At 41.2% G+C, this 69547-nt stretch overlaps 6 protein-coding genes across 25 annotated transcripts in view; 4 read left to right on the forward strand and 2 right to left on the reverse strand.

Moving 5' to 3' along the window:
* The first annotated feature begins 1034 nt into the window (after positions 1-1034).
* Positions 1035-9585, forward strand: LOC119020208 (contactin-5). Of its 2 annotated transcripts, none has more exons than XM_037099442.1 (16): positions 1035-1159; positions 1651-1843; positions 2061-2155; positions 2565-2751; positions 2939-3036; positions 3509-3662; positions 3781-3899; positions 4190-4357; positions 4501-4614; positions 5043-5095; positions 5375-5489; positions 6109-7345; positions 7432-7586; positions 7853-7946; positions 8049-8250; positions 8401-9585. In XM_037099442.1, exons 1-16 carry the CDS (start codon positions 1084-1086, stop codon positions 8890-8892), a joined length of 3552 nt encoding a protein of 1183 aa, XP_036955337.1. In that variant the 5' UTR covers positions 1035-1083; the 3' UTR covers positions 8893-9585. The 2 variants fall into 2 exon arrangements, with proteins under 2 accessions (XP_036955337.1, XP_036955338.1); XM_037099443.1 differs by having other exon boundaries at positions 8367-8496.
* A 1556-nt stretch (positions 9586-11141) lies between these two features.
* On the reverse strand, positions 11142-18958 carry ptgs1 (prostaglandin-endoperoxide synthase 1). Of its 4 annotated transcripts, none has more exons than XM_037099447.1 (11): positions 18836-18958; positions 18662-18757; positions 16956-17072; positions 15636-15776; positions 14821-14964; positions 14567-14748; positions 14335-14418; positions 13468-13714; positions 13078-13271; positions 12159-12306; positions 11142-12007 (listed from the first exon to the last, which is right to left on the reverse strand). In XM_037099447.1, exons 1-11 carry the CDS (start codon positions 18840-18842, stop codon positions 11658-11660), a joined length of 1710 nt encoding a protein of 569 aa, XP_036955342.1. In that variant the 5' UTR covers positions 18843-18958; the 3' UTR covers positions 11142-11657. The 4 variants fall into 4 exon arrangements, with proteins under 4 accessions (XP_036955342.1, XP_036955340.1, XP_036955341.1 ...); XM_037099445.1 differs by having other exon boundaries at positions 13078-13364; XM_037099446.1 differs by having other exon boundaries at positions 13078-13364; positions 18662-18742; positions 18836-18953.
* A 14107-nt stretch (positions 18959-33065) lies between these two features.
* On the forward strand, positions 33066-43199 carry si:ch211-236k19.2 (LIM/homeobox protein Lhx6). 4 transcript variants are annotated; one of them, XM_037097026.1, is made up of 9 exons: positions 33066-33353; positions 34055-34185; positions 34845-34976; positions 35401-35522; positions 37660-37877; positions 39074-39174; positions 39346-39441; positions 41021-41192; positions 42454-43199. In XM_037097026.1, exons 2-9 carry the CDS (start codon positions 34183-34185, stop codon positions 42534-42536), a joined length of 927 nt encoding a protein of 308 aa, XP_036952921.1. In that variant the 5' UTR covers positions 33066-33353; positions 34055-34182; the 3' UTR covers positions 42537-43199. The 4 variants fall into 4 exon arrangements, with proteins under 4 accessions (XP_036952921.1, XP_036952917.1, XP_036952920.1 ...); XM_037097022.1 differs by having other exon boundaries at positions 33068-33353; positions 37657-37877; XM_037097025.1 differs by lacking the exon at positions 33066-33353 and adding an exon at positions 33604-33979 and having other exon boundaries at positions 37657-37877.
* Positions 43200-45827: 2628 nt separating this feature from the next.
* On the forward strand, positions 45828-62236 carry krt1-c5 (keratin, type 1, gene c5). Of its 4 annotated transcripts, XM_037097446.1 has the most exons (12): positions 45878-45938; positions 50331-50398; positions 51159-51259; positions 51828-52027; positions 52472-52854; positions 53276-53358; positions 54918-55074; positions 56524-56688; positions 56788-56913; positions 58290-58507; positions 59203-59231; positions 60000-62236. In XM_037097446.1, the coding sequence occupies exons 5-12, from the start codon at positions 52477-52479 to the stop codon at positions 60113-60115; spliced, it is 1272 nt and encodes a 423-aa protein (XP_036953341.1). In that variant the 5' UTR covers positions 45878-45938; positions 50331-50398; positions 51159-51259; positions 51828-52027; positions 52472-52476; the 3' UTR covers positions 60116-62236. The 4 variants fall into 4 exon arrangements, with proteins under 4 accessions (XP_036953342.1, XP_036953338.1, XP_036953341.1 ...); XM_037097443.1 differs by lacking the exon at positions 50331-50398 and having other exon boundaries at positions 45877-45938; positions 60000-60115; XM_037097444.1 differs by lacking the exons at positions 45878-45938; positions 50331-50398 and adding an exon at positions 50422-50926 and having other exon boundaries at positions 60000-60115.
* Positions 58385-67265, reverse strand: LOC119019137 (paramyosin-like). Of its 3 annotated transcripts, XR_005074946.1 has the most exons (7): positions 67017-67265; positions 66711-66884; positions 66345-66518; positions 63062-66153; positions 62488-62685; positions 59570-59660; positions 58385-58490 (listed from the first exon to the last, which is right to left on the reverse strand). XR_005074946.1 is itself a non-coding variant. In XM_037097442.1 (4 exons), the coding sequence occupies exons 1-4, from the start codon at positions 67110-67112 to the stop codon at positions 63613-63615; spliced, it is 2985 nt and encodes a 994-aa protein (XP_036953337.1). In that variant the 5' UTR covers positions 67113-67265; the 3' UTR covers positions 62948-63612. The 3 variants fall into 3 exon arrangements, 1 of the variants encoding a protein (XP_036953337.1); XR_005074945.1 differs by lacking the exons at positions 58385-58490; positions 59570-59660; positions 62488-62685 and having other exon boundaries at positions 62948-63187; positions 63337-66153; XM_037097442.1 differs by lacking the exons at positions 58385-58490; positions 59570-59660; positions 62488-62685 and having other exon boundaries at positions 62948-66153.
* A 210-nt stretch (positions 67266-67475) lies between these two features.
* LOC119019136 (protein shortage in chiasmata 1 ortholog) overlaps positions 67476-69547 on the forward strand; it is a 15901-nt gene continuing 13829 nt past the window's right edge. For 6 of the 8 annotated variants that reach the window (XM_037097433.1, XM_037097439.1, XM_037097434.1 and 3 more), the window contains exons 1-3: positions 67476-67768; positions 68808-68883; positions 68984-69113. In XM_037097433.1, the coding sequence (XP_036953328.1) occupies positions 67767-67768; positions 68808-68883; positions 68984-69113 (208 nt within the window). In that variant the 5' untranslated portion in view covers positions 67476-67766. Of the gene's footprint in view, positions 67769-68807; positions 68884-68983; positions 69114-69547 lie in introns of those variants that run through there. The other 2 variants (XM_037097440.1, XM_037097441.1) reach the window with 2 other exon arrangements.

Raw genomic sequence — 69547 nt, forward strand, 5'->3', positions numbered from 1 at the left:
AGGGTGTTAAGAGCAGGAGAGGGAGAGAGAGAGGTTAAATTCATCTGCTGAATACATCTGCTAGAAACTGATCAAAAGTGAATCTATGCAAACGGCAGGTTCTGTGCTGTTTGTTGTGTTGAAATGATGATGTTTTAGTCACAGAGGGATATCTCTGAAACACTTTCACGTTCTTCCCATCATCCTGCACACTGCTATCACTTAAAATATCCAAAACTCCCAACTAGAGACACCAGAGAATAGGATTTTTCCTCTTTTCCCATATGTTCAAATTTCCATGTCATTATTTGTTTTATCGTTGCTAAAATGAGTATTCTTTGCAGATTTGGATGTCATATGGACATTCTTGTGTTACATTTCAAACTCGTTTTTACATTTTTTTTTTTCATCTGTGCACGCTTTCCCAGCTGACACCATGGATGAAGCTGCGTGGTGGTTTCCTCATTCATCCCAGGGAGCTCTGCAATAGGATGCACATCTTTGTCTCCACCTGGATGCTCCCACTGATGACGTCCCACCTCTGCATACTCATCCTGTCCAGCTTGGCAGTCTCATCCCAACTGGGTGAGTCCATTTATTTAACTTAATCATATGTTTTGTTTTGAAATATAGTGACTGTTTCTAACGTGCATTTCTTATTTACACTGTGTGTTGCAGGTTTGGAGGATGTTTTCTTCAGTCCCCATGACCAGACAGTCAGAGAAGGGGAGGGAGTTTTCTTCCAGTGTGTGTCAGGGGAAAGTTCGCCTCCTGCCAGCATCACCTGGCTCAAAGATGGGACACTGGTCAAAAGAGGTCGACCTATTCAGGTGAGCTTGAGAGTGAACCATGTGACAGCCTATTGGACGGGCTTCAAACAACACCTCCTTGTAGGAAATAAAATTAAGAACAGAGTAATAAGGGAGATGTTGTGGAGGACACACTAAAATGGGCAAACTCAGTGCTCCTCATTCGACCTTTTTTCTTTTTTTTTTTGCAATTTTCGAACTGTGTTTTCATGTTCAGGGCGAGTATGGAGGTGGTAACCAGAAGAAGACCTCAGGCACTCTGCATCTTTTCAACGTAACATTAGAGGATGATGGAATGTACATATGTGTCACACACAATGCTTTACTGAACATCAGCAAGAGGAGCAAGCCAGCTAAACTAACTGTGCAGGGTGAGTTTGGGTTTTGATTCTTCAATTCATACTAGCAAATTGTTTATATCCTATAGCATGTAGTATGGTATGTAGTCTATTGATAACATAAACGTACCAACATCATAAAAATGAAGATCTGAATTGCTTTTGTTGCACATAAGAAGAATTTGCTGTGGTCTGTAGATGCAAAGCAACAAACAATACTAAAAATACTTAAGATATAATAATAATAATATAAATATATAAAATATAATATAAAAATAATAATATAAAGAAGATCTAATAAAAACTTAAAATATACAAAGCGTGGATATATAAATATAAATAGAATGTGACCGATTTTAAAGTAGGTGAAGACTGTCCAAATTTATCCAGTAGTGCATAAAGTTTGACCTAGATTGTGCCCGCTCAGATACTGATATTGTAATGTGCAACATTAAATGACTTATTCACATAAATTCTTTTTACTGGTGGGCAATATCTTGTAGTGTTGGCACTTTACCTTGCAGGGGTCCCGAGGAGGCTGCAGATCATCCAGGGCCCTGACAACATCACTGCTGCCATGGGAACAGAGGTCTCCATGCACTGCGATGTCGGTGGGTTCCCTGTTCCCATGGTGCACTGGTTCAAAGACGGCTGCCTCCTGGTGAACTGCTCGGCCTCGTTCAGCCTCCACAACAATGGACAGCTGCTCACATTCAGGTCCAACAACTGAAATATTAATTCCTATTGTTCTTTTTATTTCTGCCGAATTGTAAAGCACTATGCACTGTAAAAAAGAAAATCCTGCTGATTTTGCTTTCATGTTATATCTTTGTATATACTTTTATCAGGTGGCGATCCACAAAGTCTTAAGTTTTGATGCTTTTAAAGTGGATTTATACTGGATTTAAAGTTTTATTTCTGGCTGTGTTTTCAGGAATGTGACCAAGGAGGATGAGGGCTCATATCACTGTGAAGCATCTAACCAGAAGGAGTCAATCAAGTCTCAGTCAGCCTTCCTTCTTCCAGCTGGTTCGTATGCCAACATGTTCAAACTTAACTGTTAATATCAAAAGATAAGTTCACACTAAAATAAGAACTCAGTTATTATTTTCTGACCCCCTTGCCGATGGAAAGTCAGGTGTCTCGTAGTCTGCAAAACATTTCATTTCACAGCAAAACACCATTGTAGCCTTCTTCTAAGCAACTGAGGTAAACTGGGACTTCATACAGCATGAACAGCTTCATTCTCAGGCTCACAGTCCTGCATAATGATATGGAAACACTTAAACTAAATCCTAGACAGTAGTTTAAATGCATGAAAAAGATCTGGAGACCTTTACTGTCAAAATAGCTCAGGACTTTTAGTTCAGCAGAGAAACTTAAAAGCACATACACAGGAGCGCCACATGTACATTTAAGTGATGTGGCGTGTCTCCAGAGATGGACTGGCGCTTCATCCAGCAGCCCACCAACCTGACGGTGAGGAGAGGAGAAAATGCGACAGTCACCTGCAGGCCTCCTTACAGCAAACCAGCCGCCCAGGTGTCCTGGTTCAAAAACAACCACCTGCTCACTCCCACAGCCCACTCAACTGTGCTGCCCAGTGGAGACCTCCTCTTCACCAGGTGTGTGTGTTGTGTTTAAAAAGTTCATTTACACTGTGGTTTCTTCGGGATATGGACGTTGGTACATTATGTCTGTCTTTAGTGTAACAATTGGGGCTAACCACCTACAAAAACTTACCAAATAATTCTGTATATAACCTCATCAAGGTGTCTGCAATCTTGTATGCCCTGACATTATTCTCTGCAGTGTCCAGGAGTTTGACAGTGGGAGCTACTTCTGCAGGGCCTCCAACATCCACCTTCAAAGATTTCTCACTTCTCGAAGAGCAGCCCTAACTGTGCAAGGTACAACATTACATTAGATATGACAAACTGTGCCACTCTTGCTTCATCTGTTCAAGCTACAATACGATACGATAGGCTACGATATGTTGCCCACGATAACGATAGTAGTCGCTGTTGTGAGCAGCAGTGTGGTTTAATCAATGCCCCAGTTCAGTCAAAAAAAGAAATCTTTTTGTCATTGTTCCTAGCTGCAGTTTTTAGGTGACCATGCATGCTTTGATCACTAGTAAATGCTTCAGACACTTGAGGACACTCACACACTCACAAAGCATCAAAGGGGCGCTGAGAGACAGCAGTGTGGCCAAGATCAATTTATGAGCTTTTTAACTGCAGTAACTTTAGCAAAAAAAATATTGAGATTTGGCCTCAGTGATTTGATAATCATTTCCCAAGATGAAGGTGATACAGTGTTTGCCATATCAATATTTTTTCCCACCCCTTGCATTTGTTAATTCTTTCCTTTTCCTGGCAGCCCCTCCATCAGTGAAACTGTGGCCTCAAGTGTTGACGGTGCCCGTGGGTGCTCGGGTGGTGCTGGAGTGTCAAGTGTCCGGTCACCCTCTACCCTCCATCAGCTGGGTGAAGAGAGGCCACTCCAAGCAGACAGGGGGCAAAATTGCTTTAGGGTAGGTTAAAGTGTTGTGGTTTAATTGAAAAGGACTGACAATTTTAGTCCTGTAAATAAAATTGAGAACAGTGACAAATGTCTCATAGTACATGACCACTTGCATCTTTCTCACTCAGACTGAGAAACGCCACGCTCTACATCCAGTCAGCCAGGAGCTATGATGAGGGAGTGTATGTGTGCGAGGCATCTAACACACTGGGCCGCAGCCACAACACAGCAATGCTGAGAGTTGCTGGTAATTTTTTTAACACGTAACTTCATTACTTAATTGCTTTATCTTCATCATGTGATGTCTTGAACTAATCCTTCTCAAATCTTCAGCTGAGTCCACCTGAAGAAAATGTCATTTTTGTGGAATAAAGTTTATAAAATGTCACTTGAGGGAAGATTCAACTTGTTGAGAAAAAGTCCAATACACCACATTTCTCCACTTTAAACAACCACAAAAGGATATTTAATTGTTAAAATTTCAGAATCATAATGCGTACAAATACAAGGAACAACTTTCCTCTTTCCTCATCTCAGTGAGTCCCATCATAGTGACCTCAGTGGTTCAGGTGAGCTGCAGGATCGGGGCTTCAGCGATTTTCCCTTGCAAAGCTGTAGGGATTCTGCCCATTACTTACAACTGGACCAAAGGCAGAGCAGAGACAGAGTCTCCCATCAGCTTCAATGAAGGCAAACACATTGATGGTGAGTCCAAAGTGAGACTGGGGCGGTTTTTGCATTTTGCTTTTCATCAGGTTTTTCACCAAGTTCTCATTGGAAGTTGGACCAGGCATGAATGCGTTTTAGCCCTCTTGGATTTATAACTTGTTATCTTGTGGCCTGTGTAGAAGATGGAGCTCTGCATATCTCCAGCGTGCAGTATTATGATGCAGGAGAATATTACTGTACTGCTGAGAACCGAGCAGGACGACATCAGAGACGCACCATCCTCACTGTCACAGGTACGTCACCATCACCTCATCTAGTAATATTTCCTCTTTTCGATGGTAGTGTGACAAATACAATGCAAATGCTCAGGTATATCTTCTTATTATTATAACGTATTCAGATTGTGTTTTTGTGTGTGTGTATGTGCTGCCATTATATATTAATTTAACATATAATTTGACTTTTAAGATTTACAAATAGCATTCTCGTGCATGTGCTGTCATTATTGATCCACAGTGAACTACAGTCACTCACACACACACACGCACACACACACACACGCACGCACGCACACACACACACACACACACACACACACACACACACACACACACACACACACACACAGTAAATACCTTGTAAGACAAGATGCTTCCTTTACCCAAAAATGCACAAGTTTCTTTTCCTGCTGACTGTTTCTCATGCTGTCCTCTGTCCTAAGCTGAACATCATCCAGCTGATAAAGGCAGGCAGACAAGACTGGTTTTGTCTGCTGTGAGTAACAACGCTGTGAAAATCTCTGCTGTGGCTTGTTTGGCAGCACTGTTTTGCTTTCCAATCAGTGTAGACTCTCTATATTTTTGTTATGTAGTGATTTCTGTCCAGAGGCTGTGAATAACCCTTGATTGTGCGTGCTCTTTGCAACTTAATATGCAGTGACTTTCCATCGCTGCTCTCGTATTACCTGCTTTGTACTTGTTTTGTGGCTTCTGGTTGTGTCAAGTGGACTGCCTGTCCTGAAACTAAGAGTCTTTCTTTTCATGCATTTTCCAGAGCAACAACACTAGCAAAAGAATACCAGCTTACCAAACCGATGAGTCTGTGGTTGAGCAACATCCGAAGACAACACATCAGCCACGTGCCAAGACACAGCGCGATGAGGCCACATGTGTGTACTTTCTACAGCCTACAGCCATTATGTTTTGTTGTAAATAATAAAGGTATAACTGGGCAACAACATCATGAAGTCATACAATGAAAATTTTCTTTGAGGAGAAAACAAAGGCTAACTATTAAATTGTTTCGATAAGCCGCTAAGACCTGCAAAGCAGAGACAGCCAAAGGCATCCGTGGGTTAGCCATACAACTATTGTCTGCCTCTGTCTGTCTAGTTAATATGTTATCTGTTAGATTTGATTTGAAAAAAAAAATGTTACAATGGAAAGATTTATGGCCTAATGTATTATTGATTTTTTTAAATGGCCTACAGTTGTGCTGTGCTTTTCTTGTGTGATTACCCTCTGCTCAGGCCCCATCAGGGTTTTCCTTTGCAATGAAGGTCTATCAGCAACGTGTCAACTGCAGTCACTTGAAAGCAAATCTTGCTAACCTGGCTAACACTGTCGCTTGTTTACAATCTATCAACTATCCACTAACGAATTTCTTGTTGCCCCATTGGCTGTATTTTAGCAGTGTTACTGTGTTCCCAGATTGAACCATTCATTTGGTGACATTGTATCTGTTATATGAAAGAACACAAGGCATTAACTTTCTGTCACTATTTCCAGGCTCCTTATCACACTGTGACACTACAACAAGCAGCGCTACCACATCTTCTACAGTTCCAAGGGGAGCAGTAGCTGAGCTGAAAATGCCACGAGGGTCACATGGCCGTCTTCTACAGCATCACCTGAGTCAGCCAACAACCAAGCCAACCCAGCCGTTAGTCACTCAGATGCAGCCTCCGATGTTACCGCCTCCTCCACATCCGAACTTCCAGTCAGTTCATTTCCACGCTCACAGCCAGACTTTGGCTGTCACTAGCAAAGCATTGGATACAACTGTACCGGTACTCACTGAGCATCTGTCCCATTTGACATTAACATCATCACGCACACAATTTGAGCGTCAAGGAAGTGACGTATTGTTGATGAAGCCTGATTCGAAGGGTTCTAAGATTCATGCTGTGACTCTAGCCAGTCAAATCACAGAGTTTGTCACTGAGACGTCCGTGCCTCAACCAACAAACCCTCCAGTGGGTATGTCCTTTAGCTCTCTCATGTTGGATTCGTATTTGCCGACTACAAATCAAAGTCCTGAGACTAACAACTCTGGCTCATCCACTGTGCCTTCTGCTTCACAAGAAGACCCAACTCAACTTCATCAGCTAGTGACAGAAAATGAGTTTCACCAATCCTACCATCAGCCAACTTTAACCCAGATTTCTCAAACCAAACTGGAGGACCTCGGTCGACCTCTACAACAGAGAACACATTCACCAACCCTCTCACAGATACCTCCACCTGTTGATCAACAGTCGTTTACTCAAAAGCTTTTCCCAAAGTTCCATCTTGAGCTGCCGACAACACAGCATTATCTGGCTTCCACACAACCTTCACCCACTTCAGCCACAAAGCCTCAACAATTCAACAGCCAACCTTTGCCCGCACTGTCTCAACCAACTTCAACCATATCCACGCTCCCTCAAAACCGACCTCGACCGTCTCCAACACAACATCCACTGGTCCACGCACAATCTCCTCCACCACAGACAGAAGCTTTTCCAGTCCAACGCAGAGAGCCTTCAATCCCAACTCTCCATCCTCCCGATCAGACTTCCCATCCTTCAACATCGGCTCCAGAGATTCACTTTGTCCACCTGGTCAACACGTCTGATCAGGTTCAACTAAATAACAGCCAGCAAGGGGATACAGTTCAGTCAGTTAAAACCCCCAATGACACAGAGCTCACAGAGTGGCTGAAGCGGAATACATCCCAGTCACCTATGACCAGCAATGATCCAAGGTAGGTAGGACAAAAAGATTGTGGAGTGATGGATACTGTGCTTCAAAGCAGTGAGAACTCACTTGAGTTTGTCCTTTACGCTCCAGAGTAACGCAGCAGTCTCCATCATGGCTGCCCGTGCTGGAGAAACATGACATCCCCATTGTGGTGGGAGTGGGTGTATCTCTGGCCTTTATCTTCATCACTGTTACCTTCTATTCAGTGGTCCAGAAGAATGAACCTGCACCAACAAGCCGAGCAGGTCAGAGATCCTCAGACGCATCAGATGTTACAGTCACCCATGTCAAATTCTGAATATTAAGTGGTTAGGATCACAAATTATAACTGTTTGTGTAATGCTCATTTCCAAACTTCCCCCTTGTTTTTTTAGGCTGTGTGCTAAGTTATGCTAACCAGCTGCTCAGGCTAGCTTCATATTTAATAGAAAGTTATGAGAGTGGTGTCAATCTTGTCTTCACCAGAAGGCAACTAAAGCATGTTTACTAAAATGTCAAACTATTCCTTTAGAGCCAATTTACATGTCCTTAACAGCTCAGAGGAATCTAGGGGTCCCCTTACGACACGCTGAACGCCGAGCTGCGGGACGAACATACGAAAACAGGTAAATACACTAGTATACATATTAAAACAATAAGTTAGACAAGGCCTTGCAATGGTCTGTGTAGAAGACACATGAAACCGGAGCGTTGTGTTTCTTGCACAGAGCTTTTGAAGACGACGACTGTGTGGCTGTGATTGAGCAGAGCCCCAACACATCAGAAACCCGAGCCCGACCTCCGGGGCCGAGCCTGGTCACGGTGCAGATGGAGCCCACGTTTGAGGATCTTCAAGATGACACACAACCTGCCCTGGACAACCACTCAGTCACTGTCGAGACCTATCCTGAGCCAATTCTTGACACAAAGGTTTGACAGCACATAAACACTTGAATATGACATGGTGAAAATGTATCTGGAGAACTTATATAACTTATTAGGCTTGTTATCTTTTACCTCATCAAATCAGTTAAATTGTCTCTTAGCTCTCTTCAAGGAGTACATCCTTCACTCTTTCAGATTGATCCCTGCCTGGAGGAGGAGAAGGGCCGCAGTTTGTCCCAGCCCAGCATTCAGCTACAGTGTACTGAGGACTGGACCAGTAACAGAGGAGACAACCGCAGTCCATGCCAGGACGCTTTGCCTCCTCCATCATCCTTACCCTCCCGCTCTCCTTCCCCCTCTCCACCATCCAGACCTGGTGAGGGCCTGCGCTCCTCATTAACCCTGCAGAGTGCCGAGGCATGTGCAGCACCCATCCACCACAGCCTCAGCATCTCACACGGGAACCCTCCCCTCCTCCTCTCCCACCACGTTTCCTTGGGCCTCACTACAGTTGCAGTGGACGTCCATTTTTACCCTGCAGCCACTGCTTCGATGGCGGTCTGCACCAGCACACACATCAACTCTGTCGCTAATTCCACTTCAGCAGCTACTCCTCTGTTCACTCCTCCGTTAGTTAACTGTCAGGATAATGACCAATCAGCTGCCAGATATCCTCAGAGTAAGTAGCTTCAGATTAAGGCATCAAGTCTTAATTACTGAGCTGCGGCGGTGGACAGAACCAGGCTTGCTCGTTCCACCTGCTTTCAGTCTTCATGCTAAGCTAGGCTAACTCTCTGCTGGTATGAGCTCCATACTGAACACACACACAAGAGTACTGATCATTTCATCTAACTCTAAGGCGAATAGTCACAAAAAACTATTCCTCTTATGATTCAGGTCAAACTATGAGGCTAACATTCTCTGTTTTAACATCTACTGGCCATGTTTTTGTAAATGTATATTTTATAGCTTTAGCACAGCACTTTGTTTTACTCCCTGTGTTTACATTTATTACATGTTACAGGTCGACTGTAGATTAGGATATTTCTTTGTACAAGTCTTGATTTCTACTATATTTACTTTTTGCATTTAAATTGCGAGAGAGAATATTTTCACGTGTTGTTTTATTTTGTTATTACTTTTTTAGGGTTAGGGTTCAGTCTGATTCATGTTGTGTTTAAGTGCAGTTTGACTCAAATGTCTTGTACAGCATTGACCTCTTTAGTAAAACAGCCAAGAATACTTTACTTTGTCACAAAATACAGTGTGTTTTTTTTTTGTGACTGTACACACTGTATTGCAGTGACCTGATAATTCTGATTTCAAGCTACTTGACTGTTAACACCTTTTTTGAAAACCAAAGGAAAGTTAGAGGGGCTGTATCAATAAACATTTAGACATTAAAACCAAAGTCCTTTGTGGTATTTTTGTTTAAGCATCTCAGACTTGCTTGTGAACTTTATAAATGTCAAAAATGTTACTGAACTTTATTAAAAGTATCCGTTCACATGGTACTCACAGGCTGCTGTTTCTCATGGACTACTTATTTAAAACTTTCTCATTATTTTGTTTGGGAACATCTCTGTTGATCATCTGTTGGATTCAACATCCTATTTGAAAGTCAAGGTGCTAAACAATTTGAGTGCCACTGGTGGAAGAAGTATTCAGATGCTTCAGCAGAAAAGTAAAGAAGCTTAATTAGCAGAATGTGCACAGAGTTGTGAATGAATGCAGGAATGAAGTATGTATGTTATTTCTGCCACTAGAGGTCCCTCAATCAAAACAAAATACATAAGTAGCATTGGAGTTGAAAATCCTCCTGACTTCCTCCTGGAAGCTATAGACAAAGGTGACCAAATGAAACGCAGCATTACCTAGACTGAACTTGTGGATATCTCTGGGTTTGGGCATTTGGGATGATGTACGTGCATAAATCAAAAAATATCAATTGTCTAGTCGCCTCCCCTGGGAAAAAATGATGGATGGCAGGAAAAACACGAGTTACATGGAGGCTGAAGACGTCTTGCCATCTCCATGTTGTTTTGAACATGAAATTCGCCAGCCTTGTTCTGTGACAATGGAGGATGATGACAATTTTGTCTCATTTCTCCTAGCCTGTCCAGTTTAAAAGGCAATTACTGCATCGTTTGAACACTGATTCAATATAGAGTGTATGTAGAGTCAATAGTTTCTCTTTTGGTATGTTTGATTTTCACAGCAGACATTCTGACTTGTCATATTGGGTGGGGGGAAATGGTGTTACTGATAACATTAATGATAGCTTTGTTCCATTCAAGTTCCCTGCTAAGGCACGGGACCCTTAAGTGAAGCAGATAAAGTGAGTGAAATGAATCCAGGCCAGTTTAAGGTTGAGGTAACTTCACAAAAATTTGAAAATTAATGAGATGTCTAAAGTTATTTTTTGACTGACTTGCTTAAGCACCAGAGTAATGTGAATGGTTTTATCTGAAGCGAATGCGCCCCCTTGACACAGTAGTTTTGGTGTCATGCTCTACACCCATGTGTGTGATACAGACAAATCTAAAACTGCAACAGCTATCTTCACACTTGGAAGACAGAAGTAACACAGTCTGTCTCAGAATAACTTGGGACATCAGCACGGAAACCACAAGGGTGTGAAAACTTTTCTCACACTCACAGAAGAGCACACCCCCCTCTGCACTGCATCCCGCCAGCAAGTCAGAGCGAGAGAATGACACACCACAGCTGTAGCAGCTTAAAACCACTTTGGTTGTAGGTTTTTCCCCCCACTTCAAACAATAAACCAACTCAGCTTAATATAACAACACAATATAAGATCTGCATATGATGATAATAAAAGTTTAACATGATGTAACAACTGCACACAACGTAATAAGTCTCAGGGTCTGCAGTCGTGTTTGGTGGTTCTGCGAGGCTGTACTAAGGCACAAAACTTTGTATAAGCAATATATTTTATTTTCATCAATTAATGATTCAGTAACTTCATTTTTATTCTGCAAACAGGTCATTTATTCAGCAGGTGAATGCTGGGTATTTAAAAAAATGATTCTCAGGAAGATGTAGCCTGATGTGATAATTCCACTCTAAAAATAAAAGAAGAGGATAACCACACCGAGAAAATGTAGAACAAAATATTCAAAGTATTGAGCTGTACCATTAGCAAATTAAAGTGTATCTGTCCGTGGTTCAGAAGAACTTTCTTTCCAAATGGTAATGATACATTGGTTTCGCGAGTGATTTGTCAGCTGTATTTGAGGAGGTAGACCTGTTTAAAAAAAACAGTGAGTTAGCAATCAAAATTTTCTTTTCTTTATGAGAGCAATACATCAGAACAGGGTGATGACAACAACATGTAGCACTTTGACAACCACAGTATGTCACACTCACAGGCAGCATAGTCACAATTTGACTGTGAGTAAAACAATCATGGGTCATTAGGTGAACACGTGTCACAGTTCAGTGGATGGTTTCTTTGGTTCTGCCGCCTCCTCATTTCGCGGAACGTGGAAGTCGACGTATGGACACCACTTAGTGTTGAGGCACACCAGTTTCTTCAAAGTGGATGTTTTGATGATATCAAAACCAGTCTCTCCCCCGAAGGTGCTTGGCTTCCAGTACTCAGGGGAGCAGATTGGGTTTCCCAGCAGGCCTTTCAGAGAGAAGGGAGCACCCATCTCCACCATACTCTCACCAAATATAGCGTTGGCACGTGTTTTCTCCAACAGGACGCCGGGGTAAAACTCCAGAGCATCTATGTCTCCATAGAGCTCCTCTAAACCTCTGGCCATTTCCATGTCATCTGTTAGGACAAGAGAAAACAGCATTTACTTTCTTAAAAGGCAATTCACCATCCCATTAGTGTCACATGGTTTTTTCCTTTGGCTACTTGCAAAACATAGCAATAAAGTTTCAGATACAAGTTATAGTTGCAATATTTTTTCGCAGCTTACCAGTAAATTCATAAAAAGAGGTGTATGGCTTCAGGTTGAACCTCTTCCTGTATTCATTAAAGGGCCTCACACGTGTTGCTCGAGACTCTCTGATGACCATTTCTGCCACTTTGACCACTATTTCAGGTGAGTTTCGACCTCCACCTATCTGAAACCCAGACGATACAGTTACGTCACTGCCACTTTGCTGAACTGTTCAGTAACACCAACAATCAAATGATAAACTTTGAGACCAATCCTCCATGACAAACCATGTGGTTGGAAGGAGATTTAGAAAATACGTGCCTTATCATGTGTTTCACCATCACTGTGGTCGGCATGAGAGATCCTCCCTCAGTCTCATTATATAGCATGCGTCAAATAAATGAAATGATAAGGACCAAGCTAAACTTACTTTGCAGCATTTCCTGTCATATATCTATGTCTTTAAGCAGATAAATGTCAGCCTGACGATTCATCTGCCAGCAAATATTCATTTTGCAGATTCACATCAAGTCACTATCAACTTTCACTGGTGAAAAAAGCACTAAGTAAGATCCTTTACTTGAGTGCCATGTCTAAATACCCTACTTAAAGTAAAAGTATTATATTCCAAAATCATATGAAAGAACAAAATTATCATGAGCAAATTGAACTAAAAGTGTCAAAGCTAATGGTCTAATGGTTTTTTAAAAAAAGCAAAGATATAAAACGTGTGTAAAATGTAAAATACTTGCCTCTGAAAGTGAAGTCACAGTGTATAGTTACATGAAATACTAGTAAAACATAGTACAAGTACCTCAAAATTGTACTTAGGTAAAGTTCTTAAGCAAAAATACTTAGTTACTTTCAGCCACTGTTAACTTCACATCTAAGAACTAACCTGACTTAAACCCCTAAAACTACATTCCTGTACAGTCAGTAGCAGGTTTTTATCTACCTGTCCTGCAGGTTGACGGGAGAAGGCATCCACCAGCTTCTCCACCCCAAAGTTCATGAGGAGGGACGTGTTGTAAATGAACTGGGAGTACAGGATTTCATGTCCATCGATGAGAAAGCTGTCAGGCATCAATGGGTGCCAGTGGTAGAGGTGGCCGAACTCCAGAGCGATGCGGTTGCTGTACTGGAAACGCTCTTTGAAGAGCAGAGAGGGATCAAACTTCAGCTTCAGCAGATAACCGCTCAAATGCTGCACATACTCTTCGATTATGATGTTGATTATCTCCCCTGCAGGACAAAGAAATGTCATCCACTGACGTCACACATGGAAGTAAACTGGGCAACACAGAGAAAGAGGATTTTTCCATTATGACACAAACTCGTAGCTCACCAATGATGATGAGTCTGGTGGTCTGGAAAAGCTGCTCATCATCCCAGGTGGGATGCTCTGCCTTCAGGATGTCACAGACTCTGTTATGCTCTCTCAGCCATATGGTGGCATACATGGTAAGACCCGGCAGGATGCCAAATATCTCCTGACCAATGACCAGACGTTTTTCTGGAGGGATACCTTCAGGATACACCATGTGCACAGGGACCTCAGATACTGTAGGAGGGTACATCTCGCCATTTACTAACTGGGAACAAAGAGAAACAGTAAACAAAAAGTGAGATAAGTCTTTTGAAAGTTTGGAGTTAACTTCTTTTTCTTGCCACTGTCTGCTTGATGGTGTGCATGGCTTATTTATCAAACCACCCCCTCAAGCAAAGCGGCTTTTAGATAAAGATGGTTTGAGGAAGTTCCCTTTCTAACCCTGATTAGAAGCATGTCAAAGGCAAGATAACACAGCTGCCAGTGATAAATGAAGTGAGAGTGGATTGTCTCTCTTTATCACAATCGCTGCTCTCTGGAACTGTTTGATTCTCAGAAGTAGCATGACACAGGAAGGCAAGGTTATTAAAGGTCTTTAGATGAACAAAAATCAACTCTGGCATCAATACTTGAGTTATTAGATTTTCTTTCAAAAACAATATTGATTATTATTTACGATCAAAAGAAAATAGGTATTAAAATATAGGTATATTGAAATATAGGTATTTCAACAATTAATGGAGCAACTTGCTAGTTATCTAGTTATCTGGCTACTGGCTCTTGCAAGTATGAGTGATATCAATCTTTTCATCTAACTCAGAAAATCTATGTGTATAATACATATACTTATAATCCATCAAAATGTTGAGCTTTCTTCTTTATAACCTGATATTTCAGCTTTCCATCTTTATGAAGTCGGAGCTGAAGCTGTCGCATGAGGTTGTCTCCGTAGATGTTGCTCGCATCGACCTGCACAAGTATGAGAAAAATGCCGAAATGTGGTGAATAATTCTAAAGAAACCAATACATTATTTAAAAAGACTCATGCTTGATGTTTGATTCTTTAACAGCAATGAAGTTAAGTTGCACGTGACTGTTGTTGCTGTATGTGTCTCACCCCGTGTCCTAAAGCCTTGGTGAAGCCCCCCTGAGCATCGTTGTTTGTCTTGAAAAACTGGTGGGTGAAGTGTTGGGCCATGAAGGCAAACATCAGATTGGTCCCCTGAGGATCTGGCCTGAATTTATTTCTCCTGAAAAACCTCTCAGCCATCACTTTTGGATCAGGAAGAACAGATTTACCTGCAGAGAAAATAAACATGTTAAGATTGCCTCAGGAGCACAGTTGTATGCGTGTTGCTGTGAGGGTCTCACCTTTAGTTCCCATGGGCAGAGGACAGTCTTCAGGTACAGGAGGGAGGAGACGGGTGTAGTAGGAGATGTTGTAGTAGGATTCCCAGGCGAGGTATCCATATTTGGTGTTGTAGGTCGGAGGGCTTGGAATGAGGTCGCTTCTGACTTTGGCAGACAGTGACAAAATGTTGTTGGTTGGTGATGTACAAATGCCATGAAAAGACAAAAACCAACAATACAGTGACTGTCTGTGTAGCTAAAACCTGATTGCTTACTCTTATTCTGTTCCTTAATGGTCCCTAGTTGGACAAAATTGGCTAGGTGCAAGCCAGCAAGCCACACTAGCTCATTCAGTGACGTGTTCCTTTTATTAAAATGAACCTGGACGCTGTAGGTTATTTTCACTCAGCCCACATTCACACCTATGCAGCTGTAAATGCGCCCGAGCATGAGCAACACCAAGTGCGCATTAGTCTACAGCTGAAAGTTGTCACAGCAAAGCGAGAGCATGAAACTTTCAAATATTTATCAAAGGAAATCTTACTACTTATTTAAGTCCAACATCCCAGTTCCTTTCTTGGGGCTTGAACACAAAACTCCCATTGCAGCAATACATTTATCAAAATGTGTCTCCACCTCTAAATACATCAAGGTTGACAAAACTAAAACTCGATTCAGAAAGCCGATCAAAGTGTGACCAAAAATACCAGAGGGGAAACAAAATAAATGGTGGAAAAGTATTAGCTTGCAAGCAAGTGATGTTGATTTGTGGTCTGCGATTCTGCAGTGACTTGTTTGAGGGTCTCAGTTTTGTTGCCTCTTATCTTCTCACCTACCTGTCAGCACTAATCTCATGAATGTGTCTTGCAGGAAAGAGTTGTTGACGAGGTCCCAGAACCACTGGAAGTGGGTGAGGATGAAGTGGACCGTCGAAGGTTTGGGCTTCAGCATGAGACGAATTCTGGTCCAGAACTCCGCTACAAACAAAGATCAGTAATAAGTTGTGACTGATGCAGATAAATCATTTAATAATGTTTTAAAAAACACTTACAATTTGCTAACAATAATCTATTTGCCAGGTTGCAAAAAACATCCCACTGGTTGCTGTCTATCATCCCATCCGGCAGGATGAAGTGTAGGCAGATATATTCACATTTATAGGCGTCATTAGCTTCGTACCATATTGACATTACTGCGAATTGCGCTGAATCATGTTCACATTACAAGGGCATGACTGTCATGTGGTGAGCTGGAGTGGATGGTGGTGGATAAGGCTGGCAAGATGGCAAACGCAGTTTAAGACTGTGAGTGTGACCACTAGAGATTTTTTTGAGGAGTTGTGTTTGTGTCCACCAAAACGGATCTTTCAATTTAAAACATGATCTCTTCCTGAGCAGGTGAACAGACAGTAAGCACAGCGTTGTTATAAGATAAAGCTGAAAAATGAAGCTAAAGAGAGCTGTAACATAAGGGAATGTTAAGTTTCTACATATGTTGTGGAAATGTACATTGCCAACATTTTATATCCACATCCAAAATCACCCGTCCTTTATGTCATTCACTCTTTAGCTGGAAGGTGGAAGAGGGTCTAATAAACTGCTTGCTGTTCAAGAGCTGCAGGGCATCTGGAGCTCAGTGTATTTACTAAACTGATAAATACTTCATTTGAATTTGTAGATCATATGGATGATTGTAAAAAAAACCCTTATCCTTTGTTAACCATTTATAAATGCAGACTCATTATCTTTTGCTATTGGCTGATTAGAGAGTGGTAAACCTGTAACCCTTTATTTATAGCTCATATATTAAGCTTTATTAATTACTTACCAAAGATTCAAGGAGCTAATTTACTTACATAGCCAAAACTTCTGGTTTAGCGTCTAACCAGAATTACAAAAAGCAGTCGTGCAGTTATGTGCATACAGAGGAAGCAAGATATATGCAGTATTAAATGTGTAATGGGAATATACTGATATATATATATATATATAATGACGCCATTAGTGAAGGGAACTTAAGGGTTAATTTGCCTAAAAGTCACATTAAAGTGGCACAGGCTCACCAGATGTCCACTTGGAGGAACCTTGAGCTGCATCTTTAATTCACCCATTGACCTACACATGAATGTCGGTAATTCACGTCTTTTTTATGCTTACGAACTGTGCAGTTGTCTCCGTAGAAGCCGGTGCGAGTGCAGTCGCATTGGTAGCCGTCTGTGCCAAATCTCACACACACCCCTGAGTTCTGACAGGGGTAGTAGCAACAGGGATTCACTGCAAACAAATAAGGAGATCTTGGACATCTTGCTTTCTATGAATGAATAATCAGTAAAAAAAAAAAAAAAAGAAAGAAAGAAAGAAAAGAAACCGAGAGTGTCATGACACGATACTTTAACAGGCCCGGAAACAAAGACAAACACAGACAACATGAAAGTCAATCAATCTACTAAAGTCCCTAAACTTATATTGACTCATATCACCACCATTCAAAGTTTATCTCCAGCTGCGGCCTAAAGGTGTGTGTCTGTGTCTAGCATATTGGTTGTTAACACATGATACGGACTGTCTTGCTTCTGAGAAACAGTAGTTTACTGTTGAATACCACCGCCTCATATCTTTAACACTCTTGGTCGTTGTAAAATGACTTCCTGTCCCTCCTTATAGCTTACAGAAGTTCATTGAGATAGTGAGACGCTGCAGCTTTCTTCTTCCTCATTAGCTGTGAATGAGGGGACGGATAAGCATGTCCACACCAACAGCAAATAGATTTAAGTGACTAGAAGGAGAAAGTGTATGATGCGTGGGTGCTGTTTCAAATAGTACTGATGTGATGATGTTAGGCGGGTCTTGCTCTTCCAGGAAAGCCCAGGAAGTAGATGAATGTAGGCAAAGTGGGTTCCTATGAAAGTAAAATTAGACTTAATAAATGCATTATCAGCCTACTCCTGCCAGAATTGTATTATTGTGTTGGCATATGCAAGGCATACCAATCTACCAATCTTTAAACAGCACTCCATTAAAGTCAACTCAGTGATGTCTTAGATTTGAATATAAGTCCATTTATCTGTACATCTGTTCAGAAAAAGAGCCTATCCCAGCATGCACTGGGTAAGAGGGGAAAGAGGAAACACCCTGGAAATGTCACATGGCAAAACATGAAATAAAATTTCTCACAGAAATTAAATTAAGTGGCCTGAATTTATTCTGAAAGCTTTACATCATACCATCACAGATCATCAGTTAGAGTTGATTCGATCATTTAAGATGGCCTGCAGGGGCGATTCTTCTGTAATCCAGTCGAGCATTGGGATTATTGCTTATCGCTGTTAATACTTAGGACTTTTCATTTGATTGACAAAAGCTCTAAGATGATTTCAGAGGATGAAGATGCAGACAGCATGACAGTGTGACAACTTAAATATTGGACTTGACTGAGCATGCACCGTCAGGCTGAACTGTCATCTGTGTGATTATATTTTCTTCTCAGCTCAAGGGCTGCTGTGTTACAAAAAGACTGAATGATAACAATGAAGGTCAACAAAAGCTATCAGAAACTGTGACCCCGCTGTGCCTGGACATTTCATCAAAACAAACAAACAACAAAACTGAAAAATATCAACAGTAACAGTAATAACCACACACTTAAACTAAACACAATTCATGCAACAGTGCAGCCTGCAGTGACAGAATATGGAGTAACAAGTGCACATTTACACAGTACCTCTGTTTTGTACTAAAAGTTTTATGAAAAGGAAAGAAACAAACACAGAACTCATAACTTATCTAATATTATCAATCTAAAGTTTAGACAGTAAAGAAATACAATTAATTCATGTTGTGATGTAAAGAGAGAAACTACTTACCAACACTGGAGTCACCAGCACATGGTGCGCTCTTCAGCAGCAGTAGGTTGATGAACACCCAGATGGAGACGAGGCCGAACTCTGCGCAAAGGAACACTATTTGAATATTATCCTACAGCAAAAGCATTAAAATACATTCAGAAGTTGTTTTGATAGATAATTTTAGGGTCTCACGTTTCATGATTCCCTCAGGTGGATTGTCTGTGCGGGCTCAAAGTTAAATCAATTTTGATTCAGTGTTTGTAGAAAGTAGTTTCTGAGACGGGCGGCTCTCTTCATAACAACACTCAGGCCTGCTGCTGTGGTCCCACTGGCTTTATAAGAACAGCTATAGATAATGGGCGGTAACACAGTTTCCTCTACTTCCTCCATTTAATCTTCAATACATTTAAAAAAAAAAAAAAGTGCACTTGTAATAATTTTGACTTGATCATTTTTTAGCCAGAACACATGGGTAAATTATGATACCATGATAATGTTTAAATCGGTAGTGTGAAAGGTTCTGTCCTAAAAAACTGTTTTAATTTTATTTATTTTTTCATGTGTCATTCAAAACATTACAGCCTCAGGAAACATAAACAGGGTGACGCTTGAGGAAAGTGTTAAAGAACTCTATCTCCACCTGCTGGCAAGTTAATGGACATCGGGGCCTTTCTGGTTAGAATATTTATAAATCAAAAACGTAACTATGACTACAGAGTTTCACAAAATTGACACTCAGTCAGCATGCCCGACATAAAAGCATACATTCGGTATTTTTCCCCAGCTCCTATGAAGGAAAGAAAACACCCTGCTTTGGCCAGCAGGCCATCACAGGAACAACACAGATACACTGACGGGAAATAAGAGTTGCAAGTGTATATGATATGTGTTTTGGGGACTAAAAAAAGACAAAGATAAATCAAATAACCAAAAAAGCTGTCTTCTCTTAAAAGTGGACAAACGCCGCATTTATAGAGCTGCCAGGTTCTGATCTTTGATACCTTCCCACAGAGAAACCTTCCGAGCCAAACCTAAGTGAGATGTCTGAGTGTTGATGTAACTCCTCTGCTTATAATTTCCTGCATACTGTAGCAATTTTGGGACTAGCTCGTCTGCAGCGTCCACATGGAGGTGGATCTTGAGAAAAACATTGTTCAGCTTATTCGTATATAAAAGTTGCAGGCCTCGGCTCTCTCTGAATGTGAAGTCAATGTGGCTTCATTTTTGTATTTCTATTTATTTTTTTTACCAAACTGAGTGCAATCCAGGCGACAGTATCTAACTCTAATTAAAAAAGCCTTTTGTCTTCAACTTTTTCATTTCCAGCTGAACGTCAGTTGCTGACCTGTCTTGCCAAACCTCGTCAGCAGAGTGTTAATGTTTATTTCATATTTATTTTCCACATCCTGTCATGGAGGAAACTTGAGGACTCACACCACAACTACCCAAAACCGTTGGTGCTCAGTGTGTTGTCATTTGTAGACCATACTGTATCGTCTGCCTGTGTTACAGTGGTTTGTTTGTCTGCAACCCTGATTGTACAACTGTACAGTACTTCGCAAGTTACTTTCCACCATGTGTTAAGGTGAAGAGATGATGGTTGAGAGGATACAGATGCCTTTGAGGACGGTGGGAATTTTCAACATTATATATTACGTCCATATGAGCATATTGGGCAAAGAACAGTCCATTTATTTCTCAGTGTTACCTGTGGCTGACATGTTTTTATGTGTCTTCTGTAATGTCATCTAATGTAAAAACCGCTGGTGCTGATTGTTTGCTCATTTGATTTGTTGCTTTCATTTCCTACTGGGTGTCTGGCTTGTCATACTCCTTTCAGCTTTCAACCTCATGTTCAGATTTTACATTTTTTTAGCTGTTTCATTTTTGTTTTCAATGGCCAAGGAAAAACAGATCGTCGTTCTGGACATTTTGGCTGATACTAGCACATGACATGTTCATCAGTGTCCCTGCAGAAACAAATAAACTAAAAGATGTCATGTGTTTGATACTAAACTATAATATTTCTGTGATGAGAAGTGGAGTCTCTTAATCTGGGCGCTTCATATGATGGACTACAGGTGAATGCAGTGAGGGGGGTCGCAGTGATTTTGAGCTGAATTAAAGCTGACAACAGCAGAAAGCAGAAAAGCTTTAAATTTAATTAGTTGATTTTATTGAAAGAGTCAACGCCCATAGTCAGCTGATTAAGCAGAGAGAGAGAAAAAGTGTGCTTTAAGCTGCTGATGAAATGTTCTCTAGATTTCTGAGGACAGTGTTTAAAGTGCAAAGACAGCTCACTTCCCTAACGCATCCTTTTTAGAAAAACTGCATCAGTCGCAGTCCATAATTGTGATATTTTCTCTCAGCGACGTGCTCGTAACAATCAGTTCGTGGTGATTTTCTCCTCAGAGTTTTCTGTTTTTGCTGGTGTTTGATCATGAGGTTTGTTTGGACTGTCCATGCGTTTGCAGCCTACATCAGTCTTCAGTGGACGTTTAGTTTACCGACTGACCGACTTCCACAGCTTCAAACAGCAAACTGTATTTGAATTGCAATCTGTTTCCTAGACATGATTGATATAAAAAAGATTTAGAGGCATCAGGAACTAATTATCAAATCATCATTTCCCATCTTACAAGTGCCTGAAAAGGACTTGTATCTGCGCAGGGCACGTGGACATGCTGCTGGTTGCAGTGGTGCTGTTGGCGCAGGCTGCAGACCGAGGCTCGCTGCTTCCTATAGCATTCCTGGTAATTGAGATCAGATGCTCCTCTGAGTGCAACCTGGACTGGGAGTAACCTGGAAGCATTTATTTTATGGAGAAGATGTTTAGTTAAGCCGTGCTCCCGCTCTAAATGAGCCTCGCTCTGGCTCTGGTGATGAATACGACTGGTGAAAGCACCGAAGGCTGGTTCCTGACTTCTTCCTTCCCCTGGATCGGGTTGCAGATTAGCACACTTCCTGTCCAGTTGTGGAACGAGCCAATCCAGCTGACGGAGCAGCGATAGGCGCACAGGCGAGGGGCATCATGGGTTATCTCGGATGGGGTTTCTGACAGAGCCCCACAGTGGAGGGTCCTCAAACAGCCCACCAGGTATAATTTGTTTAGCCTCCCTGGAGTCAGCTGGTGTAACTGTACATCGATCTGCACTATTCAGTAAACAATAAAATGACTAATGTAAGTGACTAACCCACTAAGAATGATCATCTGACTCAGATTTATGGAGCTTTTTAGTCACAGACAACTCATGTTTATGTCGTCCGACATAAAAAAAAAAAATCTGGCTCTCCCTTCGCTGTCAGACAAAGTAGGTTAGTAGCTATTTCCAGCTAAAAAAAACCCTCCAGTAACCTGACAGTTCGCTACCCATCCAGCACGAAATGGTACGCAGACAAATATAGCTACTTGCTTGTGTGCAAAGCAGACCAATTAGTGGTGAAACAAGTTAAAAAAAAAAACAACTCCCTTGTTTACTCCTTCACTACTCCCTACACAATGGACACTTAACAGTGAGCAGGAAGTTGAGACACTTGCAGACACTTAGTGATGATCACCATTTTGCATCATCGCTGGCAGTTGTTGAGCTGCACAACTGAGTTGTGGGAATTATTAGCTGTAAGTGGTACACATCAGAGAATAGATTCCTGACCTGAACTCGATCCGACCCAACGGGATGGGCCGAGTTCATACAAAGATTTTGAAACAATGTCCAGGTTTGGACACGTCAACTGACATCTGACACATGCGTGTGATTCAGGCGTGAAAAGCAGAACGCCTGCTGAGATTGGGTTGCTACTCTCTTGCTTTCGATCATTTGTGGACAGATGAAAAGGTCCTGGGCAGCACTGTAAACTTACAGACAATGGGCACTGTGTAATTTTTGAGGGCAAAAGGTAATAGATTCCAAATTGGATGCTCAAATAGTAAATATGGTGCTCTATGTAGTAATAAGGGAAAGATTTTGGACACAGCTAAAGAGTCCGATGCAGCTCTATGAGAATTTGAGCTTATTTTCCTTTTCCTTTTTACTTTGCAGGGAATGATTTTAGATGCAGTTACAGTTACAGTTACCGTCTGTTTTGATGTTGGCTGGGCTACATTCACAAAAACAGATAATCTGTCTCGACATATTGTGCTGTGAGCTGGGTTCTAGTCGTACACAATCCACAGACATTTAAACTACATGCTGCAGACGATCAGAGCTGGGAGGAAGAGGAGGAGGAGGAGGAGGAGGAGCGAGATTTGGGCTCATCCATCAGCTGTCAGGGAGCTGGCACAGTTCGGCAAAGAAAAACACAGAGTCTCCTCACTGTAATGTAGTTTCCTCGGCGCACACGCTGCATTTTAAGTGTTTACACTTTGAAAATCTCAGGGTCCAGCCCTCCAAAGTTTAGGGTGCACCAAACACAAACACAGGGATGAAGTCGCAGCCGACTCTCCATCCATGTCTTTGAAATTGATAAATTGTGCCACGAGTGTTTCTTAGCGAAGCATCTCCCCTGGCAAAACAAACAGTCCTGGTTGTCATTAGATCCCTTCCAGCGCTCTCTTGCAAAAAGAAAAAAAAAAACCCAACCCTCTGTTTCTCGTCCCACCTTCTTTGCTTCCCCTTGGCTAATGAGAGTGCGAGCGTGCCCGGCACCAGCCACCTCTGCTTGACACTAGCTCCACTCCGCTGCTGCGCACCCGGAGCTCCAAGGATCAGCAGCATGGCAGGATATTGCAGCCGGCATCAAACTAAACACACAATGCGCCCTGCACAAGTAATCTCCGCGTTGAGCCTATTTGATGTGACAGTTTAAACACTTGAACTCAGAGCCGGCCTGCAGGGGGGAGGTGGTGTCAGAGGTAGCTGGGTGGGCCATGGTGGGGTGTGCGTGTACTGACCTAAAGGCTTTTCCGTGATTAGGAGCTGCACGTTCACCTCTGATTGCTCCGGGTCACTGCAGGTGAGTGCAAGTGGTCGGAAGGAGGTAATTTTCCTCATGGAGCTTGTTACCTGATTGGGTAAGTAGCTGATCTTTGACACTGGCCCGAGTCCTAGAACATATCACCGAAGAACTGGATCCTGATCAGAGGCAAAAACCGGAGTTAAATGAAATCACACACAGCTCTAACAATTTGTTCCGCACATGAAATTGAACCTTGTGTGTATTGTTGTCATATTTTTGCTTTTATACAGAGTGCCGTGGAGTATTTTGCCTGCATGACCCTGACTGAACTCTCTGCTATTTTTTTTTATTTCACAACCGGTTGCCAAAAAGGACAACACAGTTCTCTGACAGCTTCCTTCTCACAGCTACATGTGTTCGCCATGTACAACAGAGAGAGGACAACGAACAAATAACATGATCCTCTGGGAGGTTGTGGGGTTACATTCACTCATGGTGGTGGTAGTAAAAGGAATTAAGAGGTCAGATACAGCAAAAAATCAGATCTGAAGCTACTTGCCAATTGGCCGCTGACCTTTTTGCTCGCAAGGAGTACTCTGACAATTTCACTTCCATAAAGTCGTGGAGGTTTGTGAGAAACACACTGGAAAAAAAAAAAAAAGACCACAATCGCTGAAGCAAAAGCTGAGAGATCCTGAGTTTAAGCCCTGTAACTACGCACACGTACCAAAGGCTTTTCTGCTCTAACTTTAAAGCCAGAACTAAGATCAAGACGGTTATATTCTCAAAATATAAGAAAGATATAATGCTGGAAATTATATAACATAACTGTCTTCACAGGATGAGTAATACTCGCCGAAAAGAGTAAACTGAGCTTCATGTGTAAGATGGTTTCATGAGTGTGACATAAATCATAGGTTACAGTCTTCACAGTCACCGGATCTGAACCCGACTGATACCCTGTGAGAGATTTACGGCCTTTGTGTTGACAACGCCCTCCTCCGTCATCAAAAATAAGAAACAAAGGAATATCTTTTGTTCATCTCTCTAGTAGAGACACACAAAGCCAAGAATCACTGAAGTTGTTCTGGCACCTTTCAAAGGCATTTAATGTTGGTTTTTTTGTATGTGACGCCCACGGCAACACGAAGCTTCGAAAATCATCATTCATCTGAATCAGTAGCAGCAGTTCTGCTGAACATCTGTATTGTACTGGAAGCCAGTCATTAGTTTGTGACAGTTTGTTAGCAAACTCCATTTTTTTAAATTAACGTTAGCTACTGTTGCTCTCTGTTGAGACGAGGCACTTGAGAATTTACATACAGACACATCCTTTTGGACTGACGACCAGTCCCTCCCTAGGAAATCCACAGTCCAGCAGCATTAAACAACTTAAACAAGTATGTATGGCCAATAAAAAAGTGATTAATGCATGTTAGTTGCTACAAATTGTTACATAGAGCCTCCTTCAAATCTGTAGCTATTATGAATCATGAACACTTACACGTTTTTTTTTACTTTTGATAGAGGGATCTCTCTCTTTTACCTGAAAAAGACCAAATGATAAATTAACAATTTCAGTTTTCCATCCAAATATAAATGCACATGATAAGAAAACCAAAATAAAAGGTTCAGAGAAGCTGCTGTGTGTGCTGAACATTTCTGAATTTCTGAAACTGCAGCTCTATAATGAGTTTAAGCTCGTGGTTTGGCCGTCTGGCCCATTTCACTTTTATGGTGACTTTCACAGCCTTGTGTTTTCGGACCACAGCAGGCAGCCACAGACGAGCTGGTGAGCACACATGTATCAGCTAAAGAGCCAGATATTTCTCTCAGGAACTGACAACAGATCTAAGGGAGAGTGAATATTGGCCGTACATTCATCAACATGATAATGCTGCTCTGAAACCATCTGATGTGCCAAAGAATCAGTCATTGCAGGTTTCAATTCTGTAATCACTTGTAGGCTTGTATTGTAAAATGTGTCCTTTGTCGGTTCGGTTTTCACACAAACCAATGTCTGTGTGGGTTTTGGGGTCATCGTGAAACATCTGTATTTTCTGGATGTTTGTCTCTTTTGCTGTGGTAAAACAAGATGCGACTGAGTATACACTTAATTTTACAGTGCTCACTGGCCACTTGAGGGGTTTCTACTTTCACCCAGCAGAGGAAAAACATCAGCTCTCTTTCCTCTGCTGCTTTAGTGGAATTGATCAGCTGCTTCCTGGCTGTAAATAAAGAGGCATACTGTAATCCTCTTGATAAATATCAAGCAGAATACGGCAATCAGCTGAAAGCAATTTGCATGTCTGTGTTCAAGCCAGCGGCTCGTGATTTTCTCTCCTGTCATCTATCATAGACCACACGCTCGGGCCAAAATACACAATACCCCCAAATTGCTGTCATATGGAGCCCTGAAAAAAAGCCCTTCATTTTTCCTTGTCCGTACTTCAAATAAACTCGTATTTGTTAAATAACTGGAGAGGGTTTTTTTTTTCTCTCTCCAGTGCAACTTTTCAGAGAGAGGGATGGTGTAATGTGCCATTTCCTTTGTTTGTTAAAAGCTTGGCTGCGGGACGGTAATCTAGATGGGTTTGATCTCAGAGTGGATGCAGCCTGTTGAATGTTGGACGCTGCTGGATTGTTAGATCCTCAAACGTCAAAGTGGTTCTGCAACAAGCTAGGCAAACAGTCACTGGGCGAAGCCTGGCTCCGTTTATTCTTGTATTACTGTGTAGGTGCTTCTTGACATCCTCAGCCAGTTACTCCCTCTGAAAAGTCTGAAACGCACACATCAAGAAGAAGGGTTTAAACATTCGGTGCACACCCCAATCCAAAGTGTCGAAACCTCTAAAGTTTACAGGCCTTTGCATGTGCGCTGCTACCACTTTGAGTGGGAGAGGCTGCAGCCTACATTTGAACCGTTTATCCATCACTTGAAGCCATTACAAGTGTTTGTTCATTGCTTTTAGCTGTGTAGCCTGATGTAACATTACGGGTGAACGACGATAAAAACTCAGCGCGTCATAGCAAGGGGCGGCGCACAACTCGGAACACGTCAAGCCAACGATGAAACAAGCTGACAGTAACACCTAGCCGCATCCTGCAAGCTAATCCTCTATTGAAATGGGCTGACTTGGCTTCTAATCAAAAACTAGCAAATTAGCAACTTTGCTGAACATCAAGAAGGAGCGATGAAACAAGATATATAACCTAGCAGACCACCTAATAATCTACAGCAGCAATTCAGGTTCTGTTTTCAGGTTTTTAAATAGCATCACTGTTGCTGATGAGTAAAAGCTCTTCTTAGATCAACTCTTTTCTCTTACCTGTCTCTCAGCATCAGTTCACCTGCCTCTGATTCAGGGGCCGACTCCAGCTCTAGCCCTGAGAACCTTATCATCCCGTTTGTCCAGAGCTCATGTTCCCGGTTGGGGCTCCGCGCTGTGTCCGCTAGCAAAAGCTAAACTTGCAGCTTCCAAATTTGCATTTATGGGCTGCTTTCTGGATAAAGGAGTTGAAGCAGAGCAGCCAGGGGACACAAGAGGAAAACTGCAAAACATTTCCCTCTAAAATTTAATTCCAGTTTCGGTCCACTCAGTGCGCCCAGAGCAGATCAATCACCAGAACATGTGTCAGAAATATGTTTGTGCAAACGACAGACATGTCGAAACTTTACTTTTTTATGTTTATATATCAACTGTGCTGATGGTCTGGATATGTTTAGACACAAAACCCAAGTTTAGGAAAGTACCATGTTGGGGCTTATCTGGTTTGCTGAAAACCACATCTGGAAATTGTCCCAGGCTCCTTTCTCATGGCTTTATTGTACGGCAAATTTCAGCAAAGGGCCACAGGTCAGATTCGATCACTGGGCTGCTCCAGTGAGGACATGACCTTTGTACATTGGGTACAAGCTCTACCAACTGAGAAAATGGGGCAACCCTAGATATCATACATTCACAAAAGATTGCAGTACATCAGTTTTCAAGGATAAGATTAGTTGATATAAGGAGTTGGGATCTTTATCTTACCTGCCTTATCTTTTTATTTCTGACCCTATACCTCCAGTGAACCTCTGGCTGGGAATGCAGGTCTGTGAAGCAGGTGAGCACAGTTGTTGCAATTCATATTTTCCGTCCCTGCACAGACTGGAGTCAGATCCAACTCTTATTGTAAACATTTAACAATAGTCACACAGACTACTGTAGAAGAAGTACTAGAGAAACAAGATAAGACCTTGTTGTTGCATTTAGGGCTCACTCCGCCCTTCTCCAAACATTTTTCTTTCAGCCGACATGCCGAGCAGAGAATCAGTCGTTCCTGCAGCGTGGCTTTGTGCTGGTTCTCTGAAGCATACCGCCACTCAAAGAAAGACGTATGAATCATGCACGGTGCACTCGTCCGCTCCTCACCCAAAACTATCACAGAAAACCTGGGGAGTGTTTGGGAAAATTAGGAACTGCAGGCAGTGCAGAATAGACAAGGTTGATCATGTTTAACCATGTCATCTCGTGATCACAACTGTATTTATCTTTTCATTCAACAAGGACAACACAGATAAGCATGGTTAGGAAGAAGTGGAGCTGAATCTAATTTCTGGTTAGGCTTGGAGGTTAATCAACTGAACAAACAAGCAGATAAATCTGATTCAGGATAACATCAGCAGAGCAGATAAAACAGACTGTGGATATGCGCGTGTCTCTGTTTATGTATGCATTGATATATTGATGCAGATGAGTTTGTGAGTATTTAGAGATGTATGTTAACAAAGGATCCGATCAAAATGCATCAGATGTTCATATCTTTGTTGCAGCTTGAATCATTGTTGCATTTGTTATAGATTCACAGTTTCAAGTATATCATCATCTGTAATTTAAAAAAAAAGCCCTTTATAGTTTTCTCAAGATCACAGTTGATCACATTGCCACAAACTGTTGTTAAATCTTAGCTGGTGAACAGATGTAGGCCGCGTGACATCGCCCACTTCAGACCAGTGTGCAGACCCCAGAAAAGAAATGCAAACAAACAAATATCTCTCAAATGAAACAACCAAAACTGTCTAAAATGTGTCATGCAGAACCACATCGGTCGAGTAAGAAGCTGATTTAAAAAAGGAAAAATAGAAGGCATTAAGAACTTTAATCATGACAAAACACAGTCTGATATTTCAAGTTAACAAGATAATTGTGTGATTTCAAGAGACGGAGGAAAATTAACATTTGCCTCAACAGCAGCAGCTCTCCATGATTTACTGCCGGAGCCAGCTGAGAACATGTTCTGAGTGAAAGAAGCCAATAAGCAGGGCGATGTCTGCTGAATTAGTACATGACGATGCTCACAGTGAAACATCGTGATTGACAATAACATCATTGTCTATTGACACACTGATCTCACTCAGCCAAGAAATCTGTCTCCTGTAATCACCGACATACATCTGGGTGCCGATTTTCAAATGTTTTCCACATCAACAGCGGAAGATACATTTTACTGCCACCAATGCATCCAAGCGACTTCTGCTGGCTCTTCTGACCCGGTCTAACAAGAAAACAACAAACGGCGCAAGGAGACGAACATCAGAGCACTGAGCAGCAACAAACTTCGGTCATTTTCTCTCCTTCACTAGTGCGTTACGGCAACTCTGAGCAGACACAATATTCTTCTGTGTTCCCTGGTTTAGGGCCTTGTCACAATGTTACGATGGCACAGGGACCAGAAGTTGATTACAACCAGCCGTCAGCAATGGATGGATGATGGTTTCTTTCTGTCAGCATTACCCTTCTAAGAAGTTTCCTTGAGTCACAGAGATTCCTGACACTTTAATCTGAAGAAAGACTAACACAATAATAGCTTTGAGACTCATTTCCTGAGCAGGTACTGTCCATGATGAATTCCAACCTAAGGCTGCAAAGGATGCAAATCTCAGAAAAACGTCTGATTATTCAGCTGATGAGTCAGATGATGTCTGTTGACTGCCCAGTTTCACATGCTCCCAATCAATCCACTGAGAACTCCTTTCAGCAGTTGCTTATGACACATTATATTTTCTAAGATTTCAGACACAACTTTAAACATGAAGGCCAGGATGTTATACAAGCTTTGTTATTCAGCTATTACAAAGGGACCCCACCTCAATGCTGGTTGTTTCCTAACGCTCGGCACAATAAATAATACTCTGCCCTGATGTGAACCTCTCCGGACCTCCACAGCGAGCGGACGATGCACGTCACGCATTGTTGACGTACCAGCCGTCAAACTGTCCACTGGGGCTCATTGGATGAGTCTAATAGCTTTAGCATGTGCTGCAGTTTGTTTTTAATGTGGCAGCGTGCTGGACGCTTATTGTCTTTGTGGATCGCGGACAGCTGAAGGAAAGGCAGCCACACACATACACACACACATACACACACAGTACAGTAGCAGCAGCGGTGTGATATTCACACATCCACAGTTGTGTCACCCATCCTCGGATATTACCATTGTCAGGAGGTTGTTGTGCATTTCATGTTGCCAGATCTTCAAGGAGGAAGTTCTGTAAGGGTGAGGGGACAGGAAGGCAGTAATCACACCATTGAAATCCTGTTACATGATGGACATATTTTTTTTAATCTAGATAACCTTTACAAAAGATTTATTTCAGTTTTATTCACTGTTTGAATAAAAATGTGGGTTGACTTTCATTCTTGACCTTGGAAACAGCACCCAAAGTCCACTTATAGGTGCTTTTGATCAAATCACACAGTCTTCACCAACAGATCAGCTCAGTTGTCATGACATTGTAAAAGTTCAAACATTTCCATGAGACAGTAAAGATATTAATTGATATAATGGAATAATGGAAACATACAATTTCCTGAAAACTGACTAAACTAAACATCTAACCCAGTAAGAGGACATTCATTCATTCATTCATTCATTCATTTATTCATGGATTCATTCATTTTATTGAAAACCTAATAATAGACTTTCCTCTGGATGACGTTTTACTATGATGTAAGGGTGTAGTGATGTAAATTTAAAGGGTTTCAACAAAAGAATTTCAGGTTAACTGCCTCAGAAAGCAAACGTGCTACTTACTTAAGAACTCACTCCTGCACATCTTCACTCGCAGGAGATACTAATGGCTGTGAAGAAACACTCTTCCCTCTTTTAACTCCTCCGACATCTTGACCGGCTCACTTCCAGTTGACCCCGCTCCATCTGGTGATTACAGTTAATGCACAGCAGTGTGTTCCATTGGCAACACAAAGAGACGGACACAATGCAGTTCAGCTGTTAAAGATGCATTTTAGGTGATCAATAAGAATTAAGGTGTCACTAGTTTCATGGAAACCTTTAAGTCATTTTGTCCCCGTCAAAAAGAAATGTCAGCTTATCCGGAAGACAGATTGCTTCGTACTACTTAGTTGACTTGTACAAACCAAGGACGTTATATTCACATCTGGGGACAGTGCTGGCAGTGAAACCCCGTATATATTCCTATAAAAGCTGCTCAGTGATGCATGAAGTCAAAATGGCCCGACTTCCACTGCACCACTGCACCACTGTGCGCCACAGGAAGTCATTCCTGCCTGTGGCCATCAAACTTTACAATTCCTCCCTCTGATGATGATGAGGCTGTTTATAAAAAATTAAATTAAATTAAAAAAAATAATTATTACTCATTCTCATTTCATTTATAATGCTAACTATTTCACTGTATATTGTATATATTTCCAGATTGTCTACTTTATTATTTTATCATTTTATTTTATTGTCTTTTTTACAGTTTTATTTATATCTTTATCTTTAGCTCTTGTTTCCACTCCTGCTGTATTTCTATTCTACTTTGCACACATCTGGAACAAAATCAATTTCTCCCCGGGGATTAATAAACTATTCTGATTCTGATTCTGATAAAGTTACGCTGATCTTCTGTGTTGTGCGGCTTATAGAGCGAGCGCACTAGAGACTTTGGTCAACTCAGCTGGCTAACTTCCGGTTTTGCATCGGCTAAACTGAATAGAAATAAAATTACTTGATCTTGCTTTTTTTAATAGACTTTCCAAATCTAATTGGACTAGATGATTTAACACATGAAAGTTGAATAATTCATTTCTCAGGGTCAGACACTCAACAAGCATCTTTTTACAGATGCTTCTTTCACAAAGTCAGCTTTTTAATCCAGGGGCGTAACGTTTGTCAGATAAGAACATGACTTTGGTATACTGCAAACAAAGATGTCTACCTTCCGCCCTGTCTTGATAAATAAAAAAAAGGGTTTCCTTAAAACATGACTGAAAGTCTTTATAATCATCAAATCTGAGGAACCGAACCTGAAAAAGAGTGAATTTTCATATGATAACACATGAAACATGTTCATTCTTATCTAAAGAGAGCTTTTTCCTTGTATACACATAATCTAAACGTGATATTTAGGGAACAACATGACAAAGCGTTCCAGTGGTCATACAGGAAAAGGTGTGGGCCATTAGCTGTGATTTCTCACTTTAAATTGTGATGCAGATCACGCAAGTAGTAAAAAGACAGAAGTCTAATCTCTTGAAGTTGGAGTAAGAAAACAAAAAGGCATCAAATTCTGTTAAATATTTTCATACATTTAGTGAAAAACAATCTCCAAAGCAAGTTTAGTTGAGCTTAGTTTGGCTAAGCAGCATCAGCAATACGGAAACAACACCAATCACATGTGTTGTATTAGATTTGTTATCAGCAGGTTCAAAAAAACAACCAACCAGTTTCAGCTTATGTTTCAGTCACTCCAGAGTCATCATCTGGTTCAACTGTGGAGCAGCGTCCATTAAACCAGTGAGTACCATCTCCTGTCTGAAATGTCTTTTGCTTGTTTTTTTTTCCCACCTCACTTGCTATGCAAAAGAAAATAATAATAAATACAATATTTACTGGAGTGTGAACACAACAACCGGCACTAAGTTCATTCCAAGCAGTGTTTTTGTTATGTCTGGAGTATATGAGCCACAGCAACTGTTGAGCACTGAGCCTGTTTAATCACTGATCACTGTGTTTCTGATCTGAACACATCAGCTCTCAAATCTGCAGAAACAAAACGTGATACGTCTCTTAGAAACTTTCCAGGAGTGAAGGGATCTGATGAAAGAAAAAAAAAAGAAAAAAGTTTGTCTGCTTGCTGCAACATTTTCCTATATTTCAATTAAATGTATTTAGCAGCAGCGTGGCGACACGAAGAGGTGAAGGAACGCAAAGATTGCCTCTGATCTAAAGAAATAAACTCTATATGATGGATAATTGGCACCAATCACCTCTCACCCCACATCAGCCTGCAACCAGCAGCGATGCGCCAAAGTGATCCCAGTAAAACTAACGCGTGGCCTTCAACCATCGCAGCCAGACAAAAGAGAGACGAGCAGGATGAAGATTTTTTTTTTGATTTTTTTTTTTTTTTTGTTATTCACTGATTATCCTCTGTGCAATGAATTCATGCTTTAATTCTTAAGAAGAAGAAGAAAGAAAGGGGGGAAAAAGGAGCGTACACCCCGGTCCAATGGGCAGCATCACATCCTGTGTGACTGAACTGGGTGTAAACTTCGGAGCCGAGGCGGGGAGAAAGAAACTGCAGTCTGTCTTGGGAGGTGCCACCGGGTTTTTGTTTGAAGTCCCGCACAAAGTTTGATCAAGTTGGATTATTTTTGTTTGAGGAGAAGAGGGGAGAAGAAAAAAAAAAAAGCTCGTTCAAAAAAGAGCCGTGTTCATGGGAATTACGTGGATGTTTCGCCTGTGATGCTCCGGGGAAACTTTTATCGGACGATGCTCTCGCCGCTCCGGGGAGGATTTCCATGTATGAAGTATATGTTGTTTTTAATTCCCGCAGGCCAGCGAGGCTCGTCCCGCTGCCTCCAATATTTACAGCCGCGGCTGGTAATTAACGCGATCTTGCATTCCCTGTTAATTTCGTCGAAATGAAGGACAACACGGACTCCGGATTGCCACCCAAACGCAGATTTTTTTTGGCTGTTTATGAATGCAGCTGTAATCACCCAGGGGAGCCTCAAGTACTTAAATGGGTCCATCACGAGAACGAGACAATCAAGCTCCTTTATGCGTCAAGATCAGCTGCAGTTTCTGCGCATTGTCTGTATGAATAGACCGATCTCCAATTGAGCCTCTTCACTTTGGAGATTTTTCGATTTTCGATTATACAGCTATTGAAATTAGGATGCGCCGCTTTCTTCTCTCTTAGCTTGGTGGCTCGGTTATATATATATATTTGTCCTCCTTTTTTTTTTTTTTTTCTTTTTTTTTTTTTTGATTGCCAGATGAAATTGACACTCGGGTTGCCACTTATCAAGCGAAGCATTTCAATCCGCCGCTAATTGCAGATATAGTGCCATCCTTTCTTTTCACTGCGTTGATTGCATGGGAATACTGCCTCCCGTGGCGCGCAAAGAAGAAGAATGATCGATCGTATGTAGGGTTGTTTTTTTTCTACTCTTCTTCTTCTTCTTCTTCTAATTGCATCAAAATTTCTTTTGTTGCCAGGGTTTAAATGCAGGAGAAACTCTTATTCGTTGTTTTGGACCGGATATAGTGTGGGCTGGGGCAGAGATGCGTAATGCGCAGAGCAAGCTCCATCTTCTCTCCAAATAGGCAGCGTTCAAGACCCGAAAATGGTGAGTCACAAACATCTGGACGAGTTTGCTTTGCAGCCTTTTGATTTCTTTGTCCTTTTTTCAATCTGTTTAAGGTGTCGTTTAGTCCCCCCTTTTTTTCTGTCGCCCTCTTCCCTAAACTTTACGCGCGCAGGACTTTCTGGATATGGGCCCCGTGGTTTGATCAGGAGGAGGTCAAACCTGTACCCGCAGGCTGAACGCGGCGTTTATGGTCACGGATGTCGCGTAGGGGGGGAAAAATACCACCAAAACTCTACTCTTTCACTTTTAATTTTTGAGGAGAATTTTTAAGAGTTCACACAAAGGCGAGATCCGTAGCCTGAGATAGATAATTGTGGGGTGAAATTTAAATGGTGAAGCATGTCGAACACGCGAGGATGCATGCGCAAATTGATTTAATAGTGGAATGGTGGAAATTGAATTATTAGATGTTATTATTAGATGTGATCTATGGGTTTTATTTTTTTTCACCCCCGGATGAGATCTTCACGTGGAGCTGAAATACTTCAAGGATTATTTTCTTTCAGTAACTCCGCTTTTGAAATAAGATTTAAGAAAAAAAAAACAAAAACGAACAAAAGTAAACAAACTTAAGAAATTACAAGAGACGATAAACCAGTCTCCTATTTTGATTCAAACCCTTTTTTTTATGGATGCAGTCTAAGTTGGAGGTGAAGAAGGAGTCCGGGGAGTCCAGTCCGTCGGAGGCCGCCTGTCTCTGCTCTCCTCCGGCGGCCAAGAACCAGTGCGCCAGCTGCGGCATGGAGATCCATGACCGGTACCTGCTGAAGGTGAGGAAGAAGAGAAGCAGGAGGAATGAATGAATGTCATTCCCGTTGCATGATTCAGTTTGTAGTTTTTCTTTTATCCTCTATTTTTGTCGTCGCTCTTCGAAATGATCTCAACAAAACTAAACGCAGGAAAGCGTCTCAATGTAATTCTCCAATACGTGTTATCTTCTTTCTTTCTTTCTTTCTTTCTTTCTTTCTTTCTTTCTTTCTTTCTTTCTTTCTTTCTTTCAGGCTGTATTCGGGGAAATAAATAAAACGTTTTTTCAAGTGAAATTACGTTTATAACCCGTTGTGATTGCACTGGTTGCCAGTCGCACACACACACACACACACACACACACACACACACACACACACACACACACACACACACACACACACACACCCTCTGACTGATGATTGTATTTATCTTCGGTCCTCGCAGGTGAACAACCTGAACTGGCACTTGGGCTGTCTGGAGTGTTCGGTCTGCAGAGCGTCTCTGCGCCAACACAACAGCTGCTACGTCAAAAACAAGGAAATCTACTGCAAACTGGATTATTTCAGGTAAGATCGGGGTTTATTCCTGCAGAAATACATGGGCTGTTTAATTACTAAATGATGTGTATTTCTTACCAGCTTTACTTTTTAAATGGTTGGAGATGTTCGTTTTATCAAGACAAAAACGTCGATAGATTAAATTAAAATGGATGTATTTTCATAAGAAGGCCAACACAACTACACTCACTTATAGATGCTTGTTTTTATTTTTTTTTTAAAATATGTGTTTATGCTTTTTAACGGGCCCTGATTAAATAACGACTGATCTTCTTTTGAATGGAAGACATTTGTCGATTACCGAAATTAGCCGACTGGAGTGATTTAAATCAGAGAGACGCCATGTTTTAGCTTCGAGACCAGTTCATCTTTCTGCAGATGCATTCAGGCGCCTTTCTTATTCACATGAAAAAACAAAGAAAAAAAAAACGGGGAAAAAAGGCTCGAAATAAACTCTTGTTCCTCCGCGTTTTCTCGACCCAAAATAAGCATACTTTGCCAAGTGACATTTTTTCGTTTTGTTTTAAATCTCCTATTTAATGGAGAATTAATTTCATGTGTATAATTCATGAAAACGATCTTGTCTGAAATAATGTTTCATATAGTTGAGGAGCCTTCAGAAGCCTTGCAGATGGACAAACTGTGCATCGTGACTAGTAATACTCATGCAATGTGAAGTTTTTACTTTCTACTCTGCTCCTGTTAATGAAACACGAAGGAATGGGCTTCTAGTAAACAACAGAAATTCTTGGACATGATTTGGTTTATTTTTGAGGGATGTTTTTTACAGTTTATTGATCTTTGCTCTCAAAGATAAACTGTGGACCCGTGCTCTGATATGAATTGCCTTCCCTCTCTCGGAGATATCGTTTTTCTCTTTTCAAAATGAGGCCATGCATAATGGGTCAAAATGGGCTGTTGGTCTGCGAGATCTTTTCATCAGGATACATCACAGCACACCACTTGCAAAAAACCACATTTGTTTGAAAAGAGTTTCTGCTCAGTGTCGGTGTTTCTGTCTGTTCACCGAGAGTCAGATCAGATCAATGAGCAAACTGCTTGATTATCAACCAGGAAAAGCAGCTGCTGTCCTAAACTTCCAGCTACATTTCAGTGGGCTTTGGTTCTTTTATTGAGAAAACCTGTTAACATGTATGACAATATCACAATATTATATATCAATTTTTTTGTTTATTTGTTTTTTTTTTTTTCAAAATTAAGTTTTAGGACCTTATTTTTTATTGTGCTCACATTGTATGCATCTTTTACAAAATTGTCTTTAAACAAATAACCAAAATACTTCATGACACAAAGAAACCTGGGGCCCAGATCAGGCGTTGTGTTCACTGGTGGATGGGAGGAAACATCTCCAACTAATTTCTTTTTTAAATCACAGATATGTCACCTGCGTCTCTTCAGTAAAATGTGTTCAAAATCTCTTTGGACCATCAATTTTTATACTGCAGTGGCTTTAAAGTCCAGGTAAGACGGCCAGATTTAAAAAAAAAAAAAAAAAAAAAAAAAGATGTCAATACACTCGTCAGTCACTTTCAGTCACATCACAGGGAGGACTTCAACAACAGGACTTTGTGAGATATGACTTACCTTGCAGGCTTCAAACAGTTGTTGTTACAATTGTGATGTTCTCCAACAAATATGCATAAATCAAAACAAAGATAAGGCATTAAAGGGGATTATGAGATATGAAACCCCTCCCCCCACCACCATCCCTCAGTTAAATGTTGCAGGTGAAGCAGAACTCTGAGGTGTTGGTTTAGAAACTGTGGCTGTATTTCAGTATCACGTTCAGTGTGGAGATAAAGAGAGAACGTCTGGCTCTTCTCCCAAAGCTTCCTGCCACAACACATCAGCAATAGCGTTCCTCTGCACAGATGTTACATGAAACACTGCAGACGAGAGGCCATCAGAGAGAGATGCCAATCATGTTTTTTGCTGTTCTGACTCAAATTGCTGCTTTAGTTTTTGAATGACTTAAAGGAACATTTACCGTATCTTTTGCATTGAGCTGTGTGGCTGTAACTAGAAGGGATGAATTAACAAATATTCTACAGGGTGTGGTTGGGCGAAAGACTCTGCTCACGGTCAGCCAACCTTCACCTGCCCGTCTCCTTCTCCCTCACAGTAGGTTCGGCACTAAGTGCGCCCAGTGTGGCCGGCAGGTGTACGCCAGTGACTGGGTGCGGCGGGCTCGGGGCAGCGTCTACCACCTGGCCTGTTTCGCCTGTTTCTCCTGCAAGAGGCAGCTGTCCACCGGGGAGGAGTTCGGCCTGGTGGAGGGCAGGGTGCTCTGCCGCAGCCACTACGACATCATGCTGGACAACCTCCGCAGGGCTGCAGAGAACGGTAACAGACGTTATCGAAGATGTGTTTCCTGCCCTCCCTTTAAGTCTCCTCACAGGCAGCTTTCTCCAGCACCGGATGGACACCACAGATATATTCTGTGTGAGCTTAATCCAGCTCTCTGTTGCAGTCAGGTTTACTGAGTGATGCAACAAATGTTTTTGTTGCATATACTACTGCTTATTATTCCCCAAACTCAATATTATGCATATTTTCTTCCTCTGAACTTTGGTGCTGTTTATCCATCTAGATTATTTTTGGTGCAGGTTGCTGAGTTTTGTAGATATCGTCCATGGAGATGTCCTGCCTTCTCTTGTATATATTGGAACAGCAATGTCTCTTTCCAAAAATCCTGACCTGGTCACTCAAGAGTTATCCACAGAACTCGCTCTGTGTAATTTCGCGCAAGAATTTTTGTCTTTCCGTATCCTCGCGCAGAAGGAAACGTGCGTCTGCTCATGGACAACAGGCTAGCTGACTAAGCTATTGTGTCACAGCTCAGCCGAGGTGGACGCCATTACTGATGACATCCTGTGCTGTCAGAAATGCCCACTTCCTCCTGTACTGTGATGTGTTTGGTGGGTGTAGTTGGGTAGCAAGAACATTTTTCCCAGATGAAACTGCCCACAAACACTGGTGGATTTTCCTTCTGTGACCAGGTTAGGATTTTTGGAAAGAAGCATTGGTGCTGATTTTTCAGATGTATTTGAGCACGACAAGCTGAGTGCCATCTAGTTCCATTACACTCAAGAGAAGGCAGACATCCCTGACCGCTGACACCTCCAAAACTTGAAGAAGCCAGAGAAAGAACTGTAGAAACAAACTCATCACGCTGCAGCTCAAGCAAAACTCCAATTTGTCGTCTTCCATGTGGATTCTGAATTGTGTATTTACCTTGTTATTTCCCGTGTTTTTCACTCTGATACTCTAGGGGAAGTCTCTGCTCTCTGGTGCGCTGTCAGTGAGGAAAACACGGGGCCCTAAATACAGTGTAAATACTTAGACTGTGCGGTTGTTGGCAAGAAAACATTTGAATTTGTGTTAACAGTTTGTTTGAACAAATGTGCAATTTTGTGACACAGACTTGTGCTGTAGCAGAACTGACCCATCAAACTCATAACTGCTTTGTTTTTGTGTCATTTCACAATAAAACGACTGAAATGTGAGTGAGAGCCGTTGTGATTGTGCCTTTCTTAAAGGCACAGGACTGACTCTGGAGGGAGCGCTGCCCTCCGACCAGGACTGCCAACCAAAACCAGCCAAGAGGGCGCGGACGTCGTTCACCGCTGAGCAACTGCAGGTAGATTCTGCTCTGTGTGTGTGTGTGTGTGTGTGTGTGTGTGTGTGTGTGTGTGTGTGTGTGTGTGTGTGTGTGTGTGTGTGTGTGTGTGTGTGTGAGCTCATCCTGCGGTGTCGTGGCATGTGTGTGTACGTTTGTGGGTCCTTGACTGACAGCAGTGTGTTCTTGCAGGTGATGCAGACTCAGTTCGCTCAGGACAACAACCCCGACGCTCAGACGCTACAGAAACTGGCAGAAATGACGGGACTGAGCAGACGAGTCATACAGGTAGGAAGCGATTCAAACACGCAACGGCGCTGTGATGCACGTTTAACGTTTATCACACCAGTGGTTCAACTTGTTTAATTTATTGAAATATTTGAAAATGTTGCATCTGTAGACGCTGTGTCATTGTCTACAGATGTCTGAAGTCAGTAAAGAGCAAGTTCACACAACATGCTTCTAATTACATTTTTCATGAAATATACCATATCTGTTACTCACACAGGTTTTTTTTGTTTGTTTGTTTGTTTTTTTGACACTATTTTCTCAATAAACACGACTACTACTTTTTGTTGATGTTCACATCTTTTGAATTTGTCCAGTGTTTGGACAAATAACGACCCAAACCCAGAGGATTTCCTCCAGAATTCATCACGGCATGTTGTAATAATCTCTACATCCTCATGGGTCCCAGTGTTCTTGCCTGTAAACCATTAAAATTAAGCCTGTTTTTCCTCCTGAAATTGCCTGGTTTAAAGCGAGACCAGATGAGGCAAAGTATAATTAATATGAAAAATGGCTAAAAATCTTTGTATCCCGTTAGTCAACGCATGGTCCCTTTTAGATTCACAGAGGTACAGACCCCCAGGTTGGAAACAGCTGAGAAAAATCATTTTTACTTACTCAAAATAATTTCTGTACACATTTTTTATTTATTGTTTTACCTCTGCATTGATCAATTAAAAGCGTTCTCTCTTATTCTGTCTTAAGAAAGGTCTTGCTGACTGAAATCAGTAAATAAATCAGTGCAGAGGTAAAATAATAATAATGATAATAAAAATACATCAAATAAATGGTGTGCAGGAATTAATATTTTCGTTGGAATTAAGTTTTAGAAAAGCGAGTGTTGTTGCCTTTGACTCATCGAACACTTCGAACACTTAAACCCTGACCAATGACATTCTTTTTTGGAAGCCAACACACGCCACACCAAGCTAAGACCCTGCCCACTGTTTAAGTGAGGCTTGCACACAAACAAATTGCCAATCAATACATCACCGCTCCCAGTACTTATGGATGAAATGAACTGTGACACTTGGGTGTGACCGCTCTTTGTATGCTGTTACACTAATCCAAGCAACATTTGAGCATCTCATTGGCACGTGTCTCCTTCTCTGGAAAGGGAAATAAGGTTGCACAGAGTTCACTGAATATTGATCTGCTATTTATTGTTTGTGATGCCTATGATTCACATTCTGTGCTGAGCATCGAGCTGTTTTATTTATCAACCATGATGTGGTTATAAGCTCTTTGTTTCTGTCTGCTTCACAAAAAATACCCCACAGGTTACACTGAGTAGTCCTATTGCTTATTTGTTATAAACTCATATATATATATTTTTTTTTTTTCTTGGCGAACCAAATTCAAAATGTTCATGTAATCCATGATCAATCTCTGACAATCACATCAAACACAGCTTCATTTTCCAGCTGTGAAGGGTACAATATGTATCACTTTGTGGATAGACAAACACAAACAACAGTCAGACCTTGACTTCCTTGATTTCCACACTGTTTGCAGAGGACTGTTTTTTTTTCCTACCACCTGCTCGCTACATGCTCACATCATCTGTAATATCTCCCAGGTTTGGTTTCAGAACTGCCGAGCACGACACAAAAAGCAGCCGCCGCAGAGCAGCTTCTCTCAGAGCGCTCCGCTGTCCAGGATGCCTCCGTCGCTGCCAGATGATATCCACTATTCACCGTTCAGCAGCCCCGACCGACCGCATCTACTCGCTCTACACGGGTACCTGGACAGTGAGTGTCAGGTCTTATTGTTATGTGCCTCTTTCTCTGAGACTAAAAAGTAGAATGGTACCAGTTTCCCATCAGATTGTCTCCATAATCAGATGTATTTTGATTTGATTTGATTTGTTTTGATTTGACTTGATAATCGACTGTCTCTAGATTTTTGTATACTGAATTATATCTTTACATCATACAATCTGCAGCGCCGAAACTTAAGCAGCTATTTGAGGTACTTGTACTTTACTTACGCATTTATATTTCATGGTACTTCATGATCTATGGCACATCATTTAAACAGGGGTGCTTTTTTCACACCACTACATTTATCATTTATCTGGTTGTTTTTTTTACAGATATAGCAGAGGTAGCACATCTGCTATCATTTGATACTCTAAGTACATTTTACAATAATTCTTCTGTTCTTTTACTGAAGTTATATTGTCAATAGCTGAGTTTTACTGGTAAATTAAGTAAAGGATCTGGATCCTTCCTTAATGGTTGACAATGCTGTATGTAGGCTACTGTATGTTGAAGTGCAGTGTTGCTTATTCTTGGGACTTTCATGTGCAGTAAGTAATTATACAGCGTATAAATAAGGATTAGGAAAAGGAACACAAAAAGAATGAAAATTAAACAACAAAGAAATATGAATGTTTGCTGTAAATATTGGGCATTAAAATGTATTAAAGGTATCATTTGGTCTGGAGTACTTTAACAGAAACTGTTAAGGCTGTTTGAGGCAAATGTTGTACTTAAAAAGGACGATTAATACATGTAAAAGACCGTAGAAAAATGCATGGTAAATATATCTCTTGCATACATTCATCATCTGGATGTTTTAGAGGTTTACATCCGTCACCAGAAGCATGTTTTACAACAAAATGGCAACGTTTTATTTGCCTTCATTATATAGTCAAAGATAATGTAGGGATAGTCTTCTTTTACTATGTGTAATAAGAGAGAGAGAACAAGGCAGAAATATGAATACACTTCATAAAACAAGATACACATCTAAAAATAAATCAGCTCAGACAGGTACAAACAGCGAGTATAGTAATATGAGGATTTTAATCAAGGATTTGAGGTGCCAGAGTGATTTCTGAGGTGTTTTGTGATGAGAAAAGCAAAGACGTGATATAAGACGGCATCTCCCCAGTGGGGGCTCTGCAGATAAAGACAAAGAAATGTATATTACATCTGTCAGATGGAGAAGACCACCCGGCTGCTCGTGTTGCTCCACAAACTCATGCATTTTCTCTTCTCCGTGCAGCTCATCCCTTCTCCGTCCTCGCCGCCCCGGGCCACTTGACCCATCCGTCCATCTCTTTACCGCAGCTTCCCATCAGCCGCTGACCTTCTGCATCTACTTCTCGCAGCATCACCACTCTGACGTTGTGAAAGAAAAAAATCCATCGGGACGTACTGTCAGTAATCTGCTCTGTTTGGGAGTCTAATCCCCCCCGGGGACAGCAGGGACCTTCATGATCTGTTTTCAATCAAGTCGGATTCTTTGCTGTGAGACTGAGCTGAGCTAAAAGACATCAGACTGTGGAGAAATGTCTCTCTTCCACGCCAACATGGGAGTTTTATTTTTTAATTTCTTCCTTTTTTTGTTATAATGCAAAGAAGAAGTTCCACTTTTCTTTTATTTCTTCCTATTTTTTTTTTTTTTTTGATGGGACATAAAAACATTGCATCAGGTCAGGATTTTATTTTCCTTTTGTTTACCCACTCATTTGATTATTGTTGCAATATGAGCTCTACTAAAAACAAGAAAAAAAGGAGTGTTGTAGCAGTATCACAGTAAAACCTCAGCATTTTTTTTTGTATCAGTGATGAGCACATTTGCAGCTTTACTGTTGTTTGTTGTTGTATTGTTGTCCGAAAATGGAAACTCTTATTTATTCAGAACGAAAACTTCACTTTTAAAAAAGCACTTTTAAATGTGTCTTGAAAATTGAATAATTCAGTGATTGTACATTGTAAATACTGCTACAGTTTAATAAAAATGTATCAGAGCCGTTATGAAAGTGTTGGAATAATTGAGGTTCGGGTTGGTTTAATCAGCACGAAGGAGATTTTTAAGAGACTGTGTGTGTGTGTGTGTGTGTGTGTGTGTGTGTGTGTGTGTGTGTGTGTGTGTGTGTGTGTGTGTGTGTGTGTGTGTGTGTGTGTGTGTGAGCGTGTGTGTGTGACAGATCATTATAAGAACTGTGACTGCGTCTCCACTGGAAGAACATTATATCAGGACGTTATTTTTACACTAAGAGCTTCAAAAAATCGAAAGGTCGCCAAGTACCTGCAGCAACCTGTCATTGAGAGCAATATAGCACGACAAACCTACACATCATGTCCAATTTACGCTTAACAGGAAATGTGCTCAGTCCTGCTGTGAAAGCGATTATTTGATTCGACATCTTCCCTCAAAGCACGGGCATCGATCCGGCAGTTTGTGGAGGCCTCTTAACACAGATTATCTACAGTTGTTACATTGATTGACAGCACTTAAGGGGCTCCGATGGAGAGAAAGAATGGGTCACAGAATATCATTAGATCTGGATTTTTCAACTGGATCAATGTGTGGGGTTTTCTTGGGACTTACGGCAGCGTGCCACGCCCATGCTCGCCTCGTTTCACAGTCATGACGGCAACCAGAGGGAAGGATCTCTGATGCTGGTAGAGATATATGAGAGTTTAAACAACTCTGATGATGGTTGTACCATCCAATGCTGATAAACACCAGTCTCACATATGTCCATTGGATATAAGGCTATAGCTGGCAGCCAGTTAGCTTAGCTTAGCAAAAAGATTGGAAACAGCAGGAAACAGCCAGCCTGGCTATTTGCAAAGGAAGCATTCAATGACTAAATCTACATTCCAGCATCTCCATATACCAGAAATTAAAGCAACATTATTTAGAAATTGCCGTTTTGTGCTGTTATGAATACAAATCCCAGGTCTGTAACAATTTGTCAGCCATAATTTAGGTGCTAACTACAAACAAAACTTGTCTTGTCAGAACAATGTTATGTTCTGAATTAAACCTATATGTAGTGCTGGGATCCTTCCCTCTCACTGAAGTTACATTGTTCAGAAACAAGTGACAGAGGGTGGAGTGGCTGAGGCAGAGACACCATTCATCCTATAACAAGACACTGTACCATCAACATGATTTTTGATTTTGAAGCCGTTATATTAGGGTAAAAAAAAACAAAAAAAAAACGCATTGCGTCTTATTTGCGGAAGTAGTGTATGGCACCCACAGATATGTAGCCTGTTTTCAGCCTTTTTGCCGAGATAAGCTTACAGACAGTCTTGGCTTTGTTTTTAGTGCACAGACACTAAAAGTGTGACATTGATAATCTCCTATAAGTCTCATGAAAGCGAGATGAGGCAAGAAAGTGAATCCGAAATTACTTAAAACTATTCTCTTTAGATCTGTTACTGAGTAAGAAATTTGTAGTTAAAAATGAACCTCAGTCCTCTCTGTTTTTATGCATTCTTTTTTTTTTTTAAAGGCAGATTTTCAAGCTAGTGCTGAAATTAACAGATTCTTTATTGTTGATTGACTGGCATTTTAAAAAAACAAACAAACAAACAATTGATTAACTAATCATTAGGTCTAAAAAATGTCACACTAATGGTGTCATCAAATGGGCATGGTGGGATTTATTTCGGAAATGTAGTTGCATAACACCAACTCACATTAAGTTTTTGATTCTCTCTGATCCACAGAAAAGGCTGAGCTTTGTTATGCATGTTGTATTACTTGGTATTACTGTAAGTGTTAAACTGCCGCTGGTTTTGACCATAGTGTCAGTGGGTGTTCCCTCATTTGAGCCTTTGATCTATATCATTTCAGCTGTATAGATACCTATTACGAAGCTGACTGAGGCAGACTGTGATTATGATGATATCCATGGGATGTGGGAGCTTTGGCTTTCACTGTGATAGTGGCGGTAGGCATGACAGTCCTTTAGTTGTCATGATTATGGCAGTGACTCAGTAGTGTATAATGGAATGGGTGTAACACTGACTGCATGCAGGGGTTGGGAAAGTGTTTTATTGAAGCATCCCTATAGTCCTGTGGTCTTTTTGTGACACTTCTGTTGTATCTGATTGAAGTGCTATGAGTTTAAATCGCATGAATCTAAATTATGCTTGTCTGGTTAATGTTAATTGGAGCTGTAAAGAGTTCCTAACCAAATGCTACAGCCATATCCAGAGCCAGAAAGAGGGTATTTATATATATATATATATATATATATATATATATATATATATATATATATATATATATATATATATATATATATATATATATATATATATATATAGTTGATAGTTATTTTGTTATTGTTGTTGGTCAACTAACAGTCCAAAACCCAAGAGAATAATTTTACTATTAAATTTAAAAAATCTCACATGCACTGTCCACTTCACTTGCAATTAAGTTGAATGACAAGAACAATGCTGTACTGTGACCTTCATCGGGTTATCTTGTGATATATTCTGTTGAATTAAACAAAAGAAAGGCAATAATGAGCACAAATCACCGAATAACTAATAATTATAAAAATAACTTCATTAAGGAACCTGTGTGTGGGATTTATTGGCATCTAGCAGTGAGGCGGCAGATTACAGCTGACAACACCTCTTGTTTGTCCACTCTGGGCTTCTGTAGAAACAGTTCAAAATGGTGGACTTCATGGAAGGAGAGGACCTGACTAATCTGTATAAAAGGCTCATTCCAAGGTAATGAAAACACAAAAAAACCACAGTTTCCGGTGATTATACACTAATATAAACCTAGTACAGAATATTATATTCCATTTTGGCTCATAGATACTCCTAAATTCTACACATTGGACCTATCCAATGAAGTTAACACTAGCAACTTAGCTTAGCAGAAAGACATTAAAGGGGGGACAGATAGAGGATTTTTTTGTTTGTTTTTTTACCTTTAATCAGAAGCAAGACAGCCCTTTCCCTGTTCGTATCATGCTAAGCTAGCTGCCTCTGCTAACTGCTGCTAGCTGTGGCTTCATATTTAACAGGCTCGCACAAGACACACAATCTTCTCATCTAACTCTCAGCAAGAAACTGAAAGAGCAAATTTACCAACTCTGAAAATTATTTATCAAAAAGATTGTAGGATAAAAATGATGGATTCATTTTGAACATTTTCTCTGTGAAATCAAAGCACGTGAACACAAACGTGTAATTTGAGTTAAATGCAGAAAGAGAGCGATCACGTCTGCGTGAACATAGTTTCAAGTGACAGCACGGGAGTTTGACCCGGCGCTGCCATCATGCAGACAGCAGAGCTAAAGCAGATAAAAACATTCACACAATGGTTTCTTTATACTGCTCACAGATTTAATTAAAGATGCCCAAACGTTGACTGGACCAGGTGTGCGTGACTATCTGTGTCCTTGTCGGAGGGTCATGTATATCTTTGTGAGGGAGTGTACCATGAGAGCACCACTTGGCGTCAAAAGATGTCAAAGAGGGAAGACAGACCGGCAGACTTATTCTTTCCTAAATGTTACCTTTAGTTCAAACTTTTTTTTTTTTTTTTCCGATCAATCACTTTCAATAAATTCAATTCCAGGAAGAAACCTGTTCAGGAAAACGATGCATCCTTGTGAAATCTGAGAACAAAAGCTGTGTTCATGCTGAGCAGAGCGATGATTATCAGGCTGACACAGTTTGGGCCACCTGCCAGCACTACACTGTAAAAACGCGCATTTCTTTCCTATTAAAGTCCCTCTCAGATACGAGCCTTAAGGCAGCGTTTAGGCATGTCTCTCTCCATGCACAAGCATCCCTGAGCGTTTAAGCCGCCCCGTTTTGTCATCATGTCATGCGTCCGCCTCGGTGATTGGCAGCCTCAAGTGGTTACAGATGAAAGCGGGCCCCCCATGCTAATGAATAGGCCTCTGATTGCAGAGCTGCTCGCTCTCTGAATTACAGCGTCGCCCGCCTAATGAGCAGATACACTGCAGTGCCCCTCGTCTCAGCGTATTCACATTTCTCTCCTTCACGCTGATGAGCTCTCCCTCTGCACAACAGTCAACAAAACCTCTGTGGAAGATTGCAACGTGGGCCATCTTCATCAGCACCCTCCTCCTCCTCCTCGAGTTTATTTCAGATGCTGCCATATGCTGGCAGGGTCTTCTAATTTTCGGGGGGAGTTTCTTTTTTTTCCCCCGCTTCACTCAAGGATACTATTCAACTGATGGTAACATACAAAGTATCTGAATGCCTGATGAGCATGATAATGTGTTAGTTACAACTCTTTAATGAAATGACTATATTATAAAAAATATCATACCGTACCATAAAATTGACTATGAGGCAGCTAAATATAAGCACGTGAAATCTTTGTTCATAAGCTTTGCAGATGATACACAACTTTACGTTTCACCATCTGCTGATAAAACATGCACTTTATATTTCATGAGACTGAGCCTTGTTTTTCCCTTCCAAATGTTTATTTATTCATTATCGTACATCATCATGGCTTTTTTTAAGGAAAATGAAAATTGTGATGCAAACATTGTCCCATCACTAATCATATCACAAAATCAATTTCTGTCACATTAAGATTCTTTTAGTATATTGTGCAGCCCTAACTGAAATCGTTTTTAATTCAATTTGTGTGCGAGGGGTTGGAGTAGTTTATACCTATAGAATGATAAGAGGGTCTTTTTTTCTAATGTTCCAGAAACCAAAATCACAAGAGCTCCAGGGAGGATTTGTTACCCTTAAAAATCTACAGTTCGACTGTCAGTTTTCTGATAAATATGTGTCTCTTGTCATCTTTGTAGCCTAAACTATTCAGTAGTACACTGTCGTCAATAAAGGTGGATGAGGCTGCGATTTATAGCCAGCAAATTGATTTAAAGGCTGGAAATGAGAAGACTGCTTTTGTCCAACAACAGCTGCCTACTCCTGGAAGCACTTGCAGCATTGTATCTAAATGTAATGTCATCCATCAGCTGTTGGGTGACACAAGAGAAAACCAGCAATTTGAGTTCAGACTGACTAAATGTGTTGTTCAGAAGTAGACGATCTGAGGCTTCAGAGCAGGATCACATCAACAGTGTTAACATGACACAAGTGAACATTTTTAGGTAAAACGTCCTTTCTGTTGGCAACGGGACCACAATGAATTTACTTTGTGGCCGAGGGTGTTTTGTTTAAATGTGGATATTGCACAGGCCTACCATTTAACCCCGGCTATAAAAACTCTACACAACTGGATTCTGTATCAAGTTTCCAAACAAAGAAAAAATGAGTCTATCTGACTCTGGACTGTGGGCTGGTACATGGTGTGCAATAGAAATTCAGAGAAATAAACAAAGAAATGTTTCTGTGTGTAAACCATGACTCTTACAGTAGCACATGAGAGCAGGAGGAGGGCTGTTGGAAGGCAAGGAAATCGCTGAAACCTATGATTCACTTCGCCCAGGCTGACGGCCAAACGTCTATGCAAAAATAAACACGGCACTCCACAGGAGGTTCCTAGCATGTGTTTATTTTTGAAGGGGGATGACAACGGCTTTTGAAATATCACAGCACTTCATTTTGATTTGTAAGACGCTGGAGCAGGATCTAAATCATTGTCCTGAGGCAGAAAGTGTTGTGAACAGATGATGGCGCTACAACACACTGTATTCTGGGAATGACTGAAGCCAGAGCGCTCTCAAAATGTACATAGCGTGCATATACTCGAATGATGATGAAATGAGCTGCTTTTTAGTATAATTCAGCTTATGTTAATATTCATATAGCAAGCAGAACTAATATATTTCATTATTTCATTCATTTTATTAATTCGTTCACAGCCTGTTTAAATGTTTTGACCTCTGCACTCGGTTTTATTAACAGCTCATTTTTTAGTTCAGGGCAAACTGTCATGTGGAGAATGGAGGCAATTAGCTACTAATGCCTGTTTAAATGTTATCATTAGGAAAAGGTGATGGATGATCAGGCTAAAATGCACAGTGGTCCGAATGTTCAGTCTGCTCTCCATATCAGATAAACAGCAGGCAGCACTCCAGCAATATTTTTGTCATAGTTAAAAGAATGTTTATATATCTATCGTTTTTTGTTGTTTTGTTTTTTTTAATCAATTCAAACTACAGTGCTTAAATTGTGCTTAAGATATGCTACAAGCAAGGATAGCGAAGGTTTTATAGAAACACTGAATCAAAGAACTCTTGGTAATATAAACCGGGGTCACATGTAATGAAGGATCCGTAATTATCATCCGATTCTGCAGCTTGTTCGATCTTTGTGCTGCACATGTAACGCAGCCATCATGTCAATCAAGGGCATGGAGCAGCAAATATGTTTCTCAGGAGTTGGTACCAAAGCTAAGCTACAGAAAACACAAAGAAGTAAATAATAATGATATAAAGCTTGCTGCTCTCTTGCACTCACAAGTATATACACTGGTATATTGTTTGTGGTACTAGCAAATTGAGTGAAAAGTTCAGTTTGCATATTTAGTGGGAACTTTTATTTATCTACATCGAAAATGTAAAGGAAAAAAAAACACCTTTACCTTGTGTCAGTTTAGAGTCTCCAAACACCCTTTCTGGAGATCCCTCTGGATCTTCTGTGAAAAATCTGCTCATTCTTTGTGCTGTCTTTTTCAAATTTGATGCAGGTGTTCACTGAAATTGTTATTTCAGCCCCATACATACCTTTAACTGTACCGATAATGCCACAGACAGTTATTTATACTGAAGAAAACAAAGCTTACATTTGAAATTACTGCAGGCGGAGGCTCTGTTTCTGAATCAACAAGAGTGTTGGTGATGCTTTCTCAAAGATTAATTTCTTTTTCGAAAAACCACATTCAGAGGTCAGTCAGAGGTTCAGCAGCTACAACTCTCTTAAATGTAGGTGTCATTTTAGGTGTTTTTGCACCAAAACAGCTGTGGAGTCGACAAGGTTTTAAAATGTGTTAGTACAAACATGCCTTAATCAACATGACTGTACAGCATTATACATGTAAAAAACAGTGCACAGAAGGGTTTTTTTTTTCTCTGTAAGGCAGCATGTAATGTATGTGTTCAAGTTTAGCTGGTATAATCTCAAGCTAAATAATGTAGTATGTGTTTTACCCACAAGGTGGCAGTACATCCATGCTGCGTCTTAATATGGTAAATTGTGAAGTGGTAACACAGCTACAAATACAGGTAAGTGCTTCAACTGCATTCATCTGCACGCAACAATAATTCCTCACAGATACTGGGAAGCATTCATGTCTTTCAGAGAGATACTGTTTGAATGGGGATATGCTGTATGCTGTACACGTAACAACATGTTTTTCAGTATGCGGTTGTGTTGCTGAAAAAGTTGTTTGCATTGACACAAACACCTGTACAATTTCTTGCAGTCCACCAAAACAGTCTGGGGCTTAATGCCATGTTTGAGAAGACAGGAAGTACAAATTGCTTTTGTTCAGACTTTGTTGGCGCTAATTCAGCCTCTTTGTGGACGGCTGGATAAAGTTAAGGTATTAATGTTATTATATTTCCCCTCTTTTGAAGGCAGAATAACTTCTATGGTCGGATTACAAGCAGCTCAAAAGAAACTTTCCACAGTGAACAGGCCAAAAATCTAATCAAACAGCCTGCGATGCTGATATTACATGTAGCCTGAGTTTGTAGGGGGCATGAGTGGGCGCGGTTGGATGTTCTTGCACATGTCAGCCACTAAACCAGGTCAGTGTCACTGTGTTATCTGATCCTGCATAGAGAATAATACAGTAACAGGTTTATGCACAGTATAACCCAGCTGAGAGTGTGTGTGTGCGTGTGTGCGTGTGTGTGCCAGTTTCCAGTTCAGCCAAACCTACGCCCTGCATTTCTCAGGGGTCTTTACTTTCTTTTCATTCTGTCCCTCCATTGTCCCTGTTTCCTCTCGTTTCTCCCCATCCCGCCGGGGCGTCCTCAGGTGAGGCCGGCTCCTCACATCGCTCAGTGCTTTGTGTCCACACTCAATGGGATCACTGTGGAGACAGCAAAGTCCCTGTTTCCAGACGGCCAGCCACACCGGTTAGTCCTCAAATGTTCGCCTTGCGGATCAGACAAACACCTGAGGCGGTTGTTGTTACTGTATGCAAATATGAGGCCAAATATAGCTCTAAAGGTCCGTCTGTGTGTGGTACAGGAGTGGAGATATTACACTAACATCATAATGGGTTTTCTATCATGAATGTTTCTCATTTTCATTATTTTGTTAGCTCCAGTAGTCAGAGTACCACTATTATCATGATCATTGTAAACTATTCATAGTTTTCCATCCTGTATTGTGTAAGAGGTCAAAAAAAGCTAGGTTTTAATACCCTCATAAACACATTATACACTAACAAACTGAATGTTTTGCATTGTTAACAGAGTGTGTTGGAGATTTAGACAGAAAGAAATCTGTGAAAAATCAGATTTCCCCTCCTATAATACAGTTTCGTTTGAATCAAGCTATAAAGTGTTAATTTTCATTTTACTGTTGAAGGAAATATATTGTGAACTCACAGTTGATGTCTGCTTTAGACAATAAACCACATTCAGCATGTTAACCAGTTCAGTTTATGAACTCCACAGTTATTTTTCACTCCTCTACCAGGTGTCAAGTTGCATCCTCTTATTTGTTGCCGTGGGATTGGACGCGCCGACAGCAGCTCCACCCCCAATAGTGAGATTTGTGCCTCTGCAAACCAAACTCACCTGTGATATCTGGTCCAGCAACAACAGGCACTCACATCATCAGAGTCGAAACCTGAGCAAGCAGCACAAGAGAAGATCTATTGAAGAACTGAGCTCTGTGTACGTTTTGTTTTATTCTTTATACGCTGTTACTTACTCATCAAATAACCACTTTTTCATTTGCACAGACACACATTTTAAATAATTTACTAACCTGTCTGATATTTTGTACTTGCAGTTTAACAATCATCTCAACACAAGGTTAATTTAGTTGCTGTCCTGTGAGATGAAAAGATTACTGAACGGGGCTCACTAAGGCTCTGCTTAACGTGACTGTTTGACTGTACTTTTTTGTTGAGATGCAAAACAACTACAAAGAAAAAAAAATGACTTCACATTTCGAGCTGATTGGAAGTTCATTCTTGACAGCTGCTTTAAAGGTCCCAAATAGACTTTCAGTGTCATGAATCAATCATGTGCATGTTTAAACGTCTGTTATTGTGTCTCTCTCTCCTTGAATCTAGACAGCACTGATTTAACTTTGATCTGGATCTTGTACTGTAGACACCATGGCCTCTGTGCGCTGTCACTCGGTACGTCAGCCGTCCTTCTCCAGCATTTCTGTAAGGGACAGTGGACGCAGCATCCGCTCCAAGCCTCCGGTCTCCGTCAGCACGCTGTCTCTGTCGCGCTCCATCTCAATGGGCAACGGCCTCAACATGCTGGGCTCCAGCCTCTCCTTCAACGGCCTCAGTGTCGCGGCCAGCGACAAGGAGACCATGCAGGGCCTGAACGACCGGCTGGCGAACTACCTGGACAAGGTGCGCTCATTGGAGAGGTCCAACGCTGAGCTGGAGGTGAAGATCAAGCAGCTCATGTTGGAAAGGGCTCCGAAAGGGCATGACATTGAGGGGATGATGGCCCAGGCACACGCCATCGGGCAAGAGGTCAGTGACAAGCAGATCAGATGTGAGAATTCTTTCTTGAATTCTTCTTGTAGTGGCGCTTGATGGTGTTTAAGTTTTTTATGGTACACTGTGTGGAAGCACAGAGTTCAAATGCAATAAATAAGTTAAAGATTGTTGAAATTAAACCGTCAACATAACCGTCAGAGCTAGTGCCTCAAAACTCTGAAGGTGGCATGATGACATTAGGGAGTATTGACACAAGCCATAAAAAAGACTTCTCAACAGATCCTGGGTCTGCAACTGCAGCTAGACAGATTTTGATGTTCAGGGTGGCATGCTATTGTAATAATAATAACAATATCTGATTTTGGAGTAAATAAAACCAGCACACCAATAAGACGAAAACATGATGTCATCTCCTGTCTTTCATGCTGGATCTTAATGAACTTTCCCTTCACAGGTGAGAAAGAAGACGCTGGAGAACGCCCGCATCATGCTGGAGATTGATAATGCCAAGCTGGCTGCCGACGACTTCAGGGTCAAGTGAGTGTCACACAGAGGTTCCTTTCTTTTACTTGCCTGTGAGTGTTCACATGGGAGCGCCAAGACTGCAAAGCACTGTGAATAAATGACCTTTATGTCAGGCTGCGAAATAAGAGCCCCATTCCCACGGTGCTCAGGCACCCGCAGGAGACGAACGGCCGCGTCGTCAGCGAGGGCAGGATGTGATGGATTGAGCAGGTCAGGGAGACGCCGTCCCATCCACATTTGGCACGGTGAAGCTGAGGGAGAGATGGCAGAGGTGTATGTGCACCCACTGCTGGTGCTTTTCACAGTGTGTTGATGGTATGTTCTGTGGCCTGATGTGAAGGAGTGATACATCAGTTGGCAGTGATTTATGGTATCAGCAGCGGTACTGTATACTTTTCATCCAGATATTTGCATGGTATTTTTCACATGTGTGCATCCATTCTGGGATCTCATGAGTGGTTTTCTGCATCCTGTGCTTGTTTGCATGTGTCATACCACCTCCAGGTCGTGCTCCTCGTGTTTTATTATGAACGGGGGAAGAAACAAGCACATTTACATCAGTAGCATGTGCCTAAGTATAATTTAGAGACACGAACATGCACTGGAGTATTTCCGATTTATGCCACTTTCCTTAGGCCCTCAATAATCCAGAAGCTAGTATAGTACAACTCCCAAATGAGCAGTTTGCTCTCATTGGTCAGCTCACACACGCCTGAACCAGCACCGTTCACTGTGTCTCTGGTTGGCTCTGGAGTGTTTCAGCCTTCCATTAGCTTCACTTCTTCCGTCAGTATAGGCATAAACCATGCAAATGTGTGACATGGTGCCACAGTAAAGTCAAGGCAGAACTACAGACTAAGGCTTTTTATTCACCTCAGGAGCAAGGTCTCTGTGGGAGAGAGGAGCTCCTGACTACAGCTACAAAGAGATGCAAAACATATGACTAAGGACCCTTGTTATACAATGAAGGAAAGGAAAAAAATTAAAAGGTGTAATATCTCTCCATTTATATGTAAAATTATGTAAAATCACATTAATAACATTATTATACTTGTACAAATAATCTGGAATCAAGATCTTTCCTCTGAGCATTTAAAGATTCATCCGCTGACTTTTACATTTTTTTGAATATATGAAGCCTGATTTGATTGGAAGTGCTGTGAAAAGCACCAAAGTCAGAACCACTGAATATGAAACACCAACACACAGCATTTAAAGAGTTTATAGTTTCAGTAGACTGATCTTTTTTATTATGGTCATGTGTCATCCGGCTTGAGTGGAAGGTTTACTTCTGGCAGCCATCTTTGTTTTGGCAAAATATGAATCACTGCTTGGAAAATGGATTCAAAATCGTGCAAATGTTCATGGCAAACCTTTTGGTGCTCATGTACAGAAGACTGTCAGGTTTTCAAAAGCACTTTAGAGATTCATCTCACAGAAAAACAGATGCTGAACTGTGACTGGAATACAATGTTAATACACAAGATGCACAAACTGTGACTACTGTTGCACGTGTCTGCCGATGACCTCCTTTCCTCTTGTTTGAATCCTCCGCTCTGTTTTTCCTGCAGATGGGAGGCGGAGGCCACCTTGTGTCAGTCAGTAGAGAGAGACTGTCAGGCTCTGAGGAGGGCAAAGTCTGACCATGACCAGATCATCGCCACTCTGCGAGGAGACCTGGACAGCCTGAAGGAGGAGCTTTACTTCCTCAAGAAGAATCACGATGAGGTGAGATCCCTGCCGAGGTCAGGGTCACATCAGACATGATCAATGAGTGTGTACTCATCAAGATAATCACTTTACAAGTTGTCAAGGGGTCGCCTTGTTTAAATTTGGGATGTCTTTGAAGAGCGGTGGGTTCACACAGCAGCACGAAAGCCAGTTTTCTTGACTCCTTAGTTTTTTTCATATCAGCAAAACAAGGATGAAACAGGCTGACATACACAAGTGCTGTAGTAGTTTATGCGTGACAGTACTGAGTGTCTGAAACGTGATAATGTTAAGTGTACGGACACACCCTTTTTTCTTTGTAGCCATGGTGCTACAAAATATCAAGACAACACCCATGACAGGAGTATTTAAGCCCATCCAGCCACAGGGACTGTTTAGACAGTGAGGTGTGGTGTCCAGGATGTAGCCTGAACTTTGATGCAGACTTCACAGAAAACAATTACTGCATTTGAATATTTATCTAGCGTATACTGAGGTGATAGAAAGTTTATGAAGAACAAAGACGGACTTTAATTACAGTTCACCAGAGCAGTGAGACTGTCTTATGAAGTAGATTTTTTTCTCCTAATTTAGATTAGTGTGACATAGTATTAAATTTGCCTAAGGTACGTAGGTCTACGCACCAAACGGAAGGTTCGATAAATCACCCCACAGAAGATTGGGCGTCATTGTTGTCCATTGTGACTCAGCAACTTTCCAAACCCGAAAGCACAAAAGCAAAAGTAGGCAATGAAGAAAACAGTGCTCTGATATAGGCTGTTGAGGTTAGCATATCTGGCTAACTACGTAGAGTAACAAGTGTTGATTGTTGATTTAAATGAATATCAAAAACATCCTCACAGCAGATTTCTTCACTTACTTTAAGGTAACTGAGTTTACAGGCATATATACATAGCCTAAAATATAAGAAGTTTTTGCATGAGTAGCCATACATTTACTTTTACACATTCACTTTACAATTTCCATGTAATGTAAGTATCTATACAGTGTAGTATTATTCTAGTATTGCTACAAATTCGAACCCCCTCCTAGAGTTTCGCTGTGGCATTACAAAAAAAAAACAGCGTCGGCAACATGGCTACAGCTAGAAGTTTAGCTGCTGTTCAAAGCAAAAGACAACAGTAAGAATCCCTATTTAACACAGAAAGCCCGATCTCAGTGCCATGTAAAGGCACAGTAAAACACCTGGTTGTATTAATAAGTAAGCAGGTTTTGTTAATTACTGATCTAGAAAGTCCCAGTGGGAAGAGGAAACACATACTGAATCAAGGACCACTCTCTCTCTTTGCCTCCATTTGCAGAATTCTTTTTCTTTTGCTGTTTATTTTCCACAGTTATTCCAGTTGTTCCACTGTTACCTGGGGATGGTGACAAGGATGGTGGGGATGGTGTTGTTGAATACTAAATATTTTTGTGAAGTAGAAAATAATATGCATGTCATTGCAGGAGATGAACTCTCTGAAAGCTCGTCTGGCCAACGAGCAGGTCAGTGTGGAGGTGGATGCAGCTCAGGGTCCTGATCTGGGGGCCATCATGGCTGAGCTGAGGGTCCAGTATGAGGGCATCGCTCGCAAGAACAAGGACGAGGCTGAGACCTGGTACCTCAAGAAGGCCAGTCACTGCATTAACCTTATTTCTCTGGTATTCATACGTGTCTGTTGCTTTTACTGTACATTACACTGTAGATAATTATAATGTGTATGTCTCCAGTTGGAGGCAGTGCAATCGGAGGTCAAAGAAAGCAACGAGGCTTTGCGTTGTGCCCAAAGTGAGCTCAGTGAGAGACGGCGTTTCCTGCAGGCTTTGGAGGTCGAACTGGACAGTCTGCGTAAGCAGGTACAGTACTGCATAAAGACGTGGTGCAGGGGTGTAGTCTGAACCTGTAAACCTCCATAAGTAGACTCCAGAAGGTCTGTAGCTGCACTGACGTGCACAAATTAATCAAGTTTCATGTTAACTACCATTCCTCTGCTCCTTAAGAGCTCAACCTCGTCCTCACCTCTCTTTACACTGCACATGTCAGATCCATCTATAGATAACAGCAGTTTTCTCCTTGTCAACAAAGAGCTTCTAGCTGTACAAAGAACACAGCCATTTCATTCCGCTCCAATAATCAATCAGTGTGACAAGCAAATGTTTTGTCTGTGTTGCCACTGCATGTGAAGACAGATCAAACAGCACCGTATAGAGGCAAATATAGCTCACCGATGTTTGCCATATAGTTAGCACGCAGTATTGAATACAGATATAATCCTGCTGACAGGCTCTAGTATCTCTGGTTGAGTGGAGAGGGGTCCTTAGTGTATGAGCTCAACAGGTAAACATTACAAGCAGTTCTGGGTGGTAAAGACTCCACAGGGAACCTTTAAATCAAAAGCTTTAGCTTTTCATTCACATCAGTGTTTACCTTTGGCATTTGAAACCACCCTTTAAAATATTCTTATAACAAGAGTGTACTAAATTACAATGTTTATTGAGATAGGAGTCGCTCATAGTGTCAAACTTAAAGAGAATAATCACCAAACTCTGCAGCTATCCTCAGCTCTCGGGAGTATTTTAGCATATTTTAGCTATTTTGGGGGTTTTTACAGTTTGGTTTGTTGCTGTCATGAGCATAATTTCAGCAAAAATGGTCTGATAAACCCTCCAGCATCGAAACAGCAGACACACTTAGCTGTCTGAAGACAATGGAACATGTAACAGCTAGAGAAACAGATACAGTATCTTCCTCAGAATTTAATGGAAACTAAAACAGAGCTAAAGATTTGCTAAAAACATTTCCCACATTAAGTTTTAAACTTTCATGGTGATTATATGCTAAGATTTGCAGCTTGTTCAGTGGCCCTCAAGTGGCAATTACGCAGCTTTGAACATCAAAATATGACTGTTAAAGGAACTGTGATTGTGTAATTACCTTAAACAAAAAATGTTTCAGGCTGGGGTTGTTTTGTAACCTCACACATATCACAGCTCACGTCTTTAAAAGCATCACCAACAGGGTATTTTTCAATGAAACCATTTAATGAAATGAGGCTGCTATCATAAATTTTGTGAATGTGATTTTTTACCTGTGACTAGATGCACCTCTAATACATATAAAGGACCAAAATGCTATATGTTGATGACATTTCAGAGTTACCACAAATGCCTGCTTGTTTTTTTTAACTTGTAATCTTCTGTCGCTGATGATGACCTGTGTGTTCTGTAAACAGGTAGGTGTGTTGGAGGGAAACCTGGGAGAGACCGGGCACAAGTACTCCGTGGAGATGGACCGTCTTCAGGCGACTCTTACGCAGCTGGAGGATGAGCTGTCTCAGCTGCGTTTGGACATGCAACGGAACAAGACCGACTACGAGCAGCTGCTGCGCATCAAACAGAACCTGGAGATGGAGATTGCCACCTACAGGAGGCTGCTGGAAGGAGAGGAGATGTAAGCAAGGGCGTGGAATCATTACATAAAATACAGTAGTATAATCTCACCTTTTCAAGTAGAATTGTATGTTTAAATGGAATTATTTCTTCTTGAGCAGTGGCAAAATGAATGTATGAGTATATTTCAGAAGATAACTTTTAGAATTCTTGTCACTGCAAAATATTTAAGACTGGCTACCTGTCGGTAGTACTGCCTTTAGTTTGCTATCGTGAATATTCAAGTATTGTGCACATTGTGTGGAGTCTCATTTACATGTTGTGCCAAGGTCTATGCCTTTGCCCTGATCGTAACATGCAAATGAAAGTAATAGTTTGACATTCATTCCCTATCACGCTGTGAGTTAGATGAGATTTTCAATATCACAGTCATGACTGTACAGTAAACAGGTAAGAAGGCTACAGCTAGAAACTAGTTAGCTTAGCTTAGCTTGATGACGGGAAACAGCTCGCTCACCAACACCTCTAAAGGTTTCTAAGTCAGTATATCTTGTCTGTCTCACTTGGTTAAGACAGAGATAAAGCCAATCTAACCAGCGTGGTATCAATCGTCACATCTAACTCTCGGCAAGAAAGAAAACATGCATACTTCCCAAAACTGTTTCTTTACAGCGTCCTACTTGTGTTAGCTATTGAGTGAAAATGGTTTGTACTCTGCTCTCTTGGATTAAGTTGTTGTATTATTGTGCCCTACAGGGTGAAAGAAATCCCTCCACCTCCTAAAAGTAAGTTCAGGTTGTTTCATTTACTGAAAAGCTAAGGGGTCCAAGGGTTCTTTGTCCTCTATACACATTTTTCAAACGGTCCTCCTGTGGAATCATTTGTTTGCTGCTGGCTTTGTTAACTTCTACTTTTGGAGTCTTATCCGACCCTGTGTGGGTATCGAGTGACCACAAGAGGAAAAGGATCTGATCCTGATGTGCTCCTGTTCCAGCTATTCTTGTGTTTTCCTGTAAAAAGAGTGTTTCCACCTTAACACCCTGCAGTAGGCCGCATGCTGCAGGAGCGAGGAAAATAAATACAAACTGAGAAATCTGTTTTTGCAACTGAACCCTTCATGTACTGGAGCATCTGATCCTGCGGTTTGCAGACTCTCCCTTCCATCCACATGAAATCCGGGCCTCGGGTGCGGTCGCTCGATACCAACACGGGATCTGATAGGAGTGAAAAACACAAGTTAACAAAAACCCTGTCAATCACTGACATTTGAGCTGTTCCTCTTTTTCAACCTTTTTGTATTTTTTGGCATGAATTTCCATACACATGTGCAAGCTGTATGCAGATCACTAACATTTGGTTTCACTTTGAGGATATCGATATCCAAAATTGGGAAAATTTTACATTTTGGAGTGGTCTCATAATCTCAATTTAGCAACACTCATGCAGACTCTGTATTTTTAGTCATTAGCTCTTAATGGTACTTTTTTAGTTTGTCAATTCAGTTTTTTTGTGACTGACTTATTGACTTACTCTGATTTAATTCTGTGTTACAGAAGACCCTGAGGTAAGGACCAGGAAGATTGTAAAAGTCGTTACCCAGACCATGATCAATGGCAAGGTGGTGGATGAGTCCAGCGAGGTGGAGCAGATTGAGGAGCGCAAGAAATGAGCCTAGTTGTGTGCAGAGAGGAATAATGTGTCCATAATTCATCCCAAAATGCCTGCTGGCTTTAGGTCTTTTTTTTGTCTGATGTTTTACTTATTTTGCATTGTGTTTTAATGCCTTAAGCTTGCTCAATATAACACTGAAATAAATTAAAAATAAAATTCAAAAATAGTCATTTTCAGCAATATGAAACTGTATATTTCTTTATATACAATTCGTTGAATGAAAGGAGAAAACTTGTAATGTTAATGTAATAATCCTCTGAAATGTTAGAATAGTCGGTGCGATTATGCGCGTCCAAAGAAAATGCCTTCAGATTGTGCCAGCACTTCTTTGGACACTTCAATAACAGTAATAATGACCTCACTTGATCAGACAAAGAATCTTGGTCCACTTACGAGCTGCTTGAGGGTTTGATTGACACATTTAACACAGCTTACACATCTCACGCGTCTTCCTCAGCAGATGGAGTTTCAAAATGTGAAGCAAAGCTAGTCATCTGACCATGTCTTTGTTTCCAGGGTCGAGAATGATCTTTCACACTAAACCTTTAAAGGAATAGTTTGCCTAGATGAGAAGGTTGATGCCACTCTCATGTGGTATGACAAATATGTGGGTGTAGTTTTAGGTAGGTTATCTTAGCAGACTGTCATCTATGAGGACTGAAAACCAGGATAAGCCACTAGCCTCTTTTGTCCAGCAGTAATAAAGTCTGTCTACCAGCATCTCTGATGCATACTAATAAACACATTATATCTGATTTATATAAAAAAATAAACTGTCAAAGTCTTTATGCTAAGCTAAGCTAACCAGCTGCTGGCTGTAGGTTCATATGAGAGCAGTATCAATCTATTTATCTTGTTTCATTTTAAGAGTATTTTCTGAGATTGTGAACTATTTCCTTAATTATTATGTCCGAGGTTTTGTGAAAGGTTACAGCAAATGTAATTGATTGAAAATGAATCTTCATTGTATGCAAAACTGTTTCCTGTAAAACATGTCTTGACCCTGTAACATCTCCTGTGTATGCGCGATAGTTTCTGTGTGAAATAGTGACGAGAGTATTGTGATGTGCTGTAGTTTTGTGATAGAAATAAAACAAATCAACCAAAGCCAATGTACAGTGTCAATAAAACACAGTGTTTATGAGTTTATATAAGTGTCCCCGTCATTTTTACAGAGATTTCAGCTCAAACAGAAACTTCAGCTGATACTGGAGGAACATGATACGAGGGAGGAACAAAGAAACATATGATTCTGCACCAAGAGGGCAGAAACTACCAAACCAAACATATAGTAGTATCAGGTAACAGGCTTTTGTGTACAGTGTTGTGTTTCAGGGTCTTTCTCTGAGAGTTTGCGTGCACATGTACATGCAGCTTAAAAAATAATTAAAGGAATGTTGGGATACAAATGCTGGAAATACAGTTCAGGTGTGGACAAAGTGTGATGGAGCTGCACGAGACAAGCTAGAAGGGCCAGAGCAAAATCTTAGACGACAGTGAATAAAAGCCACTGTGCTGTTATTCTAGGTTACTGAGATTGCATAGGACCACTTGAGATGTCATGGAAACACGGAGACAATGGGCGCACAGTTCAGCGACAAAAGTTCCAAATCATGTTTCTCACGTGAGACTTTTCAGTGGTCGACTTCAAGGATTCTTGTGATTGTTATCGTGAAACTTTTCTTCCTTGAAACTGTGACTCATGAAATTTGATCAAACACAAAGAGTTGAATAGCTCATCACCGAAGCATGTAGCTCCTCAGATGCAGTTTGAGCGATGACAAAGATTGAGCAGTTTGCGTTATACATTATGGTGCATAAAGCTTGTGTGTGTGTGTATTTTGGGTATTTATTTGTAACTTGGTGCTGTAGAAACACAGTTTTAATAGAATTTGAAAGCTGTTGTTACTTTAGCATTCATTTGGTGCAGTTTCATGTCAATGTGAATACCCTATAGCTTGTCACGCCATTGTGAAAAGTTTTACTGAGATTCTTAAGGAGATGCAGTCGAAACACCAAAATTCCCACAGTCTGATGTCACAGATAAGTCTGAGTCTGGAACACACCGAAACAGACGGTGAACGATGTTGTTTTTGTCACCTTGATGAAATCCTTGTAAAAATCCAAATATAGACGTTTCTCACCAACCTTAGGAGTCCATTAACTTGAGAGCTTTCCATGAGGCCATACAAAAAACATTTACAAGCCCAGGAGTCAGCAGTTGTTTTGTGAAACCCAGAAAGAAAAGAACTGTGAGACAATCCCACACATTTCTCTTACTCTTTCTTTCAGATATAGAGCAGCAAAAACATTTATTTTTCTTAAGGTCGCCTACAGTCAAACCCTCTGTGAGATCTGTTGTAGAATCACCTGTCATGAGGCGGCTCAGTGAAGTGTTAGTGCGACTGTCTGCTCTTCTGTTCACATTCAAGTTCAGGATATACTGGACAGACTGACCGGGAAGTATCTACATGGATTCATTCATATCTTTGGTATCAGCTCTATATACACAGTCTTCTGATAGAGTAGTAAATAGCGCCTCCCTGTGGTGAAAAACATGCATTGCTCCTTCAGGAGAAAAAAAAAGTTGTGAATGGTTTATCTCTAATAACTTCATGAGGATTCAGGGTAATTGCAGTGTAGAAATACATATTAGCATCCAAGTATACTTTAAGTACCAAATGTATGTTTACATGATGCAAAGTGGCTCATTTCGGTATAATATTTGTTATATAACACTGCAGCTTTGCATTTAATTGTACTTTACCTGCTGGCCTTAATGAGAATATACCACAATAAATATGAAAATATGAAAAGTGACGTGATGTTATGTTTTTCCTATTTTCTTTTTTATTCTATCTTAATAATGCCATCACAAATTAATACATACACAGAGAAACAGGAAAAAAATAATGAAAAATTAAACACATTCTGTAGTGCATACATCACCCTTGGTCCTTAGACCCTCGACTCGGATGAGGAAAAACTCCACAAAGAAAAAAAGGGAGAAACCTCAGGAAGAGCATCAGAGGAGGGATCCCTCTCCCAGGACGGACCGGCATGACAGATGCTGTAAGCACAGAACAGAACAATGTTTACAATCTAATCTGTAATTTTAAGGAGATGACCAAGAGCTTAAGTCGGGTAACGGGGTTAGGGTTCAGGGACTTTAAGTAGGGTTACAACTACAGAATATTTAGACTACCCGATTAACCTTACTTTTTTGGTGTGTCTTTGGACAGTGGGAGGAAGCTGGAGCACCCGGAGAGAACCCACAATGGTTAAGGGTTAGGGCTCAGGAGTTCAGGGACAAGCTACTGTGATCTGGAGAGCAATGTGACATTTTTAGACTAACCGATTAACCTTACTTTTTTGGTGTGTCTTTGGACAGTGGGAGGAAGCCGGAGCACCCGGAGAGAACCCACAATGGTTAAGGGTTAGTACTAAGGATGTTTCTTATAAATGTCACACTGCTTTCTCATCATCAGTGTATCACTACTGCGGTATATTGCTACAGTATTGCTGGTGGAGCCTGAAATCAGTGTCACTGATGTGTCCAAACTGAAAGTTTGACATTGCCAGATGTTTCGCCTGAAACTGGGAAAAGCTGCACTGAACTCTCTCAAGAGCCCGAGCAAAGTGATGCTTTTCCTCCAGAGTCTCGATCTGTTTGGTCAAAGATTCCTTGAGCTCGACACGGTGCTTCTCACACATGGTCTTCTCTTTTGTCAGAGCAGCCGAAGTCTCATCAACTTTCTGCTGTAACTCTGCGTTTCTTTTCCTTTCCTGTTTCAGCTTGTCTAGAAGTTTCCCCTGTCTTGCCTCTGACTCCACTTTGAGTTCATCTAGCATGTTCACAAGCTTAGTGATGGTAGATTGACTCTCAGAGATGGTCCTGTTTAGCCTTGCCATCTCTTCGTGGCTGTCAGAGTGTAGGAAGTGTTCAGATTTCATTCTCTCGTATGCCGTCTCCGTTGTCTTGAGCTGAGCTCTGATATCGGTGATCTCTTTCTTTTGCAGCTTTATCTTGTTACATGCTCTCGAGAAGCGATCGTTCTCCTTTTTGATTGCCTCCTCAAGTTCGCTGCGAATTTCCGCCTCCTTCTTCTGCTGGCGGAGAGCAGCCTCATAGTCCCTCTGGAGGTCGTATGTTCTTTTCCTCTCGTCTTTGAGGTCAGAAGAGCACTGGTCGACTGTCTGCTGCAGGGAGGAAAAATCGCTCTCCTTGGTTTTAATACTGCTTTTAAGATTCTGAATATCGGAGAGCATGGATTCAATTTCATCATCTTTCTGCCGACTTCTCTCCTGCTGCTGACTGATGAGTTCCTTGAGTGCCTTGATTTCAGCACGGTGCAACTCCTCATGCTCTGCTGCTACTTTGTGCAGACTAGAGGACGTCTCCAGGTCCTTCTGGAGCTTCTCAATCACTGACTCGTACTTCTTAAGACCAGCTGTCATGTCAGAGATCGTGGCTTTCAGCTTGTCTTTCGTCTGCTGTTCATCTTGCAGCCCTTTGTTGTCAGAAGCCAGTTGCTGGTTTTTCTGAGTCAGGAGATCCAGTTCCTCTGCTTGCTTCTTCTGCTGGCAGACAGCAGCCTCGTAGTCCCTCTGGAGGTCACAATTTCTTGCTCTCTCGTCTCTGAGGTCAGAGGCGTACTGGTCGACTGTGCCCTGCAGTGATGAAACAACGTTGTCCTTGGCTTCAATTCTGCTTTTGAGATCCTGAATATTGAAGCGCATGGATTCAATTTCATCATCTTTCTGCTGACTTTTCTCCTGCTGCTCACTGACGAGTATCTTAAGGGCATTGATTTCGGCATGACTCACGCTCTCACGCTCTGCTACTTCTTTGAGCATACTCGAGGAGACCTTCAGATCCCACTGAAGCTTCTCAATCACCTTCTTGTGCTCTTCATGTTCAGCTGTCATTTCAGTGACTGTGACTTCCAGCCTGTCTTTTGTCTCCTGGAGATCCTTTTGTGACTTCCTTAGATCAGCCACTTGCGCTTGCAGGAGCTCTTTTTCAGCACGCTCCTTCTTAATGGCCTCCTCAAGTCTGCTGTCATTTTTCTTTGACGTCACCTCTTCATGGGACTCAGACAAAGTGTGGCATTTAGATTTTAGTCTCTTATATTCTGTCTCCATTGCCTCAAATGAAGCCCTGAGATCCTCGCTCTCTTCCTTTTGCATTTGTATCTTTTCACATGCTAGGGAGTAACGAGCCTTCTCCTTTTCAAGGGCCTCTTCAAGTCTGCTGCGAGCCTCTGCATCTTCCTGAAGCTGTTTTTTACCAAGCTGCCACTGTTTTTCGACAGCCTCAAGTTCATTTTGCAGCAAATTGATTTCGGATACCAGTTCTTGGTTTGCCTGAGACATGAACTCGAAGTCCGCTGCTTCCTTCTGCTGCTGGCTGACAGCTTCCTTCAAGGAACTCTGGAGTTCCTCGTTTCTTGCTCTCTCTGCTTTCAGGTCAGAATTGAGCTGGCCGACTGTCTGCTGCAGTGAGGAAGCAAACTTTTTCTTTGCTTCAAGCTTGCTTTGGAGGTTGTCAATAACGGACTGCATGTGCTCAAGTTCATCGTGCGTCGGTGGTCTTTTCTCCTGCTGCTCATTAATGGGAGCACTGTAGGTTTTGCCTGCGTTGAAAGCTGAGGGCTGCTGCTGGATTTTGTCCATCAGCTGAAAAGCTTCTGTAGTCTCAGGCTGCAGCTTCTTAATGTCCTCCTCAACTTCCTTTGAGGAAAACTTTGAACACTCTGAGACCACACTTTCTTCTGAAAACTGCTCAATTTCCTGCATCATGTTCCTCGTAACTTCCTTTTCAAGCTCCCGTGTTTCCTCCTTGATGTCTTTCATTATTCCTTTCCCCTTCTGCTTCTCCTTCTTCTCCTTCTCTCCAGAATTAATATTGTCAGAGGGATTCATCTTCAGGGTCTGCGGAGCGTCCAGGGACGGGATGGGTATAAGTCCTCCTGGTCTGGGTTTCTCCATAACACACTCCTGTCCTGACTTCTCTGATGTCACAGATCCACCGCTCTGTAAGAGGTAAAACAATTGTTAGTTTACGGCAATAACGTTACCTCAAAACATCAACATTACTTTAATGGCGAGAAGTAAAGCAGGTAGATCACCACACTGCGTCATCTGATTATGATGAAATATTACTGATAACTATTATGTCAGTTATTTTTAAACAGCTCTATCAAGTGCATTACTGAATTACTTACCTTTGCGACTGACTTCACGAATCTCTTCTCTTTCCTCTCAATCCCTGGGAGCGGTGGGTGGGCTGGAGACCACCCAGATGGCAGGGCTGCCTGTGGGATGGGTACAAGTCCTCCTGGTCTGGGTTTAGCCAGAACACACTCTTGAGACTTCTCTGATATCACAGATCCACCAGTCTGCAAGAGGTAAAACAACTGTTAGTTTACAGCAACACCTCAAAACATCAACATTATACTTTAATGGCAAGAAGTGAGGCAGGTAGATCAGATCACCACACTGCATCATCTGATTATAATGAAATATAACTGATAATTATTATGTCAGTTATTTTTAAACAGCTCTATCAGCTGTATTATTGAATTACTTACCGTTGTGATTGACTTTCCAAATCTCTTCTCTTTCCTCTCAATCCCTAGGAGCGATTGAGGGGCCGCAGAACACCTGGTTGGCACTGGCGCCTTTGGGATGGTCAGATGTCCTCCTGGTCTGGGTTTGTCCAGAACACGATCATGGGACTTCTCTGATATCACAGATCCACTGCTCTGTAACAGGTAAAACAACTGTTAGTTTACAGCAACACCTCAAAACATCAACATTACTTTATTATAACGAAATATTACTGATAACTATTATGTCAGTTACAGCTCTATCAGATGCATTACTGAATTACTTACAGTTACGACTGACTTTCCAAATCTCTTCTCTTTCCTCTCAATCCCTGGGAGGGTTGGCAGGGACAGCAGGGAAAACTGTCCGACTCTTCCACTCATCTTCTTCTTATCTTGACGAAATTACCGCCGGGAAAATCTTGCCTCGATATAGCTGGGATAAAACCTGGCTTCGTAAAATTCTGACTTACAACACTTGTAACACCTCTGCTACTGTGATGTGTGTCTAACCTGCAGTGAACAAGACTGTAAGTGGCCTGTAGGTCACTTTGGACAGTAGTTCAACAATGCCCTAAAGAGCTTGCCAGATTCTAGAATTCCAGATCAATGCCCTTGTTCTCAGTTTGAAAAATAACATTCCCTGCTGTTCTCCCATTCATGTCAGATGGGACATGTGGCCTCCAGTGCCTTATAAGAGAGATTAACGTGCGTCGTCCCCCCAAGTCCTCAATGACTTCCCCACAGTGTATCTCCTGCAGGGGTTTCTTATAGTGTTAGCACTATAACGGATAATAAAAGATGATTAATGGAAGATGTAACAAATAAAAAAAAAGTCAATGTCAATTACCTGCATTCCCAAGATGCTCCGAGTATAAGTTTCCTAGCAATTCTTTGCAACGTTTGCCCAATTGGAAAATGAGTCAATTAAGGTGGGCGAATAAGTGAGTCTTACTCAATAGACGATCTTTGGCAGGGTCCGTACCACCACAGCTCCTGAGCGAAGCCTCGTCCTCACCACAAGAAAACTCCTTCATTATGTACGTTTGATGCCAACTAGCACGGTTGGGTTATTCAAGTTTTAACTGTTCAATTTGGGTCGTCTGAGCTTAAATTCCAGCAGATTACCGGTTCGGTTCATATGTTTGGAGGCGATGGAAAATAAGTTAGCCGAACAGCGTTGTAACTTTGCTAGCTTACTTTGAAAAGCTAGCTAACTAACTGGCACGCTAACGTGACAGTTGCGATAACGTTAGACATTTTCAGTAACGTTACTATTTATTATCGGAATATTTGTTTCTTGACTTGAGTATTCCCATTTTTTTAAGGACCTTCTACTTTTACTCCAGTACAATACAGAGGGAAATATTGCTGTTTTTACTCCAGTGCATCCATATAAAGCTTTTTTTTTTAATACAACACATAAATGATCGTTATTAGACTTCATTGATCTTGGGGGCGGGTTAGGGTTAGGGCCTTGTAAGTAATTTACCCACTTGTATCAGATAATCGTATCAGTAATTTACACATTAATGCATGACTTATTTTAATCTAGGGATATCATAGACATATGTAACTGTGTACATGTCTTTGAGGGATATAACATGATTCTGAAATCGGCTATTTTGCATGATGAGTACTTAAATTTGTGCTCTAGGTGCATGTTAGTTAAGTACACTATTAAAATGAGTCAGGGATATTTTAGCGTTTCACTGGATTCGCTTTTCTGCTGTGATGTGTGTTTTGTGAATACTTATGGTCCCCAAAAATAAGGCGACACAATTCATTAGATTTCATTTCAGCACCCATATGACAGTATCCCTAATGAATTTTGACTAGTGTTTATGTTGATCTCAAAACTTTTGCACACTGTGGTGTAGATGCTTGTACTTATAAAAAAATCAGAGTACTCTTTCCACCACAAACTTATTTTAGAAATCTGTGAAAAAGTGTCTTGTTCAGGGTGATATTAGACATTTAATTTATGTTTTTTGTATGTTGTCATAAAAAAAAAAAAAGAATCATGACATCAGTGTGTTCCTTAATTATACTTGTACTGTTTATTCATGACCTTCACAGGTCAGAAAACTTAAGCTGTTTTCCTGCTCAGATTTTCTCTGCTAACAGATATAAAGCACTCAACTATGTTTTTGAGGTGAGTGTGTGGCTTGTTAGTTTTTTCCTCCCAATTTGTCATTACCTCCTGGTGGTATGTTGCCCTGCCTCCCTCCCTCACCTGTCTGTGTTTATTTCAGGCCACCACTAATCAGAAAGTAATGATGAATTTGCTGGCGCTGCCAACACCTTACTTCACTGGTGCTAGTGACCTGTACCCTCACAGCGGAAAGCTGCCTGAAGTCACCTACAGGACACCGTGGATCAGAGGTACACAGGTCATCCCTGGTTTTGGCACGTTTTACGCGTCATGACGAGGGTTTAAATTTAAGTTGAACACAAAACGTAGCCCAGTCCATTGTATACTATCCTTTAGTTGTAAACCCATAATGTGAATGTGTGTTGTCTAAATGGGAAAGGGAAAATTACAGTAAAGGAGGACAAATTCCACTCCTTCTTTGACCGCTCTTGATAGATATACGTAAAAGTCATCAATTTCTGTTCTACTAATGGTGATTACTGCTCAGATTTTTGCCTGAGCATAACATTTATCATTTACAGCATGAAGTGTTTGAATCATCAGAGAAGTTGCATAAAATAAAAATACTCAATGAAATACCTAAAATGTATACTTAAGCACATTACTTGACTAAATGCAGTTAGATGATCATATTGCACAGCCTCCAGCATCAGACAGAATCAAC

Source organism: Acanthopagrus latus, chromosome 5 (genome assembly GCF_904848185.1).
Source record: "Acanthopagrus latus isolate v.2019 chromosome 5, fAcaLat1.1, whole genome shotgun sequence".
NCBI classification, from domain to species: domain Eukaryota; kingdom Metazoa; phylum Chordata; class Actinopteri; order Spariformes; family Sparidae; genus Acanthopagrus; species Acanthopagrus latus.

Coding starts and splice junctions, on each gene's coding strand:
- krt1-c5 (XM_037097447.1), top strand. CDS start 52,477: ATGGCCTCTGTGCGCTGTCACTCGGTACGTCAGCCGTCCTTCTCCAGC. Junction 55,075..56,523: donor TCAAGAAGAATCACGATGAG/GTGAGATCCCTG, acceptor ATGTCATTGCAG/GAGATGAACTCTCTGAAAGC. Junction 58,508..59,202: donor CTGCTGGAAGGAGAGGAGAT/GTAAGCAAGGGC, acceptor TGTGCCCTACAG/GGTGAAAGAAATCCCTCCAC.
- si:ch211-236k19.2 (XM_037097022.1), top strand. Junction 39,442..41,020: donor TGAGCAGACGAGTCATACAG/GTAGGAAGCGAT, acceptor AATATCTCCCAG/GTTTGGTTTCAGAACTGCCG. Junction 41,193..42,453: donor TCTACACGGGTACCTGGACA/GTGAGTGTCAGG, acceptor TTCTCCGTGCAG/CTCATCCCTTCTCCGTCCTC.
- LOC119020208 (XM_037099442.1), top strand. CDS start 1,084: ATGTACATATGTGTCACACACAATGCTTTACTGAACATCAGCAAGAGG. Junction 1,160..1,650: donor AGCTAAACTAACTGTGCAGG/GTGAGTTTGGGT, acceptor TTTACCTTGCAG/GGGTCCCGAGGAGGCTGCAG. Junction 7,947..8,048: donor GGACGAACATACGAAAACAG/GTAAATACACTA, acceptor TTTCTTGCACAG/AGCTTTTGAAGACGACGACT.
- LOC119019137 (XM_037097442.1), bottom strand. CDS start 67,112: ATGAGTGGAAGAGTCGGACAGTTTTCCCTGCTGTCCCTGCCAACCCTC. Junction 66,885..67,016: donor TTGGAAAGTCAGTCGTAACT/GTAAGTAATTCA, acceptor TACCTGTTACAG/AGCAGTGGATCTGTGATATC. Junction 66,519..66,710: donor TTGGAAAGTCAATCACAACG/GTAAGTAATTCA, acceptor TACCTCTTGCAG/ACTGGTGGATCTGTGATATC.
- ptgs1 (XM_037099445.1), bottom strand. Junction 13,715..14,334: donor ATGGAAAGCTGAAATATCAG/GTTATAAAGAAG, acceptor CTTTGTTCCCAG/TTAGTAAATGGCGAGATGTA. Junction 13,365..13,467: donor CACCAGACTCATCATCATTG/GTGAGCTACGAG, acceptor TTTGTCCTGCAG/GGGAGATAATCAACATCATA.